Source organism: Bombina bombina, chromosome 8 (genome assembly GCF_027579735.1).
Source record: "Bombina bombina isolate aBomBom1 chromosome 8, aBomBom1.pri, whole genome shotgun sequence".
NCBI lineage: Eukaryota > Metazoa > Chordata > Amphibia > Anura > Bombinatoridae > Bombina > Bombina bombina.
Window position 1 is genome coordinate 37754025 of NC_069506.1, and position 72089 is coordinate 37826113.

A 72089-nucleotide genomic window follows, 5' to 3' on the forward strand; every position below is an offset into this window, starting at 1 on the left:
AACTAACTTGCTCTATTAGTTAGCCATCAATGTCATAGTTAATGTAAGTTAGGTTGTCAAGGGGGCAATAAAAAGTCTGCAAATCTATAAGTAAACAAAGCACTAGAGAGCCGTGTATAGATCGTTCGGTCCTGCTGCTCTCCAATCGCACACTAGGATCTAACCCACTCCGGTTTTCAGTATAGGTGTGTGGGGATTGAAGTACACTCTTGAGTACTCTGGAAGGTTCCCACTGAGCTTGTTTCCAACAGGGGTGACAGTATGCTTAGACACGATCACTCCTGTCCTTACCCCACGGAGCAAGGGGAAAGCCCCACAAACATGGTCGCGGTCTGCGAATTTCACATACCCCTCAGCTGCAGGCAAGTTTGGGAGCGAGGTCTGAATATTTCCAAAGTCTCGTTTCTCACCGAGCAGCTTAGGGACAGAGTGTATAGCAAGATAGTCTTCCTCCACCGCCCTCGGTAATGTGCATACCTCTCGAGCAGTCTGATCCCTGCAGTGGTGTTTGAGCGATTCGCCATGTTGGATTGAGTCAGGCAGGTGGCACAAGGTCCCATGGGCTGGTATACCAGTGGCGATACTCCGATCCAACATAGTGTTGGCACTAGTCAGGCTGAAGGTACCATGCTCAGGAATGCTAGTAATAGCGCAACACTCAAGGAGTGTTGCTTCCATTCTGGCGAAGTGTTCATTTAGAAGCTGCGCCACATCCTCCACCAAATAGTTCAGGGCCGCCGTCCCGGCCATATTTTGATAGAACTTCTGACAGCCAGGGATAGCTATTTGAACGCTTGCAGGGTCACTTAGAGTTATTGAAGAACAGGGGATTCCTTTATGGTGTAAGAGAATTTGGTCCCAAGGGCATATAAATGAGATTTTAGTTTTATTAGAGCCAGGAGCTCCATTCATGCACGTCTGGCTCCCTTGGAAGTCGGCTCCGCCCCCCCCCCCCCCCATTTTTTGCTTTTAAGCTTAGCTGTGAGCTTGTAAGTGAGTGCTGGACTTTCTCTGTGTTACATATATATATATATATATATATATATATATATATATATATATATATATAGTGTTTATGGTAAAATATATATCAATACCTATATATACAGTATATATATATATACATATATATATATAAATATCTATTACAAAAAACACAACATATTCTGCTATGTGAAGAACATTGAAAAAGTCAAATATTTACAAAACAAACACAGTTAAACACTTGTGTTCATTTTTTGACTGTAAAGGGCTCCAATGCACTTATAAATATATGTCTATATATGTGTATATATGTATTTATGTGTTTGTATGTATATATGTCTGTAAATACAAATAAACACATATAAACACATATAAATGCATAAATACAACTGTACAAACACACACACACACATATATATATATAATACGCTGTTGGCATTTATCATTGCACTAGCAGTTCAATGCCGCCCCCTGCAGATTTGCGGCCAATCGGCCGCTAGCAGAGGATTTCAATCAACCCAATCGTATTTGATCGGGTTGATTTCTGTCCACCGCATCAGAGCAGACGGAAAGGTTATGGAGGAGCAGTCTTTAGACTTGATAAATATGCCCCTTTGTCTGCCTTTTTGTCTAACACCTGAGACATTATATCTTTGAGCCCTTATAACTTTTTGTGTAATTTAAAAAAAAAAATTTTTTATTAGATAGTGTTAATATGAGTGTAACTGTACTTTTCAATGTACTTTTAAAAGTAAATACATAAGTACATTGTAGCCCTTTGCAGTTAAGTAGATGAAAACATGTAAAATCATATTTATGCAATACAGTATTCAAGTGTGTAAATATTTCACATTGCAATGTTCTGCAAATAGCAGAATATATTCTAAGTATTTTTAAATAGATAATCCTATATATATATATTACCAATAAATAATCATCTATATATAGGAATAAATATATTTTGTACCAAAATACCATCAGATATATATTGAAATATGTCTTTATGAATAAATAGAACATATTCTGTTATGTGCAGAACATTGGAATTTGAAATATTCATATTTTCATGTTGGGATAGCGCACATTAGAATATGTGATTGGGATTGGGTGTTTTTTTACACTTTTTTTTTCTATCGACTTCTATAGGGGAATAGGTTATGATGTGCGGGATATTGTAAGTTCGGCTTTTTGCGTGCGTCTGGTTAGCGCAAGAGGGGTAACTTTTTACTTTCAATAAGAGCGCAACCAGACGCGCAAAAAGTTTACTTCTAGCGCAATTAGCGCTCTAGCCAATGTGCTAAATAGCGCTCCACTTATAATTTGGCCCTTAAAGGGATATTAAACAGTTCTCTTTTGGTAAAAACAAATATGTTAAATCAAAGTAACTATAAAAAGAAAAGGGTTGTGTAAAAAAACAGCAAATAACTTATTTGTTTTCTTGCAAAATTCTCAGTGTAGCTCTGCCCCCAGTGTTTAAGAGAAGAGGATATTCTGTAAGTTCTGGGCATGAGCAAATCTGATGCCCTGTTATCGAGCCTATTCACTAACTTAGAAGTTTTATGACATCAGATAAGCCTTCCTGCAGAGGCTCCTCCTCCTTGTAGGGCTGTGACAGGATGCACAAATGTATTATAAAAACATAAATAAAAGGTAAAATTCATTTAAATTGATAAATAACACATATTATGTTTTCTATTAAGTATAAGACACAGCTTAGTGCTTTTTTTTATTACAACAATGAAACAGACTGTTTAACATCCCTTTAAAAAAGACGGGCAATCAACAGCCAAGAAATGCCACACAATACTGACAAACAGATCGAATGTGCAGAAATTAAAAATTAGAAAACATCTTTTGAAAGCTGCTGGAAAAATGCTTTTAATTGATTAGAATACTGGTGTGACATAATCTCCATGCACGGTACAAAGGGCACTTACCTGGTATAAATGCATATGAAAAGCAAAAGATTAGTGGGTTATCACTGAGTAGGTTTGAATTTGAAAACCCTATTTAAAGGGACAGTTAACACCAAAATTATTATTGTTTAAAAAGATAGATAATGTGATAACACCTTTACTACCCATTCCCCAGCTTTGCACAAGCAACATTGTTATATTAATAAACTTTATAACATTTAAACCTCTAAATTTCTGCCTGTTTGTAAGCCATTACAGACAGCCTCTTATCACATGCTTTTTTATTAGCTTTTCACAACAGGAGACTGCTAATTCATGTGGGCCATATCGATAGCATTGTGCTCTCTCCTGTGGAGTTGTGGCTGACACTGCATTAATAGGCTAAAATGCAAGTCAATAGATAATAAATAAATAGCTATGTGATCAGGGGCTATAAAAAGAGGTTTAGATACAAGGTAATCACAGAGTTGAAAAGTATATTAAAGGTATAATGAAGTCCAAATAAAACTTTCATGATTCAGATAGGGCATGTTATTTTAAACAACTTTCTAATTTACTTTATCATCAAATTTGCTTAGTTTTTTTGTTATTCTTAGTTGAAAGCTAAACCTAGGTAGGTTCTTCATATGCTAACTTTGAAGCCCTTGAAGGCCACCTCTTATCTGAATGCATTTGACAGTTTTTCACAGCTAGAGGGCGTTAATTCATGTGTTTCATATAGATAACATTGCACTCACGTGTGAAGTTATTTGAGAGTCAGCACTAATTGCCTGAAATGTAAGTCTGTCAAAAGATCTGAGATAAGGAGGCAGTCAGCAGAAGCTTAGATACAAGGTAACTGTAAGTATATTTCTATAATAGTCAGTTAGATTACGAGTTATGCACTATAGGGAAATTAACGAATGCAATAAAAGTTGCGTTATTTCACCCCCTATAGCGCAGCCATTACAAGTTTTTAAACAGCTGGCTTGTGCGTGCGATATGGCTGCGTTGAGCTACATACCGCACACAATCCAAGCACTGTTTTGATGTGCACGCTCCCCCATAGACATCAATGTGGAGAGCGGGTCAGAAAAAAAGCCTAACACCTGCGATTGTGGAAAGAAAAGCTCCATAACACAGCCGCATTGATGTCTATGGGGAAAAAAAACTAACGTTTAAATCTAACACCATAACATAAACCCCCGAGTCTAAACACCGCTAATCTGCTGCCCCCAACATCATGGCAACTGTATAATGTTATTAACCCCTAATCTGCCGCCCCGACATCATGGCAACTGTATAATGTTATTAACCCCTAATCTGCCGCCCCCGACATCACCGGCACCTGAAAAAATGTTATTAACCCCTAATCTGCCGCCCCCGATATCCCCGCCACCAAAATAAAACTATTGACCCCTAATCTGCCGCCCCAGACATCACTGGCACCTGTATAATGTTATTAACCCCTAATCTGCCGTCCCCGATATTGCTGCAACCAAAATAAAACTATTAACCCCTAATCTGCCACTCCTGATATCGCCGCCACTATACTAAAGTTATTAACCACTATTTCGCTGCTCCCCGACATCGCTGCCACTAAATAAAGGTATTAACCCCTAAACCTCTGGCCTTCCACATCACTACCACTAAATAAACCTATTAACCCCTAAACCACCAGTCCCCCACATCGCAACTACCTAAATTAAACTATATTAACCCCTAAACCTAACTCTAATGGAACCCTAACCCTAAACCTAAACCTTACATTCCCTAACTTTAACATAATTAAAATAGAGCTAAACTAAAGTTACAATTATTATCTAACTAAATACAAACTTAACTGTGAAATAAAACCTAAGCTAGCTACAATATAACTTATTGTAGCTAGCTTAGGTTTTATTTTTATTTCACAGGTAAGTTTGTATTTATTTAAACTAGCTGAAAGACAAAGAGAGGAGAGCGCTCTCCTCTCTTTCGGCTAGATTTAGAGTTTTGTCGGTAAGGACCCACGTAGCTAACGTCGGCTTTTTTCTGGCCGCACCATAAAAATAACTCTGGTATTGAGAGTCCATATAATGTCAGCGTTAGGCTCCAAAAAAGGAGCGTAGAGCATATTTAACGCAACTTCAACTCTCGATACCAGAGTTGCTTACGCAAGCGGCCAGCCTCAAAAACGTGCTCGTGCACGATTCCCCCATAGGAAACAATGGGGCTGTTTGAGCTGAAAAAAAAACTAACACCTGCAAAAAAGCAGTATTCAGCTCCTAACGCAGCCCCATTGTTTGCTATGGGGAAACACTTCCTACGTCTGCACCTAACACCCTAACATGTACCCCGAGTCTAAACACCCCTAACCTTACACTTATTAACCCCTAATCTGCCGCCCCCGCTATCGCTGACCCCTGCATATTATTTTTAACCCCTAAACCGCCGCTACTTACATTATCCTTATGTACCCCTAATCTGCTGCCCCTAACACCGCCGACCCCTATATTATATTTATTAACCCCTAATCTGCCGCCCACAACGTCGCCCCCACCTGCCTACACTTATTAACCCCTAATCTGCCGAGCGGACCGCACCACTACTATAATAAAGTTATTAACCCCTAATCCACCTCACTAACCCTATCATAAATAGTATTTACCCCTAATCTGCCCTCCCTAACATCGCCGACACCTAACTTCAATTATTAACCCCTAATCTGCCGACCGGAGCTCACCGCTATTCTAATAAATGTATTAACCCCTAAAGCTAAGTCTAACCCTAACACTAACACCCCCCTAAATTAAATATAATTTTAATCTAACAAAATTAATTAACTCTTATTAAATAAATTATTCCTATTTAAAGCTAAATACTTACCTGTAAAATAAATCCTAATATAGCTACAATATAAATTATAATTACATTGTAGCTATTTTAGGATTAATATTTATTTTACAGCCAACTTTGTAATTATTTTAACCAGGTACAATAGCTATTAAATAGTTAAGAACTATTTAATAGTTACCTAGTTAAAATAATTACAAAATTACCTGTAAAATAAATCCTAACCTAAGTTACAATTAAACCTAACACTATACTATCATTAAATTAATTAAATAAAATACCTACAATTACCTACAATTAAACCTAACACTACACTATCAATACATTAATTAAATACAATATCTACAAATAACTACAATGAAATAAACTAACTAAAGTACAAAAAATAAAAAAGAACTAAGTTACAAAAAATAAAAAAATATTTACAAACATAAGAAAAATATTACAACAATTTTAAACTAATTACACCTACTCTAAGCCCCCTAATAAAATAACAAAGACCCCCAAAATAAAAAATGCCCTACCCTATTCTAAATTACTAAAGGTCAAAGCTCTTTTACCTTACCAGCCCTGAACAGGGCCCTTTGCGGGGCATGCCCCAAGAAGTTCAGCTCTTTTGCCTGTAAAAAAAAACATACAATACCCCCCCAACATTACAACCCACCACCCACATACCCCTAATCTAACCCAAACCCGCCTTAAATAAACCTAACACTAAGCCCCTGAAGATCATCCTACCTTGTCTTCACCTCACCAGGTATCACTGATCCGTCTTGGCTCCAAAATCTTCATCCAACCCAAGCGGGGGCTGGCGATCCATCATCCGGTGGCTGAAGAGGTCCAGAAGAGGCTCCACAGTCTTCATCCTATCCGGGAAGAAGAGGCGATCCGGACTGGCAACCATCTTGATCCAAGCGGCATCTTCTATCTTCATCCGATGACGACCGGCTCCATCCTGAAGACCTCCACCGCGGACCCATCTTCTTCCGGCGACGTCCAACTGAAGAATGACGGTTCCTTTAAGGGACGTCATCCAAGATGGCGTCCCTCGAATTCCGATTGGCTGATAGGATTCTATCAGCCAATCGGAATTAAGGTAGGAATCAAGTTCAATCAAGTTCAATCCGATTGGCTGATCCAATCAGCCAATCAGATTGAGCTCGCATTCTATTGGCTGATCGCCTCTTCTTCCCGGATAGGATGAAGACTTTGGAGCCTCTTCTGGACCTCTTCAGCCACCGGATGATGGATCGCCAGCCCCCGCTTGGGTTGGATGAAGATTTTGGAGCCAGGACGGATCGGTGATACCTGGTGAGGTGAAGACAAGGTAGGATGATCTTCAGGGACTTAGTGTTAGGTTTATTTAAGGGGGGTTTGGGTTAGATTAGGGTTATGTGGGTGGTGGGTTGTAATGTTGGGGGGGGGTATTGTATGTTTTTTTTTACAGGCAAAAGAGCTGAACTTCTTGGGGCATGCCCCGCAAAGGGCCCTGTTCAGGGCTGGTAAGGTAAAAGAGCTTTGACCTTTAGTAATTTAGAATAGGGTAGGGCATTTTTTGTTTTGGGGGTCTTTGTTATTTTATTAGGGGGCTTAGAGTAGGTGTAATTAGTTTAAAATTGTTGTAATATTTTTCTTATGTTTGTAAATATTTTTTTATTTTTTGTAACTTAGTTCTTTTTTATTTTTTGTACTTTAGTTAGTTTATTTCATTGTAGTTATTTGTAGATATTGTATTTAATTAATGTATTGATAGTGTAGTGTTAGGTTTAATTGTAGGTAATTATAGGTATTTTATTTAATTAATTTAATGATAGTATAGTGTTAGGTTTAATTGTAACTTAGGTTAGGATTTATTTTACAGGTAATTTTGTAATTATTTTAACTAGGTAGCTATTAAATAGTTCTTAACTATATAATAGCTATTGTACCTGGTCAAAATAATTACAAAGTTGCCTGTAAAATAAATATTAATCCTAAAATAGCTACAATGTAATTATAATTTATATTGTAGCTATATTAGGATTTATTTTACAGGTAAGTATTTATCTTTAAATAGGAATAATTTATTTAATAAGAGTTAATTAATTTCGGTAGATTTAAATTATATTTAAGTTAGGGGGGTGTTAGGGTTAGGGTTAGACTTAGCTTTAGGGGTTAATACATTTATTAGAATAGCAGTGAGCTCCGGTCGGCAGATTAGGGGTTAATAATTGAAGTTAGGTGTCTGCGATTTTAGGGAGGGCAGATTAGGGGTTAATACTATTTATTATAGGGTTAGTGAGGCGGATTAGGGGTTAATAACTTTATTATAGTAGCGGTGCGGTCCGTTCGGCAGATTAGGGGTTAATAAGTGTAGGCAGGTGGAGGCGACATTGAGGGGGGCAGATTAGGGGTTAATAAATATAATATAGGGGTCGGCGGTGTTAGGGGCAGCAGATTAGGGGTACATAGCTATAATGTAGGTGGCGGCGCTTTGCGGTCGGCAGATTAGGGGTTAATTATTGTAGGTAGCTGGCGGCGACGTTGTGGGGGGCAGATTAGGGGTTAATAAATATAATACAGGGGTCGGCGGTGTTAGGGGCAGCAGATTAGGGGTACATAAGTATAACGTAGGTGGCGGTCGGCAGATTAGGGGTTAAAAAATTTAATCGAGTGGCGGCGATGTGGGGGGACCTCGGTTTAGGGGTACATAGGTAGTTCTTAACTACTGACTTTTTTCTGCGGCTGGAGTTTTGTCGTTAGATTTCTAACGCTCACTTCAGACACGACTCTAAATACCGGAGTTAGAAAGATCCCATTGAAAAGATAGGATACGCAATTGACGTAAGGGGATCGCGGTATGGAAAAGTCGCGGCTGAAAAGTGAGCGTTAGACCCTTTTTTGAGTGACTCCAAATACCGGAGTTAGCCTAAAACCAGCGTTAGGAGCCTCTAACGCTGGTTTTCACGGTTACCGCCAAACTCCAAATCTAGGCCTTTGTCTTTCAGCTTTTTCCTCTCCTTCAGGGATTTTGTGTGATACACCCTCAGAAGAGCAGCACACACCATTCGTTTGGTGAGGACAGATACATTCATTTGTTTCTTTTCAATTTTGGGACTTAACACATTACAATATTTATTCTTATTGGGACTTTTTTGATGTTTTATACTGTGTAATATTTTTGTGCAATATTCTATGTGAATTGTCCAGAAAATTTTCTACAGCTATTGTTCAATTAGGATTTTAATTTATTTTTAATATTGTTTTTGGCTTAGCTTATTTTGGATTTTTATGTATTTTACTTTTAGAGTGATATAGTTTTCCATTTCTTATCAGTAGCGCTGAACCTTTGTCTGTTTTTAGATTTATTTTAACTAGGTAGACTAGTTAGTAAATAGTTATTAACTATTTACTAACTACCTAGCTAAAATAAATACAAACTTACCTGTGAAATAAAACCTAAGCTCCCTTACACTAAAACCTAACATTACAAAAATAAAAAACACTAAAACTACAAAAAATAAAAAAAAAACTACCATTACAAAAAATTACAAACGAAATGCTCCAAAACGATAAAAATTATTCATATTCTAATACCCTTTAAAAAAAAAAAAACACCTCAAAATAAAAAAAAACCCTAATCTATAATAAAATTCAAAGGGCCCTTAAAAGGGCCTTTTGGGGCACTTAAAAGGGCATTTTGTAGGGCATTGCCCTAAAGTTAACAGCTCTTTTGCTACAAAACAAAACAAACACCCCCTAACAGTATACAAAGCCCCACCCCCCAAACCCCCAAAATAAAAATAAAGTAAAACCTAATCTACCCATCGCCCTGAAAAAGGGCATTTGTATGGGCATTGCCCTTAAAAGAGCATTTAGCTATTTTGCTTCCCAAGCCCTAATCTAAAAATAAAAACCCACCCCAAAACGAAAAAAAAAAACATTACACAAAATAACAAACAAATTATATTCCTATTCTAATACCCATTTAAAAAAAAAAACACCCCAAAATAAAAAAACTAATCTAGAATAAACTACCAATACCCCTTAAAAGGGCGTTTTGTAGGGCATTGCCCTAAGTTAAACAGCTCTTTTACCTGAAAAAAAATTACAAAGACCCACTAACATTACAAACCCCCACCCCCCAAAATAAAAAAAAAATATCTAAAAATCCTAATCTACCCATTGCCATGAAAATGGCATTTATATGGGCATTGCCCTAAAAAGGGCATTTAGCTCTTTTGCTGCCCAAACCCTAATCTAAAAAAAAAAAACACCCAAAAAAACCTTAAAAAAAAACCTAACACTAGCCCCCTGATGATCCACTTACAGTTTTTGAAGTCCCAATAGAATGAGAGCTGCTTAAATCCTATTAGCTGATTTGAACAGCCAATAGGATTTTAGCAGCTCTAATTCCTATTGATTGATTCAAATTTTTCAGCCAATAGGAATGCAAGAGACGCCATCTTAAATCCGTACCTTGCATTGAAGATTCAGTTTACGGCAGTGACCGTATGATGGATGTCTTCAGGATAAACCTGATCTGCGCCGCCGGGATCAGATAGAAGATGCCATCTGGGTGAAGATAGAAGAGGCCGTCTGGATGAAGACTTCTCGCTGCCTGGATGAGGACTTCGTTGCATGGATGAAGATAGAAGAGGCCGCCTGGGTGAAGACTTCTCGCCGTCTGGATCAAGTTCCTTCAAGCGGGACTTCAAAAACTGTAAGTGGATCGTCGGGGGTTAGTGTTATGTTTTTTTTAAGGGTTTTTTGGGTGTTTTTTTTTTAGATTAGGGTTTCGGCAGCAAAAGAACTAAAAGCCCTTTTAAGGACAATTACCATATAAATGCCCTTTTCAGGGCAATGGGTAGATTAGGTTTTTTAGAATTAGCTTTTTTATTTTGGGGGGTTGGTTGGGTGATGGGTTTTACTGTTGGGGGGTCTTTGTATTTTTATTCAGGGAAAAGAGCTGATATCTTTGGGGCAATGCCCTACAAAAGGCACTTTTAAGGGCTATTGGTATTTTAATGTAGGCTAGGTTTTTTTTTTATTTTGGGTGGGCTTTTTTTATTTTGATAGGGCTGTTAGATTAAAGGGACAGTCTACACTAGAATTTTTATTGTTTTAGAAGATAGATAATCCCTTTATTACCCATTCCCCAGTTTTGCATAACCAACACAGTTATATTAACCCCTTAATGACCACAGCACTTTTCCATTTTCTGTCCATTTGGGACCAAGGCTATTTTTACATTTCTGCGGTGTTTGTGTTTAGCTGTAATTTTCCTCTTACTCATTTACTGTACCCACACATATTATATACCGTTTTTCTCGCCATTAAATGGACTTTCTAAAGATACCATTATTTTCATCATATCTTATAATTTACTATAAAAAATTATAAAATATGAGGAAAAAAACACACTTTTTCTAACTTTGATCCCCAAAATCTGTTACATATCTACAACCACCAAAAAACACCTATGCTAAATAGTTTCTAAATTTTGTCCTGAGTTTAGAAATACCCAATGTTTACATGTTCTTTGATTTTTTTGTAAGTTATAGGGCCATAAATACAAGTAGCACTTTGCTATTTCTAAACCATTATTTTTCAAAATTAGCGCTAGTTACATTAGAACACTAATATCTTTCAGGAATCTCTGAATATCCATTGACATGTATATATATTTTTTTTAGTAGACATCCCAAAGTATTCATCTAGGCCCATTTTAGTATATTTCATGCCACCATTTCACCGCCAAATGCGATTAAATACAAAAAATCGTTCACTTTTTTACTAATTTTTTCACAAACTTTTGGTTTCTCACTGAAATTATTTACAAACAGCTTGTGCAATTATGGCTTAAATGGTTGTAAATTCTTCTCTGGGATCCCCTTTGTTCAGAAATAGCAGACATATATGGCTTTGGCGTTGCTTTTTAGTAATTAGAAGGCTGCTAAATGCCACTGCGCACTACACGTGTATTATGCCCAGCAGTGAAGGGGTTAATTATGGAGCATGTAGGGAGCTTTTAAGGATAATTTTAGCTTTAGTGTAGTGTAGTAGACAACCCCAAGTATTGATCTAGGCCAATTTTGGTATATTTCATGCCACCATTTCACCGCCAAATGCGATCAAATTAAAAAAAACGTTAAATTTTTCACAATTTTAGGTTTCTCACTGAAATCATTTACAAACAGCTTGTGCAATTATGGCACAAATGGTTGTAAATGCTTCTCTGGGATCCCCTTTGTTCAGAAATAGCAGACATATATGGCTTTGGCGTTGCTTTTTGGTAATTAGAAGGCCGCCAAATGCCGCTGCATTTCACACGTGTATTATGGCCAGCAGTGAAGGGGTTAATTATGTAGCTTGTAGGGAGCTTGCAGGGTTAATTTTAGCTTTAGTGTAGAGCTCAGCCTCCCACCTGAAACATGAGACCCCCTGATCCCTCCCAAACAGCTCTCTTCCCTCCCCCACCCCACAATTGTCCCCGCCATCTTAAGTACTGGCAGAAACTCTGCCAGTACTAAAATAAAAGCTATATTTGGGCTTATTTTGTGTTTTTTTTTAGCATATTTACATATGCTGCTGTGTAGGATCCCCCCTTAGCCCCCAACCTCACTGATCCCCCATCAAACAGCTCTCTAACCCTCCCCCTCTGCCTTAATGGGCGCCATCTTGGGTACTGGCAGCTGTCTGCCAGTACCCAGTTTAGTAAAAAAATGTGCCTTTTTTTTTTAAAAAAAAAAATGCCCTTTTCTGTAGTGTAGCTTCCCCCCCCCCAAGACCAACCCCCCACCCCTTCCAGATCCCTTAGCTGTTTATTTACAGCTTTCAAAACTTTTTTTTTTACTTTTTACAGCTTTATTTTTCTGCAGTGTAGCGGTTCCCTCCCGCTCCCGCCCCATGCACGCGCCCGCCCGCCGCCCCCCGTGCACGTGCGCGCTCCCGTCTGCCCCGCCCCCGATCCCGCCCCCCTCCACTCCACTCGGCACATCGATGGCCGCCCACCCGCCTCCCAGGCTTGCTCCCACCCACTAACGATACCGGCCACCGATGTCCGGTGCAGAGAGGGCCACAGAGTGGCTCTCTCTGCATCGGATGGCCAAGGGGGGTTATTGCAGGATGCCTCGATATCGAGGCATCACTGCAATAACCGGAAAGCAGCTGGAAGCGAGCAGGATCGCTTCCAGCTGCTTTCCAGACCAAGGACGTACGCCACACGTCCTCGGTCATTAACTGTATTTTTTTTTACGTGTGGCGTACGTACGTCCTTGGTCATTAAGGGGTTAATATACTTTTAACCTCTGTGATTATCTTGTATCTAAGCCTCTGCAAACTGCCCCTTAATTTCAGTTCTTTTGACAGACTTGCAGTTTAGCCAATCAGTGCCTGCTCCCAGATAACTTCACGTACATGAGCACAGTGTTATCTATATGAAACACATGAACTAACACCCTCTAGTGGTGAAAAACTGTTAAAATGCATTCTGAAAGAGGTGGCCTTCAAGGTCTAAGAAATTAGCATATGAACCTCCTAGGTTAAGCTTTCAACTAAGAATACCAAGAGAACAAAGCAAAATTGGTGATAAAATTAAATTGGAAAATTGTTTAAAATCACATGCCCTATCTGAATCATGAAAGTTTATTTTGGACTAGACTGTCCCTTTAAGGGTAATTCTTTTTTATTTTGGATAATTTTGTTTGTTGTTTTTCGTAATGTAGTGTTTGTTATTTTTTGTAATTTAGTCTTTTTTATTTTTTGTAGTTAGATACTTTGTAATTTTTAGAGTAGTGTTAGCATTTTTTTGTGTAGTTTAGTTTTATTTAATTGGTAGTTAGTTTAATTTTAGTTTAATAATTATATTAGTTTCATTGTTAGTTTAAACTTAGTTCTTTTAATTTGACAGGTAAGTTTTAATTTAATTTAAGTTATGGAAATTGCAATTTTAATATAAAGTTAGGGGGGCGTTAGGTTTAGGGGTTACTAGTTTAATTTAGTTTATTGCGATGTGGGGGGCTTTTAGTTTAGGGGTTAAAAGTTTACTTAAGTATATTTTGTTGTGGGGGTTTACGGTTTAGGGGTTAATAGGTTTATTATAGTGGCGGCGGTGTTGGGCTTAATAACTTAAGTATGGTGGGGGTGGACAGCAGATTAGGGGTTAATAAAATTCAAATAGTGTTTGTGATGCGTAAGGGCGGTGGTTTATGGGTTAATAACTTTATTATAGTGGGGACAATGTCGGGGAGCGGTGGAATAGGGGTTAATATTTTTTTAGTGGTGGCGATGTTGGGAGCGGAAGATTAGGGGTAAATAACTTTAATATAGTATTTGCGGTGCTGGAGGGCCTCGGTTTAGGGGTTAATAGGTAGTTTATGGGTGCTTGGTGTACTTTGTAGCAGTTAAATTATGAGTTTTATGTAACAGATTTGTAGCGTAAAACTCATAACTACTGCTTTTAGATTGGGGAATGCATCTTGTCGGTATAGGCTGGAACGCAGGTTTTTTAGCCTCATCGCAAAACTCGTAATGGCAGCGCTACGAAAGTCCCATGAAAAAACTTAATTTTTACGTGTGCAGGACTGACGTTGCGTTACAGGCTAAAAGGATTGCAGTACAGCTATACCGACAAGACTTGTAATGGCTGCGTTGCTGTTTTAACGCTGAAATGGCAATTTTTTCAGCATTAAAACACAACGCAAAACTCGTAATCTAGGTGAGTGTTAGTTATGCAAAACTGGGGAATAGTAAATAAAGTGATTATCTTTTTAAACAATAACATTTTTGGAGTTGACTGTCCCTTTAACTCCACATGATAACTCCACATGGGACTTATGATTAACTGGGGTGGGACCCTATATACAAGCTGTACAGTTACTCCCTAACACCTAATTATAAGCGTATCCCCCAGTGCTCACATTGCCCCATATATAATCCTGATTTATCTGCAGTTGATACAACTGAAGGAAAGTGCTCAAACACTCGCAATGTTGTGACAGGCAGTTCACGCAATCAACACACCCCCTTTAGTAACGTCACTCTGACGCATCCGACACTGTCAGCTGTCCTGGTGCTAAGAACGGAGCGATCCACTTCCGCTCCAGGAAATACAGTCAGGTACAACAATCAAAGCACTCCGCAGTAGACAGGTAAACAAAAAAATCCTTGACTCAAGAGGATGAAAAACCGCTGTGTTTATTGCTCCATTTCAGCAGAAATCATGACAAATAGTTGCACAGCGCTGGCATTCAATGGGGAAAAGACAGGCAATAGGTCAAACGCGTTTCATCTGTTCATGACTTTTTCAATGACCATAGAATCACCCACAATTCACTGCTATTTAAGGGCTAAACACACCTCCCATATTGTAACAATCCAATCAAAATGTGGTATTCATTAAGCAGGTAAGTGTGTGCAATTTAAAGGAATATCAAAAATCCACAATAAACACCTATATAGCTCCTGTATATCATTAACAGCCTAAACAGTATAATTATAAATTAAGTACAACAGTATTATTCCAAAGCTTCATATTATGACATACAGTAATAGGTGCAAAGACAAAGTCTACTTAATAAAAGTGACAGTATAACAATTATTTTAGATCTACAAAAAGTTTAACATCCCATTCAGAATTTAGTCCTGTTGGCATTCTGGATTTTTCAGTTGGATACCAGGATTTTTTTGTTTACCTGTCTACTGCGGAGTGCTTTGATTGCTGTACCTGACTTTATCTGCAGTTGGCTGGTTTAACCGCAGGTGAGGAGTTTCCCAATATTCCTCAGGCTGCCAGAGAGGCCAACAGCCGAGGTCCTATCAGCAAAACTTGTCAGGTCAGCACAAGGCTGGTCCAGTATAAACAGAGACACAGATAGTGGGGCATATTTATCAAGGTCTGGCGGACCTGATCCGACACTGCGGATCAGGTGCGCCAGACCTCGCTGAATACGGCGAGCAATACGCTCGCCGTAATCAGCATTGCACCAGCAGCTCACAAGAGCTGCTGGTGAAACGCCGCCCCCTGCAGACTCACGGCCAATGGGCCGCCAGCAGGGGGTGTCAATCAACCCGATCGTACTCAATCGGGTTGATTTCCGGCGATGTCTGTCCGCCTGCTCAGAGCAGGCGGACAGGTTATGGAGCAGCAGTCTTTGTGACCGCTGCTTCATAACTGCTGTTTCTGGCGAGCCTGCAGGGTCGCCAGAAACACAGGGCATCAAGCTCCATTCGGAGCTTGATACATATGCCCCACAGAGTGTACTGAGAATTACAATTTAACTGTGCACAAATTTACTAGATACAGCTACAATAAAGGTGTTAGGAAGAGTTTACAAATTGAAACACATTTTTATTTTTAAGTCAAATAGCTAACAACTGGGTCATGGGAATTTCTGCAGCTATCTGTTTCCCATTCATTGTAACAGCAGATGCGTTTCCTGTCATTTGAAAGTGAAATCATAGTCAAAATAAAAATGTAGTGATTCTCACGGAACAATTTATTTATGTTTTCAAATTTAACTCTTTGGGGCCGATTTATTAATGTGCGGGCGGACATAATACGCTGTAGCGGATCATGTCCGTCGCACATCGATAAATGCTGACAGCATACGCTGTCGGCATTTATCTTTGCACAAACATGTCTAGTGAAATGCTTGTGCAATGCCGACCCCCTGCACATTCGCGGCCAATCGGCCGCTAGCAGGGGGTGTCAATAACCCCAAGCGTATCCGATCGGGATGATTGCTGTCCGCCACCACAGAGGTGGCGGACAAGTTAAGGAGCAGCGGTTTTATGACCGCTGCTTCATAACTCATGATTCCGGCGAGCCAGAAGGCTCGAGCGGAATAAGCATCATTGACTGCTTGATAAATTGCCCCCTTTATATTTGTCTGCTTTCTAGAAACTCCTATTTATGAGAACATACTGAGGTATGCTCAGAAGCGTGCACGTGTCATGTGCTTGATATGGAAGCTGTGTTTGCAACAATGTTATACTTCTAAGGTTTGTGTATGTGGCGCAGGTGCTCGTAACTGTGGGCATAAACTTGCAAGACTTGAACATGACAAGTTCCCTGAATATTCCTGTTTAGGATCCTAATTCCATTTCAATATCACTGCTCTGTGTAACATCTCTACTGTTCCGCACCTCTTAGTCTGCTACATTGTTTTATATTTATACATATATAGTTTTGATTCAATGTTTTATTTATACTAAATGTATTTCTAATGGCGAGTTTTATTTTCCTATTAGTTCACAGTTTAATAAACATGTACACAGTCAAATCATATATTGAGGATAGTTCATTTATCACAGACATTTTTTTACATTATTTGTTCCTTAATGGAAACTTGTCAACCCTTATTTCATCTTTGGTACAGCAGAGGAGCAGCTGCTCAGCAGCTAGTGATAGTGGTACAAGCCTGCAGCAGCACAAAAAATAATGATTGGTTTTATGTACTCATTTGTGTGTTTCTATCTCAATTTTTTTTTTCAAATAAATGCAAAGAATACAGCAAAATTGGTAATTTTCTTTTGCATTTTGGATCTGAATGCTCATGTCTATAGTTTATTGTCCATTTAATGGTACAAAAAGATTTAACCAATTCCACTTTCACCTGCAAAAGGGATTTATACAATTGTTCTTTTTCATGAATACACTAGGGTGAGACCCAACTAGGTGCAGAGTTTACAGAGCCATAAGCTGAAGAAAACAGGATTTTTATGCATTTTATAGTGTAATGATGGAACTTTTACAATGTTGGCTAAAGCCATACACCAGCTATAAACCCACAGGCACCTGCTACACAATATCATGCAATGCATCATATTTCAGATCATGCAGAGAGCCAGTAACAGTCAATATGGGTAGTTTAATCTCCATTTAAAGTAACAGTCAACTAAAAAATATTTATTGTTTAAAAATATAGATAATCCCTTTATCACCCAGTTCTGCACAGCCAACACAGTTATATTAATACACTTTTTACTTCTGTGATTACCTTGTATCTAAGCCTCTTCTGACAGCCCCCTGATCACATGACTTTTTATAATAACAATTTTGGTGTTGACTGTCCCTTTAAGTGAATTTCTATTGTTATGTATTTGTCTAGAATCTGTTTCTACTTGTGCTGCTAACACTCCTCTGTACAGCTCAGTAACTAATAGTAACTAATGATAGGACTTTTAACAACAACTACCCCTGAACTGATGCCCCATATAACAATTAGCTGTAACAGCGACCTCTTGTACTGTAATTAACCTTAACCTTATTGTCCAAATTCCCCTAGCTGCAATTAACTCTAACTGTGAATACTACAGATGTCTGGTGCCCCCCTACAGCTGTTAGCTAATGAGACGAGGGGGAGGGCTTAATTTGACAGCCTGCAAATCCAAATTCTTAATTGGTAAACCTAATTTATTTTGTATTTTGATATGAGAACCTCTAACAAAATGTTATTTTATGTTTTAGGTAAGAAGTGTCTTTTTACTTAGTTTAATTAGGAGAGGTTGGGGAGTAAGAGTTACCAATGTGTTGTTGCCTCATTTATACCTGGGAGCAGCAGAGAGGGGTTAAAATAAATAATACACAAGATGCTGTTTAAAGGGATAGTCTAGTCAAAATTAAACTTTCATGATTCAGATAGAGCATGCAACTTTCTAATTTACTCCTATTATCTTTTTTTTTACGTTCTCTTGGTATCTTTATTTGAAAAAGCAGGAATGTAAGCATAGAAGCCAGCCCATTTTTGGTTCAGCACTTAAGTAGCACTTTCTGATTGGTGTCTAAATGTAGCCACCAATCAGCAAGCACAACCCAGGTGCTGAACCAAAAATGGGCCGGCTCCTAAGCTTGCATTCAAATAAAGATACCAAGAGAACACAAGAAAATTGATAATAGGAGTAAATTAGAAAGTTGCTTAAAATTGCCTGCTCTATCTGAAGCATGAAAGTTTAATTTTGACTAGACTATTCCTTTAAAGGGACAGTCAAGCCCAAAAAAACTTTCATGATTTAAATAGGAAATGTAATTTTAAACAACTTTCGACTTTACTTTTATCACCAATTTTGCTTTCTTCTCTTGATATTCTTAGTTGAAACCTAAACCTAGGAGGTTCATATGCCAATTTCTTAGACCTTGAAGACTGCCTCTAATCTGAATGCATTTTGAACACTAGAGGGCATTAGTTCATGTGTTTAATATAGATAACTTTGAGCTCATGCAAGTCAATTTACCCTGGAGTGAGCACTGATTGGCTAAAATGCAATTCTGTTAAAATAACTGACATAAGGGGGCAGTTTGCAGAGGCTTAGATACAAGGTAATCACAGAGGTAAAATGTGTATTTCTATAACACTGTTGGTTATGCAAAACAGGGGAATGGGTAAAATAAAAGGATTATCTATCTTTTTAAACAACAAAAATTCTGGTGTTGACTGTCAGAACCAGTCAACACATTAGATTTGCATAATCAACAAATGCAAGATAACAAGACAATGCAATAGCACTTAGTCTGAACTTCAAATGAGTAGTAGATTTTTAAAGTTATGTATATTTCCACTCCACTTGTACCATGTGATAGCAATCAGCCAATCACAAATGCATATATGTATAGTCTGTGAATTCTTGCACATGCTCAGTAGGATCTGGTGACTCAAAAATTGTTAATGTAAAAGACTGCACATTTTTTTTAATGGAATTAAATTGGAAAGTTGTTTAAAATTACATGCTGTATCTGAATCATGAAAATTTAATTTAACCTGAGTGTCCCTTTAAGCTGCATGTCCACTGCCAAACAAGGCAACTAGGTAGCAAAGTTACAGTTATAACTGCTCATAAAACATTTATTTTGCATGCAAGTCATTTGCAATGCTTGTTTTTTTAATATGCATAATACATAAAAACTAAGTTTGATGTTGTTTTGATGGAGACTTTTTTGGAAACAAATAGCTGATAAATACCTCAACAAAAGTATAATTTACACCTTTGTGCATTGTGCTTTTCTGTTACCCCAAAGCAAGGTCAAAAAAACATATCCTCCTATCCCAATTTGTTTGATTTGTAATAAAGATTAATCAAGCATTTAGCAACTGTAAGAGTTTAAATAAAACAATGCGACACATGCAATCATAAATCTGTGTGCCAAGGGGTCAGTGACTGCAGTTCCAAATGTTTAGTGTTTAACAGAGCCGTAGTTTTTGGGTCATGTGTCTGATTAGATGCCAGGTGAGCCACACGTATGATATAAAAGAAGAGTCATTGTTTGGCGTTTCACACTCTGCTGATAAATTCTCTTCTGCACAATGGCTGCTGGCTTCACTGGTACCCAGGTCTATCAGAGTGACTTTGACCCTAAGATCTATTTAGATACATATTATGGGGCTGTAACAGGAGTTTTCATTAAAGATGGCTACCTAGATTTCATTTTGAGAAAACTGCACAAAGCGTTTACTACTGGTACGTATGACATTTTTGTGATTTTATATATATTTATATATATATATATATATATATATATATATATATATATATATATATATATATATATATACTGTATATGCACAGTATATATCAACATTAAAAAATGCACAAGACCTGTATATACAATAAATGTGTTATAACAACATGTATAACTGTTATTTTGTTAGCCAAAGAGATCCGGCATTTGTCCATTGAAAAAGCTAGAGAATGTTTACTTAGGGCTAGATTTATTAAAGCTGTACGTCTCAGCTCGCCTGTGGCGGGGCAAAAATACCCGCAGGTATTCGGCATTGCACACGAGCGCAATTTTGCACTCGCGTGCAATCCCGCCCCCTGCCCGCGCGTGATTGGCTGTGCACGGGCAGGGGGCGGAATTGCACGCGAGCGCAAAATTGCGCTCGTGTGCAATGCCGAATACCTGCGGGTATTTTTGCCCCGCCACAGGCGAGCTGAGACGTACAGGGGCGCGTATACGCGCCCCTGTACGCCTCAGCTTTAATAAATCTAAATTTTGCGCTCGCGTGCAATCCCGCCCCTGCCCGCGCACAGCCAATCACGCGCGGGCAGGAGCTGTCAATCTCCTCGGTCTGACTAGACCGAGGACATTGAATTTCGCCAGATCAGAGGTGGCGAAGAGGCTCTGGAAGCAGCGGTCTGGTGACCGCTGCTTGATAAATGACGGCGAGCAAGTTCTTGAGAGAACTTGCTGCCGTAAGGGCTTAATAAATCTAGCCCTTAGTCTCTTGTCAGTAAGAGAGAAATATCAATAAACTTGTTCACTGCTCTACGCAATTACTGTGTAGAATGTAGCAGGGTCAGATATGCTGCAGCATACGTTAATATGCAGGATGCAGCTTCTCTAGGGGAAGTGAAAACTGCACAATTTGTGGAGAATGCATTTAAATGGAGATATATTCTAGGGCTTCAAACAATTAGAAATCACACAGCTCTGAATATATAAAAAAACCAGAGGGCTAGATTACAAGTGGAGCGCAGTATGTTAGCAGTATTGAGCGCTAACACGATCAAGTTAAATCAGAAGGGCTCCTATTAATGCTCTTATATTACAAGTAGAAAGATAAACGTTAACTCTCGAGCGAAAGCCTCAAGAGCGATAACATCTGGAGATCTGATACCGCACTAACTCACTCTCCCCATAGACTTCTGTGGGGCGCACTACAAAAGACTATTCTGGCTTTTGCTTGAGCGCTATCCCGAAGTTGCGCTAATTCATAATGCGCTTAAGGTGCAGGTGAATTAAGAAATAGGTAAAATAGCATTGTTCTTAACTCATTTGAAAAAAATGTAATTGTATGTATATGTTGCGGGTAATTACAAAATTGAGTAATCCTAGCATTACTGGGTAAAGATGACATTACCCAAGTGGCTGTGGGTAAAGCCCGATAACATGGTAAATCTTCTCAGAGTGCATTAAGTCACTGCATTAAACATATATATGATGCACTGTAATTCACACATCTTTGCTATCTTATTTGCCTCCACCTGTGGGGTTCAAGGGGGTCAAAGTCCCCCTTGTAAACCCCATTTCCCAAAGTTCATTTGGGGTGGATGCCAGAGGATGGGTGGACCCCTTCCTTCATCTCCCCAGGCAGAGGCAAGAAAAATAGTGTAGATGGGGGAATTACATTACTTCAGGCTTTAACCAGAGCCGCTTGGGTAATGTCAGCTTTAGCCGGGTAATCCTAGGATTACGATTTCGGACTTGGACTTTACCCGTAACATTTATATATACATATATACAACACATTGAAAGTCTGGCACTCTCTTGCAAGCACCAGCTAGATTAAATGCAAAAGAGTTAGTTAAAGCATTTGGCCAAATGGTGATAGACCCAGTGCTATATCTCAATAGAGCTCCCCTTGTAATCTGGGGCAGTATAAGTAGCTAAAGACTACTAAGAATTTGTGCTCATCATGTAAACTTTATATTTTATTATAGAAATTACTGTTTCATCAGGTACTGCAACCAATCATATAAGCACAACAAGCACACATCTAACAATGCCCAAGCCTATTGTCTGTAGTACAGCCATACGCAGACTCATCCAGAGGTTGGGAGAAGCTAATATTTATACTAATATATTATAATTTACAGCCTTCACCTTATCCCTAGAAAAAAAGCCTCACAGGTAAATCTGCTATGTCCAGGTTGAGTCTAAATCAGAAAATATGGAGGTACAAAAAGGTGACCACATGGCTAAAGATCAGGGGTAAGGGTTACAGGTGGGACCTTATCTTAGACAACTTAAATCTATCCCTTCACCCTCCTTTATAGCTCTCCTTGCCCTGTGCAGAGCACTGGGGATGTAATCTTGTTGGTAATTTAAGGCACATGCAGGTTTTAGGTGCTATAGTAATGCATAAGGGAGCAGAGTACCCCAGTATCCGCTAAACACTCTACTGACTATCTCCTATTAGCTATTTTCAAGGTTTATTATTTTATAGTTTTGCCTTTATATTATATAAATCATTTCTTGTATGTATCACTAGATGCACTGCAGGAATTTAATGAAAATACATCTTAAAGGGACATTCCAGTCGAAATTTTAATGCACATAGATTAGTTGCATCTTTGAATGGAAACATATTTGCTATGTACAAGTATTGGCAAAAAATGCTTCTAGTAAAAGTTATCACTGTTTTAGTGTTAACATTTTTCTCTGCACGTGCACGTGAAGCATAACTAGATATTCTTAGTGCATCAGCTTTTTAAATACTGCAGCTACTCAGAGTACCAGTGGGGCTTGTATCACACCAGTAATTAACGGTGCATACTTAAATAAATATTTGAAATAGCTATAGCTTTTATTAGATGCATTTTTGTTAATACTTGTATAGTACAAAAATGCTTCTATACAAAACTGAAATGTATCCATGTGGATTACAGTTTTGGCTGGAATGTCCCTTTAACTTGATGTATTGGGACAGCGAATATACAGAAGATAGTGCACATCTGTAATATGTTGCTCAGTATAGTTCATAGCAGCACAACTAATACTGCAGCTTGCGCTTTTCTACAACCAGGTGGTGTTAAAGGACAGTTACTGATTGATATTGGCCCTGGACCTGCCATATACCAGGAGCTCTCAGCCTGTGAGGTCTTTAAAGAGATCACTGCAGCAGATTTTACAGACCGTAACAGAGAGTACTTGGAGAAATGGAGGAGAAATGAACCTGGACTTTTTGACTGGACACCGGCACTAAAATTTGTTTGTGATTTGGAAGGTCAAAGGTATGGAGTGTTCTTGCAGTGATACAATTTAATAATGAGTGACATTATTAAAGGGACATGAAACCCAATTTTTTCTTCTTCCATGATTCAGATAGAGAATACAATTTAAAAAGAATATTCCTGTTTACTTTTATTTCAAATTTGCATCATTCTTATGTTATTATTTGTTAAAGAGATATCTAGATAGGAAGTGTGCACATTTCTGGAACATTACATGACAGAAAATAGTGCTGCTATATAGTACTGCAGACACGTGCACACTCCTTAACTTATCTTCTAACAAAGGATAACAAGAAAACTAAGAAAATCTGAGAATAAAAGTACATTGGAAAATTGTTTAAATTGTATGTTCTATCTGAATCATGAAAGAAAAAATTGGGGTTTTATTTCCCTTTAATTATTATTAATAGGCATAGAGGAATGTCTGTTTTTATTCTTGACTTGTAGAACAAATGTTCCATTATCTATTGATTGAAATGGTTCTATAGAAGGAATGTAACTTTTTCCCAAACCAATACATTTCTTTGTATGAAATATATAGTATCACTTAAAGAGACAGGCTACCCCAGAATTTTTATGGTTTAAAAGATAATCCCTTTATTACCCATTCCCCAAATTTTGCATAACCAACACAATGATATTATTATACTTTTTACCTCTGCGATTACCTTGTATCTAAGCCTCTGCAGAATGCCCCTTTATTTCAGCTCTTTTGACAGACTTTGTATTTTAGCCAATCAGTGCTGACTCATAAATAACCCCACGGAAGTGAGCACAATGTTATCAATAAGACACACATGAACTAGCGCTGCCTAGCTGTGAAACAATGTCAAATGCATTGAGAGAAGAGGCGGCCTTCAAGAGCTTAGAAATTAGCATATGGGCCTACCTAGGTTTAGCTTTCAACTAAGAATACCAAGAGAACAAAGCAGATTTGATGAGAAAAGTGAAATGGAAAGTTGTTTAAAATTACATGTCCTATCTGAACCATGAAAGTTTAATTTTGACTAGACTGTCCCGTTAATTTAAAAACACATAAAATAACAAATTCACTTTAAAAACAACATTCAATTAGAACAATCACATGCAGCAATTGTTTGTTATCTTTAATGAATATCCACCAAATTATAATATGATAAATGGTAAGGCTGCAATCATTTCTAGCCCTTAAAGTACAATGTGCCTGGGGATTTTAGACGGAGAAATTGCACTTTTTTCCACTGCTCCATTTAAAATATTATTTTCCCATTTGTATAAGTGTGCTTTGTTTCTTTTCTCTGGGAGCTGTTCCCATCAGCCAATGAGAATTAGGTACCGCAGTATAAGTTCTGTTACAGTTTAATTTAAGAAGCTTTTACTGTTTTCTTGCAAAAAATAGTTTTTAACCATTGCTCTTTATATGTATGAGAAACGTTTTGAGTACTATGCTCTTTTAACATATTTTAAAACATTATTAACGTTTCCTGTCATTAGTGCTGTCCCCAAGCTGGCAGTCTAAGTCAATAAACCAATCAGAAGATGTGTCAGAAGGACTATAGTGCGCTGCTTGGTAGATACTGATGTATTCCTATACCAGTGTAGAAGAGGGCATCAGAATATAGTGAGCTCACTAACGGCTAGATTTAGAGTTTTGTCGGTAAAGACCCGCGTAGCTAACGCTGCTTTTTTTCCCAGCGCACCCTTAAGACAACGCTGATATTTAGAGTTGTCTGAAGGGCTGCGTTAGGCTCCAAAAAGGGTACGTTGAGCTTAATGTACCGCCACTTCAAACCTCAATACCAGCGTTGCTTACGGTAGCGGTAAGCAGCTAAAATGTGCTCGTGCACGATATCCCCATAGAAAACAATGGGGCAGTTTGGGCTGAAAAAAACCTAACACCTGCAAAAAAGCAGCGTTCAGCTCCTATCGCAGCCCCATTGTTTCCTATGGGGAAACACTTTCTATGTCTGCACCTAACACCCTAACATGAACCCTGAGTCTAAACACACCTAACCTTACACTTATTAACCCCTAATCTGCTGCCCCCGCTATCGCTGACACCTGCATTATATTATTAACCCCTACATTATACCTATGTACCCCTAATCTGCTGCCCCTAACATCGCCGACCCCTATATTATATTTATTAACCCCTAATCTGCCCCCCCACGTCGCCGCTACCTTACCTACACTATTAACCCCTAATCTGCCGACCGGACCTCGCCGCTACTCTAATAAAGTTATTAACCCCTAAACAGCCGCACTCCCGCCTTGCAAACCCTATAATAAATAGTATTAACCCCTAATCTGCCCTCCCTAACATCGCCGTCACCTAACTTCAAGTATTAACCCCTAATCAGCCGACCGGACCTCGCCACTACTATAATAAATGTATTAACCCCTAAAGCTAAGTCTAACCCTAACCCTAACACCCCCCTAAATTAAATATAATTTTAATCTAACGAAATAAATGAAATATTATTAACTAAAGTATTCCTATTTAAATCTAAATACTTACCTGTAAAACAAACCCTAATATAGCTACAATATAACGAATAATTATATTGTAGCTATTTTAGGATTTATATTTATTTTACAGGCAACTTTGTATTTATTTTAACTAGGTACAATAGCTATTAAATAGTTATTTACTATTTAATAGCTACCTAGTTGAAATAATTACAAAATTACCTGTAAAATAAATCCTAACCTAAGTTACAATAAAACCTAACACTACACTATCAATAAATAAATTAAATCAATTAACTACAAGAACCTACAATTACCTACAATTAAATAAACTAAACTAAATTACAAAAACAAACAAACACTAAATTACAAAAAATAAAAACAGATTACAAGAATTTTAAGCTAATTAAACCTACTCTAAGCCCCCTAATAAAATAACAAAGCCCCCCAAAATAATAAAGGTCCCTACCCTATTCTAAATTAAAAAGTAACCAGCTCTTTTACCAGCCCTTAAAAGGGCTTTTTGCGGGGCATGCCCCAAAGTGAACAGCACTTTTGCCTGTAAAAAAACCCACAATACCACCCCCCAACATTACAACCCACCACCCACATACCCCTACTCTAACCCAAACCCCCCTTAAATAAACCTAACTCTACCCCCCTGAAGATCTCCCTACCTTGAGTGGTGTTCACCCAGCCAGCACCGATGGACCAAAAGAGGACATCCGGAGCGGCAGAAGTCTTCATCCTATCCGGGCAGAAGAGGACATCCGGACCGGTAGACATCTTCATCCAAGCGGCATCTTCTATCTTCATCCATCCGGAGCGGAGTGGAGCCATCTTCTTCCAGGCAACGCGGATCCATCCTTCTTCCACGACGCCCACTCGCCGAATGAAGGTTCCTTTAAATGACGTCATCCAAGATGGCGTCCCTCGAATTCCGATTGGCTGATAGGATTCTATCAGCCAATCGGAATTAAGGTAGGAAAAATCTGATTGGCTGATTGAATCAGCCAATCAGATTCAAGTTCAATCGGATTGGCTGATCCAATCAGCCAATCAGATTGAGCTCGCATTCTATTGGCTGATCGGAACAGCAAATAGAATGCAAGCTCAATCTGATTGGCTGATTGGATCAGCCAATCCGATTGAACTTGAATCTGATTGGCTGATTCAATCAGCCAATCAGATTTTTCCTACCTTAATTCCAATTGGCTGATAGAATCCTATCAGCCAATCGGAATTCGAGGGACGCCATTTTGGATGACGTCATTTAAAGGAACCTTCATTCAGCGAGTAGGCGTTGTGGAAGAAGGATGGATCCGCGTCGGCTGGAAGAAGATGGCTCCGCTCCGCTCCGGATGGATGAAGATAGAAGATGCCGCTTGGATGAAGATGTCTACCGGTCCAGATGTCCTCTTCTGCCCGGATAGGATGAAGACTTCTGCCGCTCCGGATGTCCTCTTTTGGTCCATCGGTGCCCGGCTGGGTGAACACGACTCAAGGTAGGGAGATCTTCAGGGGGGTAGTGTTAGGTTTATTTAAGGGGGGTTTGGGTTAGAGTAGGGGTATGTGGGTGGTGGGTTGTAATGTTGGGGGGTGGTATTGTGTTTTTTTTTACAGGCAAAAGAGCTGTTTACTTTGGGGCATGCCCCGCAAAAAGCCCTTTTAAGGGCTGGTAAAAGAGCTGGTTACTTTTTAATTTAGAATAGGGTAGGGACCTTTATTATTTTTGGGGGCTTTGTTATTTTATTAGGGGGCTTAGAGTAGGTGTAATTAGCTTAAAATTCTTGTAATCTTTTTTATTTTTTGTAATTTAGTGTTTGTTTGTTTTTGTAATTTAGTTTAGTTTATTTAATTGTAGGTAATTGTAGGTACTTGCATTTAATTGATTTAATTTATTTATTGATAGTGTAGTGTTAGGTTTAATTGTAACTTAGGTTAGGATTTATTTTACAGGTAATTTTGTAATTATTTTAACTAGGTAGCTATTAAATAGTAAATAACTATTTAATAGCTATTATACATAGTTAAAATAAATACAAAGTTGCCTGTAAAATAAATATAAATCCTAAAATAACTACAATATAATTATTTGTTATATTGTAGCTATATTAGGGTTTATTTTACAGGTAAGTATTTAGATTTAAATAGGAATACTTTAGTTAATAATATTTAATTTATTTCGTTAGATTAAAATTATATTTAATTTAGAGGGGTGTTAGGGTTAGGGTTAGACTTAGCTTTAGGGGTTAATACATTTATTATAGTAGCGGCGAGGTCCGGTCGGCAGATTAGGGGTTAATACTTGAAGTTAGGTTGCGGCGATGTTAGGGAGGGCAGATTAGGGGTTAATACTATTTATTATAGGGTTGGCGAGGCGGGAGTGCGGCGGTTTAGGGGTTAATAACTTTATTAGAGTAGCGGCGAGGTCCGGTCGGCAGATTTGGGGTTAATAAGTGTAGGTAAGGTAGCGGCGACATTGGGGGGGGCAGATTAGGGGTTAATAAATATAATATAGGGGTCGGCGATGTTAGGGGCAGCAGATTAGGGGTTCATAGGGATAATGTAGGTGGCGGCGGTGTGCGGTCAGCAGATTAGGGGTTACAAATATTTACTATAGTGGCGGCGATGTGGGGGGGCCTCAGTTTAGGGGTACATAGGTAGTTTGTGGGTGTTAGTGTACTTTAGAGCACAGTAGTTAAGAGCTTTATAAACCAGCGTTAGCCCAGAAAGCTAACTACTGACTTTTTTGTGCGGCTGGAGTCTTGTCGGTAGAGGGTCTACCGCTCACTTCAGCCAAGACTCTAAATACCAGCGTTAGGAAGATCCCATTGAAAAGATAGAATATGCAATTGACGTAAGGGGATCTGCGGTATGGAAAAGTTGTGGCTTGAAAGTGAGCGTTAGACCCTTTCCTGCCTGACTCTAAATACCAGCGGCCAGCCAAAACCAGCGTTAGGACCCTTTAGCGCTGCTTTTGACGGCTAACACAGAACTCTAAATCTAGCCGTAAGGGCTCTAAACTCTGTGGACTGTCAGATCCACAAGAAATGTTTATTTCGGTCTTGTTAGTCTCACAATCCATCCAGCTGCCAAAATGTTATAAAAAGTGTGCAGACCCTTGCTGTCCAGATAAGTGACGATGGGCCTTCCATAGAAAACTATGCATGTTGCATGTGCATCAATCTGCCAACATCACCAGTGAATGCCGATCTGAGCAGTAGGGAGGGGTCATGTTTTCAAAGTGTCTTTACTTAATATATACTCTGCACCTAAATGTAAAAATAGTTTCTCTTTAGTAACAGCTCATATAATAGATATGTAAACTAACTGTACATTCAATAGATTTCTCACATTTGCTAAGCTCACCACTGAAAGGGCTGCAAGACAGGCAGGGGGTACTGAGAACCCCCACCTCTGCCAACTCATAACAGGTAATATTTGTAACCATCATGTAAATACTCTAGTTTTCACAAGAGGGGGCTGCAAAATACATCAAACGTAAATAATCCTGTCCCTTTGCTTTTCTCAAAGTTACTGAGCAAAATATATCAATCCTCTTTTTTTTGAGTACTGGCACCTTTTTCTTTTACAAAAATGCACTTAAGACAGGTACGTGTGAAATGGTGCACCTATGTAACTCCCATGGAGAGCTGTTGGGGTAGATTTATCAAGCAGCAGATGCTGCGTTCTACGCCCGAGGTTTCAGGTCCGCCTTAACCTAAGTTAAGAAGCAGCGGTCATAAGACCTCTGATCCATAACTTTTCTGCCACCTTTTAGGTGGCGCACTGCAATCATCCTGATCGTATTGGATCACCCCCTACTAGCAGTCGATTGGCCGCAAATGTGCAGGGGGCGGCGTATGCTGTCGGCATTTAGCGATGTTGGGCGGACAGTATTCGCTACAGCGAACCCCTATATATTCACTATATATATGCAATCACTATTGTTAATAAAGGTAAACAAAAAACCCCATAATTAGAAACCTATAGGAGATGGGGGATTGTTTGTATATTGTGCATGTGTATAGGGTTTGTTATACAGTATGTATATATTATACTGTAATACAGGGTTCTTCAAACTTTTTTTACCAAGACCCAGTGCAATGATACTATATACCTTCGTGACCCTATTTGTATCCTTGGGGGCCGATTTACTAACTGTTGGACAGACATGATCCACTGTAGCGATCATGTCTGCCCGACATCGCTGAATGCCGACAGCATACGCTTAAGACCGCTGCTTCTTAACTCCCTGTTTCCGGCGAGCCTGAAGGCTCGCACAGAAACAGGGGTACATGGCCCCATTCGGGCCCTGATAAATTGACCCCTTAGGCTAAAAATTTCTAAAGTATTATGCAACAATGTGCGTGTACAATATTCCTCATTGTAGTCAAACTTGAAAGTGTTGTAAAAGGTAATAGAACACACATCACACACTCTCAAACAACACACATCACACACTCATACAACACACACACCTGACAAACTCTCATACAACACACACACACACCTCACAAACTCTCATACAACCTACACACATCATACACTCTAATGCAACACACACACACAACACACCACACACGCTCTCCTAGAACACAAACACACACAGGTCGCGACCCAGTAAACATGTTGTTGCGACCCAGTAATGGGTCCCGACCCTTGGTTTGAAGAACCCTGCTGTAATATACTTATACTATGCATTTAAGGTACGTTTGTGATATAAAAATGTGTTATTAACTTCTGGCATGCTGTTTTCATTTTAGGAAGAAGATTTTTGTCTACGGGATATTAATATCCCATAGAAGACAGTAGCTGTGGCTCTTTCGTTTTACAATAGTGTGTTTATTAAACAAAGAATTGTTTTTAGGAATTTAACATTGTATTTTGTTAGCCACTACACGTAAGCACTGTACTGTACGTGTTCAGCTTTAATATTGCCACTGCACTATACCTAACATATATTAATAAAACATATGGTATAGTGCAATCTCAATATTAGAGATGCATTGACACAATACTGAATGGGTTTACTACTAATACTGTGGCTGCACTGTTGTTTGGTACAGTTTGGTTGAGATTTACAACTACACACACAGTACAGTGTGAATTTATAGCAGGTAAAAAAATAGTGTTAAAAAAGCTGTTAATTCCAAAAAATAGGTTTTACAGTGTGTAATGTTTAAAAACGCAGTTTTGTAATACAAAAATGTCACAGCTACCCTCTTCTATGGGATATTAATATCTCGTACACAAAATCTTCCTAAAAAGAAAAGAACAAAACAAATGTTAAAAACATGTTTTTTTTTATATAACAAAATTAATTTAAACACTTTGGGGCCGAATTATCAAGGGCTGAATGGCCCCTGATGACCCTGTTTCCGCGTGAGCCTTCAGGCTCGCCGGAATCAGCAGTTAAGAAGCAGCGGTCTTAAGACCGCTGCTCCTTAACTGGTCCGCCTGCTATGAGCGGCGGACAGCAATCAACCCGATCTTATACGATTGGGTTGATTGACCCCCCCTGCTAGCGGCCGATTGGCTGCGAATCTGCAGGGGGCAGTATTGCACAAGCAGTTCACAAGATGATAAATCGGCCCCATAATCTAGCGTTTAAAGGGACACTCAAGTCAAAATTAAACTTTCATGATTCAGATAGAGCAGCAATTTTAAACAACTTTCTAATTTACTTCCATTAACAAAATGTGCAGAGTCCTTTATTTATATTTAGACTTTTTGAGTCACCAGCTCCTACTGAGCAAGCATTCACCGAATATACGCATTTGCATTTGTGATTGGCTGATGGCTGTCACATGATACAGAAGGAGTGAAAAAAGACATAATTTTGAAATTTGTCAGAAAAAAATCTACTACTTATTTGAAGTTAAGATCAAGGTGCATATTTATGATTGTGTGAGCGGACATGATCCGATATAGTGGATCATGTCTGCTGCACATCAATAAATGCAGACAGCATACGCTCTCAGCATTTATCATTGCACCAGAAGTTCTTGTGAACTGCTGGTGCAATACCACCCCCTGCAGATTCGCGGCCAATCGGAGCTTGATAAATATGCCGCCAAGTGCGATTCCATTGTCTTGTTATCATGCATTTGTTAATTCTGCAAATCTACTGTCCTTTAACAGTATACTACATACACATAGCACAGTATATACACATGTACAGTTTACACACACTCCCCCAGCTAATATAGGTGTATTCTTCATGCTCTAGTTTCACTATCGTATTGTAACATAACAGGTTCAGTTTTGGTTCACACTTGTAAAATGTATTGTCAGTAATGGACCACAAAACACATGTAGATTAGAATTATTATTTAATGCATAATAAAAAGACAATGTAAAAGCACTTAGGGCTAGATTACGAGTGGCACACTAGCTGTTGCGAATGAGCGATAAGGGGTTTATCATGACTCTCTGGGGCCTATCTATCAAGCTCCGAAAGGAGCTTGACGGCCCGTGTTTCTGGTGAGTCTTCAGACTCGCCAGAAACAGCAGTTATGAAGCAGAGGTCACAAAGACCGCTGCTCCATAACCCTGTCCGCCTGCTCGAGTACGATCGGGTTGATTGACAGCTCCCTGCTGGCGGCCGATTGGTCGCGAGTCTGCAGGGGGTGGTGTTGCACCAGCAGCTCTTGTGAGCTACTGGTGCAATGCTGAATACGGAGAGCGCATTGCTCTTCGCATTCAGCGAGGTCTTGCGGACCTGATCCGCAGTGTCTGATCAGGTCCGCAAGACCTTTAGTAAATAGGGGCCTCTGAGTCTGTGCATGTCAGAAGTTGTGCGCGTATTACAAGTTTAAAGTAAATGGGTTTGCTCAAGCACAATTTAATTTAACAGGTGATGGGATAGCACAACCTCAGAGCTCTGGTTAAATGTTACCCTCAAATAAAAATTTGCACAAATGTATAGTTATACTCATAATAACACTATCTAATTAAATTGATTTTAAATCATTTTAAAAAAATTGCAATAAAAATTATAAGGGATCAAAGATATGAGGTCTCAGGTGTAAAAAGAAATAATGTCTAAGTATGTGTATGTATGTGTATATGTGTATATATATATATATATATATATATATATATGTGTGTGTGTACATATGTATTTATAGACAAATATATACATATAAACACATAAATACATATGTATACACATATTGGGGCCGATTTATCATTATCTGTCCGACATGATATGATGTAGCGTATCATGTCCAACAGACATCACTGAATGCCGACATCATACGCTGTCGGCATTTAACATTGCACAAGCAGTTCTACCGCCCCCCTGCAGATTCGCGACCAATCAGCCGCTAGCAGGGGGTGTCAATCAACCCGATCGTACATGATCGGGCAGATTGCAGAAAGCAGCCTCAGAGGCAGCGGACCACTTATGGCGCAGCGGAAGGCTTGCACGGAAACAAGGGCATCAAGAGCCATTCGGCCCTTGATAAATCAGCCCCATAGTCATATATGTATACCCCTATCACTGTACCCAGCGCTACGGAATTTGGAGGCGCTATACAAATAAATAATAATAATAATAATATATTTAAGTGCATTGGAGCCCTTTGCTGTCATGTAGCTGAAAACATTAAATATTTATGCAAGTTTCATATTCAACAGTGTTATACTGTGTATTTACTGTAAATATTTCACATTCCAATGTTCTTCATATGTAATTATGAATAAATAGAACATATACGTCTATGCAAAGATTATTAGAATGTGAAATATTCATATTTCATGTAGGGTTAACTCACTCGGTTAAACGCGATCAGGTTTGTGTGTGAGTAAGGGTGTTAGTTTTTTTTTTTACTTTTTGCACTACATTGAAATCTATGGGGGAATACGTTAATGCGGTCGCGATATTGGAAGTTCAGATTTTTGCACGTGACGGGTTAGCGTAAGTGAAGACTTTTTACATTCAAATTGTAATACACATGCTACTCATCATGAGCAAAAAGCATCAATCAATCGCAAAATGCATATACATATATTCTGTGAATCTTGCACATGATCAGTAGTAGCTAGTGCCCAAGAAACACCTAGATTACAAGTTTTGCGCTATAGTTGCATTATTTCATCCTCCATAGCGCTGCCATTATGAGTTTTGGAAAAGCCGCCTTGTGCGTGTGATATGGTGGCGATGAGCTCCATACCGCACAAAATACAAGCGCTGCATTGACGTGCTCGTGCACACTTTCCCCATAGACATCAATGGGGAGAGAGTGTTAGAAAAAAAACTAACACCTGCGATCGCGAAATAAAAAGCACCGTAAACCAACCCCATTGATGTCTATAGGGAAAAAAAGTTACGCTTAAACCTAACACCCTAACATAAACCCCTAATCTAAACACCCTTAATCCGCTGCCCCCGACATCGCCGACACCTACATAAACTTATTAACGCCTAATCTGCCGCACCTGACATCGCCATAACCAAATTAAATCTATTAACCCCTAATCTGCCACTCCCAATATCATCGCCACTATAATAAAGTTATTAACCCCTATTCCGCCGCTCCCCGACATCGCCGCCATTATAATAAACTTATTAACCCCTATTCCCCCGCACCCCAACATCACCCACACATCACCCACACTATAATAAAGATATTAACCCCTATTCTGCCGCTCCCCGACATTGCCGCCATTAAATAAAGTTATTAACCCCTAAACCTCTGGTCTCCCACATCACTACCACTAAATAAACCTCTTAACCCCTAAACTGCCAGCCCCCCACATCGCCAAAAACTAAATTAAACTATTAACCCTTAAACCTAACAACCCCATAACTTTAAATCAAAATTACAAGATCTCTATCTTAAAATAAATAAAAACTTACCTGTGAAATTAAAAAAAAAATAAGTTTAAACTATAAATTAAACTAACATTACTATTATACTAAAATTAAAATAACTACACATTAAATTAATTAAATAACACATTAAAAAAACCTAACCCTACTAAAAAAAATAATAATCTACAATTGCAAAAAATAAAAAATACTAAATTACAAAAAATAAAAAAATACTTTCGGCTAGATTACTAGTTTTGCGTTATGAGTGAAAAAGCTTCATAACGATGCTTTTTCAGTACCGCTGGTATTACGAGTCTTGCAGGTATATCTGTACCGCACACTTTTTTGGCTGTAGCGCAACGTAACTACCGCAGCTTTCAAAAAGTCCTTTTTCAATGGGACTTCCATAGCGCCGGTATTACGAGTTTTCCTGTCCGGCCAAAAAATGAGCAGTACAGCCTATAACTACAAGATCTGTATCGTAAACTGAAAGTCAGTAGTTATGGGTTTTATGTTACAGAGCTATAACATAAAACTCATAACTAAAGTGCTAAAAAGTACACTAACACCCATAAACTACCTATTAACCCCTAAACTGAGGCCCTCCCGCATCGCAAACACTAAAATAAAATAATTAACCCCTAATGTGCCGCTCCCGACATTGGCGCCACTATAATAAACATATTAACCCCTAAACCGCCATACTCCCGCATCGCAAACACTGGTTAAATATTATTAACCCTAATCTGCTGTCCCTAACATCGCCGCAACCTACATTACTGTTATTAACCCCTAATCTGCTGCCTCCAAAATCGTCGCCACTATACTAAAGTTATTAACCCCTAAACCTAACCCTAAGTCTAACCCTAACCCTAATACCCACTAACTTTAACATAATTAAAATAAATCTAAATAAAAATTATAATTAATACCTAAATAATTCCTATTTAAAACTAAATACCTATAAAATAAAACCTAAGCTAGCTACAATATAACTAATAGTTAAATTGTATCTATCTTAGGTTTTATTTTTATTTCACAGGTAAGTTTGTATTTATTTTAGCTAGGTAGACTAGTTAGTAAATAGTTATTAACTATTTACTAACTACCTAGTTAAAATAAATACAAACTTACCTGTAAAATAAAACCTAACCTGTCTTACACTAACACCTAACCTTACACTACAATTAAATCAATTACATTAAATAAATACAATAAACTAAATTACAAAAACAAATAAACACTAAATTACACAAAATAAAAAAGAAATGATCAAATATTTAAACTAATTACACCTAATCTAATAGCCCTATCAAAATAATAAAAAACGCCCCACCAAAATAAAAAAACCCTAGCCTAAACTAAACTGCCAATAGCCCTTAAAAGGGCCTTTTGCGGGGCATTGCCCCAAAGAAATCAGCTCTTTTACCTGTAAAAAAAAATACAAACAACCCCCCCAACAGTAAAACCCACCACCCACACAACCAAACCCTCCAAATAAAATCCTATCTAAAAAAACCTAAGCTCCCCATTGCCCTGAAAAGGGCATTTTAATGGGCATTGCCCTTAAAAGGGCATTTAGCTCTTTTTCAGCCCAAACCCTAAGCTAAAAATAAAACCCACTTAATAAACCCTTAAAAAAACCTAACACTAACCCCCGAAGATCCACTTACAGTTTTTGAAGACTGGACATCCATCCTCAACGAAGCCGGGAGAAGTCTTCATCCAAGCGGCAAGAAGTGGTCCTCCAGGCGGGCAGAAGTCTTCATACAGGCGGCATCTTCTATCTTCATCCTTCCTATGCGAAGCGGCTCCATCTTCAAGACATCCGGCGTGGAGCATCCTCTTCTTTTGACGGCTACTGAAGAATGAAGGTTTCTTTAAGGAGTACAAGATGGCGTCCCTTGAATTTCGATTGGCTGATAGAATTCTATCAGCCAATCGGAATTAAAGTTGAAAAATCCTATTGGCTGATGCAATCAGCCAATAGGATTGAGCTTGCATTCTATTGGCTGATTGGAACAGCCAATAGAATACAAGCTCAATCCTATTGGCTGATTGGATCAGCCAATAGGATTGAAGCTCAATCCTATTGGCTGATTGCATCAGCCAATAGGATTTTTTCAACTTTAATTCCGATTGGCTGATAGGAACCTTCATTCTTCAGCTACGCCGGATGTCTTGAAGATGGAGCCACTCCACGTCGGAAGGATGAAGATAGAAGATGCCGTCTGGATGAAGACTTCTGCCCGCCTGGAGGACCACTTCTTGCCGCTTGGATGAAGACTTCTCCCGGCTTCGTTGAGGATGTATGTCCGGTCTTCAAACACTGTAAGTGGATCTTCGGGGGTTAGTGTTAGGTTTTTTTAAGGGTTTATTGGGTGGGTTTTATTTTTAGATTAGGGACTTTGGACAATGGAAAAGAGCTAAATGCCCTTTTAATGGCAATGCCCATCCAAATGCCCTTTTCAGGGCAAGGGGGAGCTTAGATTTTTTAGATAGGATTTTATTTGGGGGGTTTGGTTGTGTGGGTGGTGGGTTTTACTGTTGGGGGGCTGTTTTTTTTTACAGGTAAAAGAGCTGATTTCTTTGGGGCAATGCCCCGCAAAAGGCCCTTATAAGGGATATTGGCAGTTTAGTTTAGGCTAGGGTTTTTTTTATTTGGGGGGGGTTATTTTCATAGGGCTATTAGATTAAGTGTATTTGATAATTTCTTTTTTATTTTGTGTAATTTAGTATTTATTATGTTTTGTAATTTAGTTAATTGTATTTAATTAATGTAATTGATTTAATTGTAGTGTAATGTTAGGTGTTAGTGTAAGACAGGTTGGGTTTTATTTTACAGGTAGATTTGTATTTATTTTAACTAAGTAGTTAGTAAATAATTAATAACTATTTACTAACTAGTCTACCTAGTTAAAATAAATACAAACTTAGCTGTGAAATAAAAATAAAACCTAAGATAGCTACAATGTAACTATTAGTTATATTGTAGCTAACTTAGGGTTTATTTTACAGGTAAGTATTTAGTTTTAAATAGGAATTATTTAGGTATTAATTGTAATTTTTATTTAGATTTATTTTAATTATGTTAAAGTTAGTGGTGTTAGGGTTAGGGTTATGTTAGGGTTAGACTTAGGGTTAGGTTTAGGGGTTAATAACTTTAGTATAGTGGCGGCAACGTTGGGGGCGGTAGATTAGGGGTTAATAAGTGTAGGTAGGTGGCGGCAATGTCGGGGACGGCAGATTAGGAGTTAATAAGTGTAGGTAGGTGGCGGTGATGTCGGGGGCTGCAGATTAGGGGTTAATAACTGTAATGTAGGTGGCGGCAACATTGGGGGCAGCATATTAGGGGTTAATAACTGTAATGTAGGTGTCGGCAGTGTCGGGGCGGCAGATTATGGATTAATAAGTATAATGCTGGTGGCGGCGATGTCGGGGGCGGCAGATTAGGGGTGTTTAAAATCTTGGTTTATTTTAGGGTGTTAGGTGTAAACATACATTTTCTTTTCCCATAGGAATCAATGGGGCTGCGTTACGGAGCGTTATACTCCTTTATTGCAGGTGTTAGGCTTTTTTTTAGCTGGGTCTCCCCATTGATGTCTATGGGGAAATCGTGCATGAGCATGTAAAACCAGCTCAAAGCAGCGCTGGTATTTGGGTGCGGTATGGAGCTCAATAGTGCTCAATGCTGCCATATTGCCTGCTAACGCCCGGTTTTTTGCAAACCTGTAATAGCAGCGCTATAGGGAAGTGAGCGGTGGAAATAACTTGCAAGTTAGCACCGAGCCGCTCATAACGCAAAACAAAAAATAACAAACGAAATTATCCAAAATAAAAACAATTACACCTAATCTAATAACCCTATAAAAATAAAAAAGCCCCCCCAAAATAAAAAAAACCCTAGCCTACAATAAACTACCAATAGCCCTTAAAAGGGCCTTTTGTAGGGCATTGCCCTAAAGAAATCAGCTCTTTTACCTAAAAAAAATACAAAGCCCCCCCAACACTAAAACCCACCATCCAACCAACCAACCACACAAAATAAAAAAACCTAACTCTAAAAAAACCTAAGCTACCCATTGCCCTGAAAATGGCATTTGTATGGGCATTCAGCTCTTTTTTTCTTAAAAGGGCATTCAGCTGTTCAAATCAGCCAATAGAATTCTAGTAACTCTCATCTTATTGGCTGATTTGAATTTCAAAATTCAAATCAACCAATAGGAATGCAAGGGACGCCATTTTGAAACGGCTCCCTTGCATTGAAGATTCAGTGTACTGCGGCGACCATATGACGAGGATACTCCGTGCCAGATGTCTTCAGGATGGAGCCGCTCCGCGCTGCCAGGATAAAGATAGAAGATACCGCCTGGATGAAGATAGTGGACGCAGCCTGGATGGATGAAGACCTCGCTGCCTGGATGAAGACTTCTTGCCGCTTGGATGAGGATGGATGTCCGGACTTCAGAAACTGTAAGTGGATCATAGGGGCTTAGTGTTAGGTTTTTTTAAACTTTCTTTGGGTGTTTTTTTTTTAGATTAGGGTTCAGGCTTTTCTTAAAATTGTTTTTTTTTAGAGTTAGGTTTTTTATTTTGGGGGGTTGGTTGGGTGGTGAGTTTTACTGTTGGGGGGACTTTGTATTTTTTTTTCAGGGAAAAGAGCTGATTTCTTTAGGGCAATGCCTTACAAAAGGCCCTTTTAAGGTCTATTGGTAGTTTATTGTAGGCTAGGGTTTTTTTATTTTGGGGAGCTTTTTTATTTTTATAGGGCTATTAGATTAGGTGTAATTTTTTTATTTTGGGGAGCTTTTTTATTTTTATAGGGCTATTAGATTAGGTGTAATTTTTTTATTTTGGATCATTTTGTTTGTTATTTTTTGAAATTTAGTATTTTTTTTATTTTTTATACTTAAGTATTTTTTTATTTTTTATAATTTAGTATTTTTAATTTTTTGTAACTTTAGATTTAATTTTTGTTAGTAGTGTTAGGTTTTTTAAATGAGTAATTTAATTAATTTAATTGATAGTTATTTTAATTTTAGTATAATAGTAATGTTAGTTTAATTTATAGTTTAAACTTAGTTTTTTTTAAGTTTTTATTTATTTTAAGATAGGGATCTTAGGTTAGGGGGTTGTTAGGTTTAGGGGTTAATAGTTTAATTTAGTTTTTGGCGATGTGGGGGGCTGTCGGTTTAGGGGTTAATAGGTTTATTTAGTAGTAGTGATGTGGGAGGCCAGAGGTTTAGGGGTTAATAACTTTATTTAGTGGCGGCGATGTTGGGGAGCGGCGGAATAGGGGTTAATAACTTTAGTATAGTGGTGACGATGTCGGGGAGTGGCGGAATAGGGGTTAATAAATTTTATTATTGGCGGCGATGTCGGGAGCGGCAGATTAGGGGTAATACGTTTATTATAGTTTTGCAATGCGGGAGGGCCTCGGTTTAGGGGTTAATAGGCAGTTTATGGGTGTTTAGTGTAACACTTTAGTTATGAGTTTTATGTAACAGTCTCAGATTGCGGAACGGATTGTGACGGTATAGGCTGGAATGCAAGCTTTTTAGCCTCACCGCAAAACTTGTAAGCGTTATGAAAATCCCATGTAAAAACATCATTTTTTTGAGTGCGGGACTGACGTTGCGTTACAGGATAAAAGGCTTGCGGTACAGCTATATCAACAAGACTCGTGATGGCTGCGTTGCTGTTTTAATGCTGAAATAGCCATTTTTTCAGCGTTAAAACACGAATACTAAACTCATAATCTAGGTGGTTGTGTATACATAAAAAGACTGCACATTTAGATAATGGAAGTGAATTGGAAAGTTGTTTCAAATTCTATGTGCTATCTGAATAATGAAAGTTTAATTTTGCCTTGAGTGTCCCTTTAAATGCTTTGTAATAGGGTCATTTATATTACACCATCACTGCAGACAATGGGGCCTATTTACCAATGTGCCAGCGGACATGATACAAAGTAGCGTATCATGTCCACGTGGCACATCGATAAATGCCGACAGCATACACTGTCGGCATTTATCATTGCACCAGCAGTTCTGCCAATCAGTCGCTAGCAGGGGTGTCAATCAACCCGATCGTATTCGATCTGGTTGATTTCTGTCCGCCGCCTCAAAGCAGATGGACAAGTTATGGAGCAGCGATTTTTAGACCGCTGCTTCATAACTTTTGTTTCGGGCGAGCCTTAAAGGGACATTATACACTCATTTTTTCTTTGCATAAATGTTTTGTAGATGATCTATTTATAAAGCCCATAAAGTTTTTTTTTTTTTTTTTAAATGTATAGTTTTGCTTATTTTTAAATAACATTGCTCTGATTTTCAGACTCCTAACCAAGCCCCAAAGTTTTATGAGAATACTGTCAGCTACCTTCTCCAGAGTGCTCCTGTTTGTGTAAAGGGTCTTTTCATATGCAGAAGAAAGGGGAGGGGGGGGAGTGTCTTATTTGCCACTTGCAGTGGGCTTTCCAGCTACCTTTTCAACAGAGCCAAACTGACAGCTTCTAAGTAAGTTTTTTTTAACAGTTTTATACTGGATTTTTATATCAGTATCTGTGCATCTTATTCTTTATAGTAATGTCTATTACATGCAGTTATATAAAAATGAGTGTATACTGTCCCTTTAACAAGGGGCCTCAAGCTCCATACAGAGCTTGATAAATATGCCCCAATTATGCTACTTGTAACATTCTACCAGTGTCAGAGAAGCATTGTCTCCCATAGTGAAGTTTAGTAGCACACCTCTTGAGACTGGCTTCTAACACTGATTTCAGACCTTTACATTTTTTATTTGGCAAACACGATGCAGATACCTTTATAAAACAGCACTATTGTCACAATGCTTATCTCATCAGGCACTGCTTGTGACAATGTTACATCATCAGATACTGCCTGTGACAATGCTTACATCATCAGGTACTGCTTGTGACACTGCTTACATCATCAGGTACTGCTTGTGACAATGCTTACGTCATCAGATACTTTATGTGACAATGCTTACATCATTAGAATAGATACTGCCTGTGACAATGCTTACATCATGCGGCACTATGTGTGACACTGCTTACATCATCAGGTACTGCTTGTGACAATGCTTACATCATCAGATACTTTCTGTGACAATGCTTACATCATTAGAATAGATACTGCCTGTGACAATGCTTACATCATGCAGCACTATGTGTGACACTGCTTACATCATCAGGTACTGCTTGTGACAATGCTTTCATCATCAGATACTTTCTGTGACAATGCTTACATCATCAGATACTGCCTGTGACAATGCTTACATCATGCGGCACTATGTGTGACAATGCTTACATCATCAGGTACTGCTTGTGACAATGCTTACATAATTAGATACTGCCTGTGACACTGCTTACATCATTAGGTACTGCTTGTGACACTGCTTACATCATCAGGTACTGCTTGTGACAATGCTTACGTCATCAGATACTTTCTGTGATAATGCTTACATCATTAGATACTGCCTGTGACAATGCTTACATCATGCGGCACTATGTGTGACAATGCTTACATCATCAGATACTGCCTGTGACAATGCTTACATCATGCGGCACTATGTGTGACACTGCTTACATCATCAGGTACCGCTTGTGACAATGCTTACATCATTAGATACTGCCTGTGACAATGCTTACATCATGCGGCACTATGTGTGACAATGCTTACATCATCAGATACTTCCTGTGACAATGCTTACATCATGCGGCACTATGTGTGACACTGCTTACATCATCAAGTACTGCCTGTGACACTGCTTACATCATCAAGTACTGCCTGTGACAATGCTTACATCATCAGATACTGCCTGTGACAATGCTTACATCATGCGGCACTATGTGTGACACTGCTTACATCATCAGGTACTGCTTGTGACAATGCTTTCATCATCAGATACTGCTTGTGACAATGCTTACATCATGAGGCACTACGTGTAACACTGCTTACATCATGAGACACTGCTTGTGACAATGCTTACATCATGTGGTGCTGCTTGTGACACTGCTTACATCATAAGGCATTGCCTGTGACAATGCTTACATCATCAGGTACTGTCTGTGACAATGCTTACATCATCAAGTACTGTTTGCGATAATCCTTACATCATCAGACACTGCTTGTGACAATGCTTACATCATGTGGTGCTGCTTGTGACACTGCTAACATCATCAGGTACTGCTTGTGACAATCCTTACATCATCAGGTACTGCCTGTGACACTGCTAACATCATCAGGTACTGCTTGTGACACTGCTTACATCATCAGGTACTGCTTGTGACAATGTCTACATCATCAGATACTGCTTGTGACAATCCTTACATCATCACGCACTGTGAAATGTCCTCTTGTAGATGAAAGAAAGAAGAAAGTTGACTAAAATATCCATTTAATTAAATGTACTTTATTTTTTCTATTTAGCGGAAAATTGAAGGAGAAGGAGGCGAAGCTACGGAAGACGCTTAAGAGAGTCGTGCAATGTGACGTGACTAAGAGCAATCCCTTGGATCCGCTGGTGCTGCCGAAGGCTGACTGTGTTCTCACGGTGGGGTGCCTGGAATGCGCATGTAAAGATGAGCAGGCATATAGAAATGTCATTAAAAACCTCTCATCTCTTGTAAAAGTGGGAGGGCATCTGATTATAGGCAGCATATTAGGTAGCACTATATTCAGATGTGGATCCAAACAGTTCTCACTGATCAATTTAAGTGAGGATTTCCTTAAGAGGGTCATGACTGAGACAGGATTTGCTATTGAAGATCTAGAAGTTCTTCCCCGCGAATATGATAAAGCCATGTATGATATCTGCAATCACACTTCTGGTATTTTTATCCTTGCACGCAAAATCAAAGATGTATAATAGTCCCCAACAAGATATCACTGTAAACCATAACACTTAAAGGGACAGTAAAAAATAGGAGATTGTATTGTAATCAAAATGCCCTTATAATTCATATGAGTAAATATAACATCATTTATTTTGCCCCTTTTTTTGTAATTTAACTCTGAAATTTGTGTTATTCAATGTTGAGAACCACAATTGCACCCTGCAGACTTCACAAACCGAACTATGCTACATGAAACTACAAAACAAATTAGATATTGCAAAATGAAAATGGCAAGCTGGGTTTGTTCCAGTAAGTCTGGGTTGGGTTTACCCAGAATATTATTTTACCGCAACACCTATGAGGCGATAGAGTGATACATCATACTATCTCATTAACCCCTTGCACCTACTGTACAAACCTATTACTGTCTATGAGGTGATACAGTGTATCTCTACATCATACTGTCTCATTAACCCCTTGCACCTACTGTACACACCTATTACTGTCTATGAGGTGATACAGTGTATCTCTACATCATACTGTCTCATTAACCCCTTGCACCTACTGTACACACCTATTACTGTCTATGAGGTGATACAGTGTATCTCTACAGCATACTGTCTCATTAACCCCTTGCACCTACTGTACACACCTATTACTGTCTATGAGGTGATACAGTGTATCTCTACATCATACTGTCTCATTAACCCCTTGCACCTACTGTACAAACATATTACTTTCTATGAGGTGATACAGTGTATCTCTACATCATGCTCTCTCATTAACCCCTTGCACTTACTGTACAAACCAATTACTGTCTATAAGGTGATACAGTGCATCTCTACAGCATACTGTCTCATTAACCCCTTGCACCTACTGTACACACCTATTACTGTCTATGAGGTGATACAGTGTATCTCTACAGCATACTGTCTCATTAACCCCTTGCACCTACTGTACACACCTATTACTGTCTATAAGATGATACAGTGTATCTCTACAGCATACTGTCTCATTAACCCCTTGCACTTACTGTACAAACCTATTACTGTCTATAAGATGATACAGTGTATCTCTACATCATACTGTCTCATTAACCCCTTGCACTTACTGTACAAACATATTACAGTGTAGCTCTACATCATACTGTCTCATTAACCCCTTGCACCTACTGTACACACCTATTACTGTCTATGAGGTGATACAGTGTATCTCTACAGCATACTGTCTCATTAACCCCTTGCACCTACTGTACACACCTATTACTGTCTATGAGGTGATACAGTGTATCTCTACATCATACTATCTCATTAACCCCTTGCACCTACTGTACAAACCAATTACTGTCTATGAGGTGACACAGTGTATCTCTATATCATACTGTCTCATTAACCCCTTGCACTTACTATACAAACATATTACTGTCTATGAGGTGACACAGTGTATCTCTACATCATACTGTCTCATTAACCCCTTGCAGTTACTGTACAAACATATTACTGTCTATGAGGTGATACAGTGTATCTCTACATCATACTGTCTCATTAACCCATTGCACTTACTGTACAAACCTATTACTGTCTATGAGGTGATACAGTGCATCTCTACATCATACTGTCTCATTAACCCCTTGCACCTTCTGTACAAACCTATAACTGTCTATAAGGTGATACAGTGTATCTCTACATCATACTGTCTCATTAACCCCTTGCACTTACTGTACAAATCTATTACTGTCTATGAGGTGATACAGTGTATCTCTACATCATACTGTCTCATTAACCCCTTGCACCTACTGTACAAACCTACTACTGTCTATGAGGTGATACAGTGTATCTCTACATCATACTGTCTCATTAACCCCTTGCACCTACTGTACACACCTATTACTGTCTATGAGGTGATACAGTGTATCTCTACATCATACTGTCTCATTAACCCCTTGCACCTACTGTACACACCTATTACTGTCTATGAGGTGATACAGTGTATCTCTACAGCATACTGTCTCATTAACTCCTTGCACCTACTGTACACACCTATTACTGTCTATGAGGTGATACAGTGTATCTCTACATCATACTGTCTCATTAACCCCTTGCACCTACTGTACAAACATATTACTTTCTATGAGGTGATACAGTGTATCTCTACATCATGCTGTCTCATTAACCCCTTGCACTTACTGTACAAACCAATTACTGTCTATAAGGTGATACAGTGCATCTCTACAGCATACTGTCTCATTAACCCCTTGCACCTACTGTACACACCTATTACTGTCTATGAGGTGATACAGTGTATCTCTACATCATACTGTCTCATTAACCCCTTGCACCTACTGTACACACCTATTACTGTCTATGAGGTGATACAGTGTATCTCTACATCATACTGTCTCATTAACCCCTTGCACCTACTGTACACACCTATTACTGTCTATGAGGTGATACAGTGTATCTCTACAGCATACTGTCTCATTAACCCCTTGCACCTACTGTACACACCTATTACTGTCTATGAGGTGATACAGTGTATCTCTACATCATACTGTCTCATTAACCCCTTGCACCTACTGTACAAACATATTACTTTCTATGAGGTGATACAGTGTATCTCTACATCATGCTGTCTCATTAACCCCTTGCACTTACTGTACAAACCAATTACTGTCTATAAGGTGATACAGTGCATCTCTACAGCATACTGTCTCATTAACCCCTTGCACCTACTGTACACACCTATTACTGTCTATGAGGTGATACAGTGTATCTCTACAGCATACTGTCTCATTAACCCCTTGCACCTACTGTACACACCTATTACTGTCTATAAGATGATACAGTGTATCTCTACAGCATACTGTCTCATTAACCCCTTGCACTTACTGTACAAACCTATTACTGTCTATAAGATGATACAGTGTATCTCTACATCATACTGTCTCATTAACCCCTTGCACTTACTGTACAAACATATTACAGTGTAGCTCTACATCATACTGTCTCATTAACCCCTTGCACCTACTGTACACACCTATTACTGTCTATGAGGTGATACAGTGTATCTCTACAGCATACTGTCTCATTAACCCCTTGCACCTACTGTACACACCTATTACTGTCTATGAGGTGATACAGTGTATCTCTACATCATACTATCTCATTAACCCCTTGCACCTACTGTACAAACCAATTACTGTCTATGAGGTGACACAGTGTATCTCTATATCATACTGTCTCATTAACCCCTTGCACTTACTGTACAAACATATTACTGTCTATGAGGTGACACAGTGTATCTCTACATCATACTGTCTCATTAACCCCTTGCAGTTACTGTACAAACATATTACTGTCTATGAGGTGATACAGTGTATCTCTACATCATACTGTCTCATTAACCCATTGCACTTACTGTACAAACCTATTACTGTCTATGAGGTGATACAGTGCATCTCTACATCATACTGTCTCATTAACCCCTTGCACCTTCTGTACAAACCTATAACTGTCTATAAGGTGATACAGTGTATCTCTACATCATACTGTCTCATTAACCCCTTGCACTTACTGTACAAATCTATTACTGTCTATGAGGTGATACAGTGTATCTCTACATCATACTGTCTCATTAACCCCTTGCACCTACTGTACAAATCTATTACTGTCTATGAGGTGATACAGTGTATCTCTACATCATACTGTCTCATTAACCCCTTGCACTTACTGTACAAATCTATTACTGTCTATGAGGTGATACAGTGTATCTCTATATCATACTATCTCATTAACCCCTTGCACCTACTGTACAAACCTATTATTGTCTATGAGGTGATACAGTGTATCTCTACATCATACTGTCTCATTAACCCCTTGCACCTACTGTACAAACCAATTACTGTCTATGAGGTGATACAGTGTATCTCTACATCATACTGTCTCATTAACCCCTGGCAATTACTGTACAAACCTATTACTGTCTATAAGGTGATACAGTGTATCTCTACATCATACTGTCTCATTAACCCCTTGCACTTACTGTACAAATCTATTACTGTCTATGAGGTGATACAGTGTAGCTCTACATCATACTGTCTCATTAACCCCTTGCACTTACTGTACAAACAAATTACTGTCTATGAGGTGATACAGTGTATCTCTACATCATACTATCTCATTAACCCCTTGCACTTACTGTACAAACAAATTACTGTCTATGTGGTGATACAGTGTATCTCTACATCATACTGTCTCATTAACCCCATTGCACTTACTGTACAAACATATTACTGTCTATGAGGTGATAGAGTGTATCTCTACATCATACTGTCTCATTAACCCCTTGCACTTACTGTACAAGCCTATTACTGTCTATGAGGTGATACAGTGTATCTCTACATCATACTGTCTCATTAACCCCTTGCACCTACTGTACAATCCTATTACTGTCTATGAGGTGATACAGTGTATCTCTACATCATACTGTTTTATTAACCCCTTGCACTTACTGTACAAATTACTGTCTATGAGGTGATACAGTGTATCTCTACATCATACTGTCTCATTAACCCCTGGCACCTACTGTACAAACCTATTACTGTCTATGAGGTGATACAATGTATCTCTACATCATACTGTCTCATTAACCCCTGGCACCTACTCTACAAACCTATTACTGTCTATGAGGTGATACAGTGTATCTCTACATCATACTTTCTCATTAACCCCTTGCACTTACTGTAAAAACCTATTACTGTCTATAAGGTGATACAGTGCATATCTACATCATACTGTCTCATTAACCCCTTGCACCTACTGTACAAACCTATTACTGTCTATGAGGTGATACAGTGATACATCATACTGTCTCATTAACCCCTGGCACCTACTGTGCAAACCTATTACTGTCTATGAGGTGATACAGTGTATCTCTAAATCATACTGTCTCATTAACCCCTTGCACCTACTGTACAAACGTATTACTGTCTATGAGGTGATACAGTGTATCTCTACATCATACTGTCTCATTAACCCCTTGCACTTACTGTACAAGCCTATTACTGTCTATGAGGTGATACAGTGTATCTCTACATCATACTGTCTCATTAACCCCTTGCACTTACTGTACAAACATATTACTGTCTATAAGAGAATACAGTGTATCTCTACAGCATACTGTCTCATTAACCCCTTGCACCTACTGTACACACCTATTACTGTCTATGAGGTGATACAGTGTATCTCTACAGCATACTGTCTCATTAACCCCTTGCACCTACTGTGCAAACCTATTACTGTCTATGAGGTGATACAGTGCATCTCTACATCATACTATCTCATTAACCCCTTGCACCTACTGTACAAACATATTACTGTCTATGAGGTGATACAGGGAGCTCTACATCATACTGTCTCATTAACCCCTTGCACTTACTGTACAAACATATTACTGTCTATGAGGTGATACAGTGTATCTCTACATCATACTGTCTCATTAACCCCTTGCACTTACTGTACAAACATATTACTGTCTATGAGGTGATACAGTGTATCTCTACATCATACTGTCTCATTAACCCCTTGCACTTACTGTACAAACCTATTACTGTCTATGAGGTGATACAGTGTATCTCTACATCATACTGTCTCATTAACCCCTGGCAATTACTGTACAAATCTATTACTGTCTATGAGGTGATACAGTGTATCTCTACATCATACTGTCTCATTAACCCCTTGCACTTACTGTACAAACATATTACTGTCTATGAGGTGATACAGTGTATCTCTACATCATACTGTCTCATTAACCCCTTGCACTTACTGTACAAACATATTACTGTCTATGAGGTGATACAGTGTATCTCTACATCATACTGTCTCATTAACCCCTGGCATTTACTGTACAAACCTATTACTGTCTATGAGGTGATACAGTGTATCTCTACATCATACTGTCTCATTAACCCCTTGCACTTACTGTACAAACATATTACTGTCTATGAGGTGATACAGTGTATCTCTACATCATACTGTCTCATTAACCCCTTGCACTTACTGTACAAACCTATTACTGTCTATGAGGTGATACAGTGTATCTCTACATCATACTGTCTCATTAACCCCTGGCAATTACTGTACAAACCTATTACTGTCTATGAGGTGATACAGTGTATCTCTACATCATACTGTCTCATTAACCCCTTGCACTTACTGTACAAACATATTACTGTCTATGAGGTGATACAGTGTATCTCTACATCATACTGTCTCATTAACCCCTGGCAATTACTGTACAAACCTATTACTGTCTATAAGGTGATACAGTGCATCTCTACATCATACTATCTCATTAACCCCTTGCACCTACTGTACAAACCTATTACTGTCTATGAGGTGATACAGTGTATCTCTACATCATACTGTCTCATTAACCCCTTGCACTTACTGTACAAACATATTACTGTCTATGAGGTGATACAGTGTATCTCTACATCATACTGTCTCATTAACCCCTTGCACTTACTGTACAAACATATTACTGTCTATGAGGTGATACAGTGCATCTCTATATCATACTGTCTCATTAACCCCTTGCACTTACTGTACAAACCTATTACTGTCTATGAGGTGATACAGTGTATCTCTACATCATACTGTCTCATTAACCCCTTGCACTTACTGTACAAATCTATTACTGTCTATGAGGTGATACAGTGTATCTCTACATCATACTGTCTCATTAACCCCTTGCACCTTCTGTACAAACCTATTACTGTCTATGAGGTGATACAGTGTATCTCTACATCATACTGTCTCATTAACCCCTTGCACTTACTGTACAAACCTATTACTGTCTATGAGGTGATACAGTGTATCTCTACATCATACTGTCTCATTAACCCCTTGCACTTACTGTACAAACCTATTAATGTCTATGAGGTGATACAGTGTATCTCTACATCATACTGTCTCATTAACCCCTTGCACTTACTGTACAAACCAATTACTGTCTATGTGGTGATACAGTGTATCTCTACATCATACTATCTCATTAACCCCTTGCACCTACTGTACAAACAAATTACTGTCTATGAGGTGATACAGTGTATCTCTACATCATACTGTCTCATTAACTCCTGGTGCCTACTGTACAAACCTATTACTGTCTATGAGGTGATGCAGTGTATCTCTACATCATACTGTCTCATTAACCCCTTGCACTTACTGTACAAACAAATTACTGTCTATGAGGTGATACAGTGTATCTCTACATCATACTGTCTCATTAACCCCTTGCACTTACTGTACAAACCTATTACTGTCTATGAGGTGATACAGTGCATATCTACATCATACTGTCTCATTAACCCCTTGCACCTACTGTACAAACATATTAATGTCTATGAGGTGATACAGTGTATCTCTACATCATAGGGTAAGCTAAATAAAAATATATGTTTGTAAAAATTGTAAAAATGTGTCTGTCTTTATCAGTACAGTTGGTGTATTGTTCCCATCAGCCAATGAGCACCGATACCTAAGTATACAACATGCAGTCTTTCAAATTTCAGTTATAGACCTACACCTAATTAAAAATTGTATTAATAGTCACATTGAGCGTAACCTCCACAGAGCTAGTGACAGCAAAAATGAGCATCACAGTTGTTATTAGCTGCGGTTACAACTGGAATGTGATATACTCTATAGTGTTCTCACATCATATAAGAGCCAGTCACAATGTTGTTGTAAAACAGAACCAGCATTAACTAGAGATGTAGAAGTTAACAACAGTTTAGTAGATTATTTATATCACCATCTACAGATAGTGTAACCATAGCAACAGGTGCTCAGTCACTAAATGGTACAAGAAATAAACACATATAAACATCATATAAGAATCAGGAGTCCCATCTATACCTTATTACACGAAGGGTTAGATTACAAGTGACACGCAAACTGTTTTGTGCTAGAGTAATCCTGTTTTTCAGAGCCATTTTCATCATATGTTTATATATGTGTACATATATATTAATGTATTTATATGTGTATTTATGTATTTACAGTCATATATACACACATATAAAAACATTAAAATGCAGTATATGTACATATATATAACATATATATAAGTGCACTGGCGCCCTTTACAGTTAAGTAGATGAAAATATGATAAAACATATTTATGCATTATTCAAATTTAATAATTATTTTAACTATGTATTTACTGTAAATATTTTACATTTGCTAATGCTAATATGTTATGTTGTTTGCACGATGGGTGTTAGTTTTTTTTATAAACAATTTATTTTCTCCTTTGACTTCTATGGGGAATGTGAAAATGCGTTGGTGTTTGCGCGATCTTTGGTGTTAGTTTTTTCCACTTTTTTTTCTACATTGATTTCTATAGGGGAATAGGCGCACGTGAAAACTAAAGTTAGGTTTTTAGAGCTATTGTGTTAACAGTAGAGCCAAATAAGTTTTTTGTTTTTTTTAAATTTTGTTATATGAACGAATCCTGACTAGCACAAAAAAGTTAACTCCGGCAGAGTTTTCGCGATTGCGGAAAAATAAATACTGCGCCCCTTTTAATCTAGCCCAAAGGGTCTACCCTACCAGAAATCTCCCTTGCTGTAAATATTATGGTCAGGATTTGTTATCATTTGACCATGTACCAGTTTAGTATCCACACCTAGTGCCCACGTAGAACCACCATTAATCACAAGTGAAGAGATGGACCCCCCTGGCAGACGAAACACCAATCACAAGCATGCAAGAAGGTAGAGTGCCAAGATGCATGTGCTGAAGCAAAACCCTCTGCATAATGTGGCATACAAATACTCATCACATGGATAATTACACGTGTTAATAATCATCTACAAAATTATATAATAAACAGCATGTAATTAACTGCACAAATCTAATTTGTTTTATAAAGGTCTCTAAAATGCAACACCAGAAAGGCAACAATGCACCAATCAGAGCAGAGAGCAGCAATAGATGACCTTTGATCTACTTGTTGTGGGCTGGCAATCAATAAAACATGCAGTGATTGGCTGAATAGTTTTTGAGGCATATATATATATGCATCTTGTCATTGGCTCACCAGGTGTGTTCCGCCAGCTTCTAGTAGTGCATTGCTGCTCCTTAAAAAAAGGATACCAAGAGAATGAAGCAAATTTAATAATAGAAGGAAGTTCTACCTGAATCATAAAAAGAACAATTTTGAGGTCATGTCCCTTTAATACATAAAAAAGATACATACAACATTTCATTAATATACTTAAAGGGACAGTCTACACCAGAATTGTTATTGTTTAAAAAGATAGATAATCCCTTTATTACCCTTTCCCGGTTTTGCCTAAGCAACACAGTTATATTAATACATTTTCTGTGACTACCTTGTATCTAAGCCTCTACAGACTACCCCCTTATTTCAGTTCTTTTGACAGACTTGCATCTTAGCCAATCAGTGCTGATGCATAAGTAACTCCACGGGCATGAGCACAATGTTATCTATATGCCAAACATGAACTAATGCCCTCCAGTTGTTAAAAAATGTCAAAATGCACTCAGATTAGAGGCGGCCTTCAAGATATTAGAAATTAGCATATGGGCCTACCTAGGTTCAGCTTTCAACTAAGAATACCAAGAGAACAAAGCAAAATTGATGATAGAAGGAAATTTGAAAGTTGTTTTAAATGACATGCCCTATCTGAATCATGAAACTTTAGTTTTGACTACACTGCCCCTTTAAACAGTGGAAGCTGTATACTTGAGTCTGGGCCCAGGGTGTTAAACAGCATGATTATTAAAAAAAACAGTTTGGATATGGTCCCTGGCTTCTGGGCATTAAATCTCTTACACAACTGTGAAATAGTATCTTTAATGATATCATTATTATGGGGAGCGGCTTAGTGAAAATGAGACAAAACTATAATAGTCCCATTAATGAATAAACTAATCTGCTTGCAGGAGATTACAGGTGGTTGTTGAGTAGGAATTATAGGAACACAAAGTACCTGTATATTTTTATCTGACAGTTTATACCCAGTACTTGGTCAATAGGACATTAAAGTAATTTGTATATGTGTGCAGTATAAATAATGAATATACATTGTGCTTATTTTAATTTTGTATTTTTATTCTATGCATAATATTGCTATAGACCTGAAGAGAGAACTTGTCTTTTAAAGAAAATGCAATGTATTGCAATAAAAGGCATCACTACTCATTGTGATACACAGTAGATTGTAAGATCTCCATTGCAAGTTCCTCCTCCGTTCGATTAGTCTTTTGTATGATTCTACCATGAATCAATATCACAGTCATAGATTCAAAAAAACTTGTTCATGAAATTTGCTGAAAAAACTCACTGCAAATTGACATCTTAGAAATTAGATTTAGCATTGTAGCCGCCGTGCCAGCACCTATTTTCAGATTAGCTTTATTATCATCAATGTAGGCGTCTATATTGCATCTCTTCACTTCTTGGGGCGTAGAGCGATAATGTAATGATACCGGCACTACAAAACGCATTTAATACCTTCCACGGACCACCTTGGTACCCCAATGGGGTATGTCCGCCAGTTACTACTTCCCACAAACTGGAACCACCAAACCTTAGAAAATTACCCCAATAATCAGACAAGACTGATTTTGGAGTAAATCCAAGCTGGGAAGGCAGCTCACCTTACAAGTGGGGCATGGAAAGAGACTAGCCAAGTCCCAATAGCACAATAGCAAAATACAAATATTTCCAGCCACCAGTTTCTTAAAAATGTCCCAGGACACAAAAAACATACCGACAACATTTCAAACCTGCAATAGGCTCTTAGTCATGTCTTCTCTGAGCCTGCCCATTTTAGGTTCAGCACACTGGATAGTGCTTGCTTATTGGTGGCTACATTTAGCCACCAATAATCAAGCGTAATCCAGGTTCTGAACCAAAAATGGGCTGGCTCCTAAGCTTTGCATTCCTGCTTTTTAAATAAAGATACCAAAAGAACAAAGTAAAATTGATACTAGGAGGCCGAATTATCAAATGTCTGTCGGACCTGATCCGACAGTGCGGATCAGGCCCGACAGACATCGCTGAATGCGGAGAGCAATATGCTCTCCGTATTCAGCATTGCACCAGCAGCTTACAAGAGCTGCTGGTGCAACGCCGCCCCCTGCAGACTCGCGACCAATGGGCCGCCAGCAGGGAGGTGTCAATCAACCGGATCGTACTTGATCGGGTTGAATTGTGGCGATTCCTGTCCGCTTGCTCAGAGCAGGTGGACAGGGTTATGGAGCAGCGGACTTTAACCGCTGCTTCATAACTGCTGTTTTTGGCGATTCTGAAGACTCGCCAGAAACACGGGCCCACAAGCTCTATTCAGAGCTTGATAAAAGGGCCTCTAGGAGTAAATTAGAAAGTTGCTTAAAATTGCTGCTCTATTTGAATCATTAAAGAAAAAAAATGGGTTTAGTGTCCCTTTAATAAATTCCGCATGCTAGGCCTAAATTAGGTAAAAAAAATCTCAACATCCTCCAGAATAGTCTGTAACAGCCACTGTCAGCCCCTCAATCACATCTGCATTCTGCACAGATTCTGAGACCCCTCTTTCTAACGAGATAACAAAACAGATGTGAACATTTTCCCATCCCAGACATTTACATAATCCATTTTGCAAGAGTGTTTCCTACGTATAGCAGCTGTAATTGTTTTTTTCTCTACGTTCCCAGTGGCCCTGGTTTTATATCATGTTCTGAGCCGCTCAGAAATGTCCGCTAACAAAATACTGGAAAAGAAGCAATGATAGAGATAATCTTATTGTGACATCTTGTAATTATAGAAAGTGCTGGTGATTGTGAATATAAAATAGAATAGAATTCTATTTGTTCTATTACTTAGGTTGCATTCGTTTATTTGAGAAGTTTTGTTATGCAACCAGCTGGCAGAATTTTACAAGCACAAAGCCAAGTATTTAAGTTTATCTTAGGATCATACAATGAGGCGAAGCCTGAGAAGTACGGACAGGCAGACAAGCTGCAGCAGAACATTTCAGTGCATGTCCATGAATGGGTTTAGCAAATCTATCTGGAACAAACAGCCCCAGGCGTCTCAGATCCCTGTATGTACTAGTATACAGCAGTATTAATGTATTCAGTGATGAAGGTCATTAGGAACCAATCAGGCATGTGTTTAATCTGCAGGTAGAAAGCAGAGGGCTCATTGGTCTGTGTCTGGTGACAATGTAGCTTTATCTAAAAGACCACTTAATGCAGTAGCATTGCATAATTTACAAGTGCATAATAAAAAGACAATGCTTTAACATCTACTTTGAATTTGAAATAAGCAGTAGATTTCCCGTCAGATATATTCCCCCCCCACCACCATTTTCCGGCCCCCTGAATCATGTGACAGAGACAGACATCAGACATCACATACTAGTATACATATATCCTGTGAGCTTGTGCACATGCAAAATAGAGATATTTCAGCACTCCAGCCAGGTATTGCAGGTCACCCAAGGGTCACTGCCTAAAGCCCAAAAAAATATATAACAAAATAGCAAGAGGGTGACAGCAAATTCCAATATAAATGTATTGAATAGGACAAAAAAGGGGCAACCTTTCGGGACCTTATCCCTTAGTCATGCCATGCCTAACAAACACATCAAAGTGATTTATATACTAGTGTGCCAATAGGTGGCGCTCAAGAACATTTAACCCAATCCATATTGTAATACATTAGATATTCACCATTTAACTAATACTTATAATCTAAATAACAATATTCTCTACTCATCACTCATAATATGTATAGCAGCAAATAATAATCCATAAATATTGAAACATCAATCAATTATTATTGCCATAATCCATCTTTCATAGAAACACAGTGAGATCCCATTCTCTGTTTAACCCTTTTGGTTCCAGACACTCTAATTCATATATCCAATAGGACTCTTTTTGTTTAAGTAATAACTCCCTATTACCCCCTCTCCGTGGAATGTCTATACTATCTATAATCTGAAATTTCAATTGACTAATTGAATGGCCAGTCTTTAAAAAGTGAGCAGCAAGTAAGATCTTGTGCCAAGGCTGGATTGGCCTACCAGGATACCAGGAGATTTCCCGGTGGGTTGAAGCAGCTGGGGCTGTAATGCTTCAATTTAAAGGGGTGCTTAATGGATGTAATTGGGCTGTAAGGTGCCTATATAACAACAATCTGTCATTTTTATACAAAACTACAAACTAATAAATTAATTCTGAAAAAAATATTGGAGGAAGGAAAATGCCAGTAATCCCCTTTGAGAAAAATGGGGTGTGCACATTGTAATGACTCAATGTAAATAGGACTGGTCTACAGATTTTCCAGGGCTGCTTTTTAGTCCCAGTCCAGCCCTGTCTTGTGCCCCACAAAGTGTGTATATAAAACTGTGCAAAATTGGACAATGGAAGTAAATGGGAAAGTGTCTTAAAACTGCAAGCTCTATCTGAATCATAAAAGTTTATTTTAACTTTATTATATAGGGGTAGGATTATCACAAGTCGAGCGGACATCATTCTCTATAGCGGATCAAGATGATTTCATTCTGCCATCTTAAGACCGCTGCTTCGTAAAGGGACACTGAACCCAATTTTTTTCTTTTGTGATTCAGATAGAGCATGCAATTTTAAGCAACTTTCAAATTTACTCCTATTATCAATTTTTCTTTGTTCTCTTGCTGTCTTTATTTGAAAAAGAAGGCATCTAAGCTTTTTTTTTTGTTCAGAACTCTGGATAGCACTTTTTTTATTGGTGGATGAATTTATCCACCAATCAGCAAGGACAACCCAGGTTGTTCACCAAAAATGGGCCGGCATCTAAACTTACATTCTTGCATTTCAAATAAAGATACCAAGAGAATGAATAAAATTTAAGAGTAAATTAGAAAGTTGCTCAAAATTTCATGCTCTATCTGAATCACAAAAGAAAAAATTTGGGTTTAGTGTCCCTTTAACTTCCATGTCAGACGTGCCTGAAACGATGGACGTAGAATGCAGCATCCTCTGCATAATAAATCTACCCCATAGACCGGACTTTTACATATCATGGATCATAAAGGGCCATTAAAGTCAATTTTTTATTTATGCATTACAAAGTATTCACTGAAATGGAACAGTTCTGTATACAAAATAAATATTGTGTAATCATGTAAAGCCTGTTGTGTAGTTAGAAAAATGTACATTGTTTTACAGTCCTGGAAACACTACTTGTAAACCCTCTTGGATTTTGTTTATCTTACTTCCTATACTGCGGCCAATTAGGGACAGATATAAGTATGTTCCTGTGCATATCAGCAAATCACTGTGCAGTATGCAGGCATGTAAGCAAATGTGCTCCAGCTTCTCTGGAAAACAGTACAATATGAAATATTACATTACAGGAAGAGCAGGCAATATAAATATTTGAAGCTATGTATTTAAGCAGCACATTCATTTGCCTGTCTTTAATACATGCATGACCAATACTAAAGCTTTAGAACAACAGTGAAACCTTTCTGAAATTAAACAAGATGGATAATGAATTTTGAATGAATTGTGATTCAGTTCTCCCATCACCTTCCTAAGGTGCAATATTACCAACACAAATGGTACTAACTTCTTCCCAAAATATGTTGCTTGCATATAAAATGGCACAAAATATAGTACAAATGGATCTTTGATGTTTTACATAAAAAGTAAAAACAGTGCTCTGCACACTCTGTCATATTCTGTCACTTTAAAAAAAAAAGTGTAAAATGAGAGAGGCGCTAGTAAAAGTTATAAGTGTTAAAAACTAGGAGACAGGATGAATTATGGTTAATTAAATCACATAAATATTATATCAATGGAGCAATAATAAATTGAACACTGTAAGAACAATACAATAAATACTTAATCAATATAAACACTAGTCTAAAAAATCTTTAAAATAATCAGATAAATATTATATCAAAAGGATATGACAATAAAATTGGGGCATAAAATATGATATCTAACTGGAGGATACTTATGATTAATCTAATAAAAATATGATCCCGCTAAAAATGTTTTTTTTAGAATAATTCATAAATGGTACTTCAACGATCTAAGGTGGAATTAAAATAAAATATTCAAAGATTTTGGATACAGATGATAATGTTTACTATTTTTACGAACAATAATTAATACAAATGTATTTAATAAAAACAAACAATAGATACAATTTACATAAAAAATCCTAAAAATTACTTTAGCGTGGGAGAGAGCCCAAGTTACGACTTTAAAATTGATCTCTATGATTAAATAACCTTGGAAAAAATCTAATATAAGTTCCCAAATTAATATGTAGAGTGAAGTCTATGCAAAAAACAAACAGCGATCTTTCTGCGTCGCTAATAGAACAACCTTTGGCGGCAATGTTGTTTCTAATGGGTGATTTCAGTTTTGAAACAGTAGCGTTGTTGGGAATAACTCCTTTTTTGTTTCCAATCGTTAGTGTGATAATAGTGGCCAGCCACTGTATTAATTCAGGTTGGTTCGTGCTAAGAAACAATTTTCAAATATCCTTTAGATATAAGAGGATAAAGTATAACCAACTGCACCTTTGGAGTAAGTCTATGTCTAACCCGCTTTGCAGGTGTTCTTACCTCCTTTTATTTGTAGTTGGGTTCAATGGCTCCCGGTCTTGGAGCTCCCGGTGATGGTAGTTAATGTAATCCGTTTTTTTCAACTTGCGCAAGTTACCTTTTTAACCAGTGGCTATTTCTCCTGCTCTTAGTACTCCAATGTACGCAGGTGACGATCGGCTTGGGGCCCGTTGTTTTCCCTGCACTTAGTGCATCTCAAAGTGGTGGAATATATGCGGTAAAGTATTTTATAGCCTTTCACAGCAAATAGTCTTAACACAGTTTATACAGCCTTTCACAGCAAATAATCTTAACACAGTTTCTATGCGTTTCACCCGTATTATGGGCTTTTTCAAGATCATGAACACTTTTCAACACTTATAGCTTTTACTAGCGCCTCTCTCATTTTACACTTTTTTTTTTTTAATTTTCTTACTTGTTAACCAAGAGGGGGTTAATAGAGAGAGGCTTAAGTGTTTCAAGTCCCAGCGCTTTTTATATATCTTTTACATATCTCTATATTCTGTCACTTTATTCTGCCTTCTTAGGTAATTGGTGTGATGTAACAGCGAGTGCCCCGTGACTTAAACAGTGATTGCCACTGTGACGTAAACAACAACCATCATGGTGTCCAACCCTGTTATGTAAACAGTGACCGCACCAGTGATATAAACAGTGACCCCCATGACATAAACAGCGACCACCCTATGACATAAAAAAACAACCGCCCTGTGACATAAACAGCGACTACCCTGTGACATAAACAACGACTGCCCCTGTGACATAAACAGTGACCTGCCCCAGTGACATAAACAGCGACCACCCTGTGACATAAACAAGACCACTCTGTGACATAAACAATGACCACTCTGTGACATAAACAATGACCACCTTGTGACATAAACAATGACCACTCTGTGACATAAACAATGACCACTCTGTGACATAAACAATGACCACCCTGTGACATAAACAACGACTGCCCTTGTGACATAACAACAACTGTCCCTGTGGCATAAAAAACAAACATCTTGTGACATAAAAAATTACCACCCTGTGACATAAATAATGACCACACTGTGACATAAACAGCGACCACCCTGTGACATAAACAACGACCACCCTGTAACATAAACAATGACCGCCCCTGTGACATAAATAATGACCACCCTGTGACATAAACAATGACCACCCTGTGACATATTAAACAATGACCATCCTGTGACATAAACATCAACCATGCAGTGACATAAACAATGACCACCCTGTGACATAAACAACGACTGCTCCTGTGACATAAACAACGACCGCCCTGTGACATAAACAACGACCACCCCTGTGACATAAACAATGACCGCCCCAGTGACATAAACAAGGACCACCCTGTGACATAAATAATTACCACTTCTGTGACATAAACAATGACAATCCTGATCACCCTGTGACATAAACAACGACCGCCCGTGACATAAAAAATGACCGCCCTGTGATTTAAACAATGACCACCCTGTGACATAAACAACAACCACCCCTGTGACATAAACAACGACCACCCTGTGACATAAATAATGACCACCCTGTGACATAAACAATGACCGCCCTGTGACATAAACAACGACCACCCCTGTGATATAAACAACAACCACCCTATGACATAAATAAGGACCACCCTGTGACATAAACAACGACCACCCCGTGACATAAACAACGACCACCCTGTAATGTAGACAACTTGCAGGTCAAGTTAATGAACCCAACCCGCTGTTTATTGCCCTATAACAAAGGTTATATTGTGACGCATGAATATAAATTTACAGACATCTCTAGAGTTTCTACAAGTGTTTATTCTACACTTTGACCTCATGAACAATTTAACTGTCAAATTTCACTGTACAATAAAATATAAAAACAGTCTGCAGACAATTGTGATTGTTTTATCATCCCTTGTTCACTTATCTACTTCTGTCCCTCTACAAACTGTCACCTTCTTGGTGTATTTTATGGGTTCTTGGCCCTGTGCACCATTACAAACAATGAGATATATTGCAGACTCCCGGGCGTTATTATGAATTTATCACAGTAAGTAAAAGCCCTCTCTTACAGCCCTCAGTTTAGAGAGTCTCAGATGAGTAGCAAGAAACAGATTATCAGTATTTTTCTGTTAAATATTTGGCAGTTCCCAACATTTCTTTAGAATGTTCCTTGGCAACATCACAGAAGATTATTTGTTTCATTACATAAACTTTTGACATGATACTTGCAGGGGCATAAGGTTAAGGAAAATGTGCAAATATACAAATTCCTGCTTGAGCTGATACTTATGTTAAAGATACAGTCTACTCCAGAATTCTTATTGTTTAAACATATAGATAATCCCTTTTATACCCATTTCCCAGTTTTGCATAACCAACAGTTATATTAATATACTTTTTAACTCTGTGATTACCGTGTATCTAAGTCTCTGTAGACCGCCCCCTTATCTCAGTTCTTTTGACAGATTTGCATGTTAGCCAATCAGTGCTGACTCATTAATAACTCCACGGGAGTGAGCACAATGTTATCTATATGGCACTCATGAACTAGCGCTGTCTAACTGGGGAAACTGTAAAAATTCACTGAAATAAGAGGCAGCCTTCAAGGGCTTAGAAATGAGCATACGAGCCTGCCAAAGTTTAGCTTTCAACAAAGAATACCAACAGAACAAAGCAATTTTGATGATAAAAGTAAATTGGAAAGTTGTTTAAAATTGCATGCACTATTTGAATCATGAAAGTTTAATTTTGACTAAACTGTCCCTTTAACCCCTTAGTGACCAGAGCACTTTTAAATTTTCTGACCGTTTGGGACCAGGGCTATTTTTACATTTCTGTGGTGTTTGTGTTTAGCTGTAATTTTCCTCTTGCTCATTTACTGTAACCACACATATTATATACCGTTTTTCTCGCCATTAAATGGAATTTCTAAAGATACCATTATTTTCATCATCCTATATAATAAAATGCCAGGAATGTTTGTCAGATGCAGTCATGCGCAGTAGAGACTGCGCAAGGACAAACGTCTGGCTTTGAGCAGCAGAGAGGATGAGCGCCGTAGTGGGGGGCGTGGCCGGGCGGGAGAGCTGTGAGGGGGCGTGGTTAGCGGGCATGGCAAGGGCATGGCCGAGTGTGCACGTGAAGGGGAAGTGGTCATCAGGAGCCCCCGTGACAGGGCGCTGTCAGGTGAGAGTGGGCGTGACCAAGAGATAGCGACAAAGAGGAAGGAGAAAGAGGAAAAGAGATGGAGGATAGAGAGCAAAAGAGAGGGGGGAGAGAAAAAGGGGGTGAGGAGAGAGAACAAAAGAGGGGGAGAGAGGGCAAAAGAGGGAGAGAGAGAGCAAAAGAGGGGGGAGAGGAGAGAGAGCAAAAGAGAGGGAGAGAGGGCAAAAGAGGGAGAGAAAGAGCAAAAGAGGGGGGAGAGGAGAGAGAGCAAAAGAGGGAGAGAGAAAGAGCAAAAGAGGGGGGAGAGGAGAGAGAGAGCAAAAGAGGGGGAAGGAGGGCAAAAGAGGGAGAGAGAGAGAACAAAAGAGGGGGAGAGGAGAGAGAACAAAAGAGGGGGAGAGAGGGCAAAAGAGGGAGAGAGAGAGTAAAAGAGGGGGGAGAGAAAGAGCAAAAGAGAGGCAGGAGAGAGCAAAAGAGAGGGGGGGAGCAAAAGAGTGGGAGAGAGAGAGCAGAAGAGGGGAGAGAGAGCAAAAGAGAGGGGGAGAGAGAGAAGAAAAGGGGGGAGAGAGAGCAAAAGAGAGGGGAGAGAGAGCAAAAGAGGGGGGATAGAGGGGGAGAGAGAGCAAAAGAGGGGGAAGAGCAAAAAAAGAGGGGGAGAGAGAGCAAAAGAGGGGGGGAGAGCATTATTTTCATCATCCTATATAATAAAATGCCAGGAATGTTTGTCAGATGCAGTCATGCGCAGTAGAGACTGCGCAAGGACAAACATGTCTGGCTTTGAGCAGCAGAGAGGATGAGCGCCGTAGTGGGGGGCGTGGCCGGGCGGGAGAGCTTGAGGGGGCGTGGTCAGCGAGCATTATGCAAGTTATAGGGCAATACGTACAAATAGCACTTTGCTTTTTCCAAACCATTTTTTTTTTTAAATTAGCGATAGTTACATTTGAACACTGATATCTGTCAGGAATCCCTGAATATCCCTTCACATGTATATATATTTTTTTAGTAAACCACGCAAAGCATTTATCTATGCCCATTTTGGTATATTTCATGCCACCATTTCACCGCCAAATGCGATTGGATAAGCCAATAGGATTGAACTTTTCTACCTTAATTCCGATTGGCTGATAGAATTCTATCAGCCAAACGGAATTCAAGGGACGCCATCTTGGATGACGTCACTTAAAGGTACCTTCATTCTTCAGTTGGATGTCGTTGGAAGAGGATGCTCCGCATCGGCTGGCTTGAAGATGGACCCACTCCACTCCGGATGGATGAAAATAGAAGATACCGTCTGGATGAAGACTTCTGCCCGTCTGGAGGTCCTCTTCTGCCCGGATCGGATGAAGACTTCTGGCCGTCTGGAGGATCACTTCTGCTCGGTTGGGTGAAGACGTCTCAAGGTAGGGTGATCTTCAAGGGGTTAGTGTTAGGTTTTATTAAGGGGGGATTGGGTGGGTTTTAGAGTAGGGTTGGGTGTGTGGGTGGTGGGTTTTAATGTTGGGGGGAGTATTTGCCTTTTTTTACAGGTAAAAGAGCTGATTACTTTGTGGCAATGCCCCACAAAAGGCCCTTTTAAGGGCTATTTGTAATTTAGTGTAGGGTAGGGATTTTTATTATTTTGGGGGGCTTTTTATTTTATTAGGGGGATTAGATTAGGTGTAATTAGGGGGTGTTAGGGTTAGGGTTAGACTTAGGTTTAGGGGTTAATAACTTTATTATAGTGGCGGCGACATTGGGGGCGGCAGATTAGGGGTCAATAAGTGTAGTTAGGTTGCGGCGACATTGGGGGTGGCAGATTAGGGGTTAATAAATATAATGTAGGTGTCAGCGATGTTGGGGGCAGCAGATTAGGGGTTCATAAGTATAATGTAGGTGGCGGCAGTGTCCGGAGCGGCAGATTAGGGGTTAATAATATAATGCAGGTGTCGGCGATGTCGGGGCGGCAGATTAGGGGTTAATAAGTGTAAGATTAGGGGTGTTTAGACTCTGGGTTCATGGTAGGGTGTTAGGTGTAGATATAACTTTTATTTCCCCATAGGAATCAATGGGGCTGCGTTAGGAGCTGAACGCTGCTTTTTTGCAGGTGTTAGTTTTTTTCCAGCCGGCTCAGCCCCATTGATCCGTATGGGGAAATCATGCACGAGCACATTTAGCCAGCTCAACGCTACCGTAAGCAGCGTTGGTATTGAGGTGAGATGTGGAGCTAAATTTTGCTCTCCGCTCACTTTTCTGCGGTTAACGCCGGGTTTAAAAAAAAAACATAATACCAGCGTTGTCTGTAGGTGAGCGGTGAGCATAAACTGCACGTTAGCACCGCAAGCCTTACCAACAAAAACTCGTAATCTAGCCAAAAGTTATTAACCCCTAATCCGCCACCCAACTAAAACATAATCGGGTAGATGACAAGTTTTGTCGGTAAAGCTGTGCGGTGCTAACGAGCAGTTTTCAGTCACCGATCACCTACAAACAACGCTGGTATTACAGGTTTTTTCAAACCCGGCGTTAGCCGCAGAAAAGTGAGCGGAGAGCAAAATTTAGCTCCACATCTCACCTCAATACCAGCGCTGCTTACGGTAGTGGTGAGCTGGCTAAACGTGCTTGTGCACGATTTCCCCATACATATCAATGGGGCAGAACCGGCTGGAAAAAAACCTAACACCTGCAAAACAGCAGCGTTCAGCTCCTAACGCAGCCCCATTGATTCTTATGGGGAAATACTTTTTATGTGTACACCTAACACCCTAACATGAACCCCGAGTCTAAACATCCCTAATATCACACTTATTAACCCCTAATCTGCCTCCCCCGACATCACCGACACCTGCATTGTATTATTAACCCCTAATCTGCCGCTCCGGACACCGCCCCCACCTACATTTTACTTATGAACCCCTAATCTGCTGCCCCCAACATCGCCAACACCTACATTATATTTATTAACCCCTAATCTGCAACCCCCAATGTCGCCGCAACCTAACTTCATTTATTAACCCCTAATCTGCCACCCCCAACGTCGCCGCCACAATAATAAAGTTATTAACCCCTAAACCTAACCCCCCTAACTTAAATATTATTTAAATAAATCTAAATAAATATTACTATCATTAACTAAATAATTCTTATTTAAAACTAAATACTTACCTATAAAATAAACCCTAAGATAGCTACAATATAACTAATAGTTACATTGTAGCTAGCATAGGGTTTATTTTTATTTTACAGGCAACTTTGTATTTATTTTAACTAGGTACAATAGTTATTAAATAGTTATTAACTATTTAATAACTACCTAGCTAAAATAAGTACAAATTTACCTGTAAAATAAATCCTAACCTAAGTTACAATTACACCTAACACTACACTATAATTAAATTAATTCCCTAAATTAGCTACAATTAATTACAATAAAATAAAATAAAATAAAGTACAGAAACCCCCCCCCCACTAAATTACAGAAAATAATAAAATAATTACAATTTTTTTAAACTAATTACACCTAATCTAATCCCCCTAATAAAATAAAAAAGCCCCCCAAAATAATAAAAATCCCTACCCTATACTAAATTACAAATAGCCCTTAAAAGGGCTTTTTGCTGGGCATTGCCCCAAAGTAATCAGCAATTTTGCCTGTAAAAAAAAATACAATACCCCCCAACATTAAAACCCACTACCCACACATCCAACCCTACTCTAAAACCCACCCAATCCCCCCTTAATAAAACCTAACATTAACCCCTTGAAGATCACCCTACCTTGAGAAGTCTTCACCCAACCGGGCCGAAGTCCTCAACAAAGCCGGCAGAAGTGGTCCTCCAGATGGGCAGAAGTCTTCATCCAGACGGCATCTTCTATCTTCATCCATCCGGCGTGGAGCGGGTCCATCTTCAAGCCATCCGTCGCAGAGCATCCTCTTCAAACTACGTCCAACTGAAGAATGAAGGTTCCTTTAAATGTCATTATCCAAGATGGCGTCTCTTCAATTCCGATTGGCTGATAGAATTCTATCAGCCAATCGGAATTAAGGTAGAAAAAATCCTATTGGCTGATGCAATCAGCCAATAGGATTGAAGTTCAATCATATTGGCTGATCCAATCAGCCAATAGGATTGAACTGGCATTCTATTGGCTGATTGGATCAGCCAATAGAATGTGAGCTCAATCCTATTGGCTGATTGCATCAGCCAATAGGATTTTTTCTACCTTAATTCCGATTGGCTGATAGAATTCTATCAGCCAATCGGAATTGAAGGGACGCCATCTTGGATGACGTCATTTAAAGGAACCTTCATTCTTCAGTTGGACGTCGTTTGAAGAGGATGCTCTGTGTCGAATGGCTTGAAGATGGACCCGCTCCGCGCCGGATGGATGAAGATAGAAGATGTCGTCTGGATGAAGACTTCTGCCCGTCTGGAGGACCACTTCGCCCGGCTTCGTTAAGGACTTCGGCCCAGTTGGGTGAAGACTAGTGATGTCGCGAACCTAAAATTTTGCATTCGCAAACGGCGGACGCAAACTTCCACAACTGTTCGCGAACGGGTGAACCGGGCGAACCGCCATAGACTTCAATAGGCAGGCGAATTTTAAAACCCACAGGGACTCTTTGTGGCCACAATAGTGATGGAAAAGTTGTTTCAAGGGTACTAACACCTGGACTGTGGCATGCCGGAGGGGGACCCATGGCAAAACTCCCATGGAAAATTACATAGTTGATGCAGAGTCTGGTTTTAATCCATAAAGGGTATAAATCACTTAACATTCCTAAATTGTTTGGAATAACGTGCTTTAAAACATCAGGTATGTACACTACTGTTACACCAGATATGAGTTGCACTGGGGTGACACTGTGCCCTGGCAGGCAGGCACTGAAACGCACACGTGTGAAGGAAACTGACTGCTATTTAACACAGTCAAAAAAGTGTTTGTTTTTTTTTAAATCTACACTACTGTTACACCAGATATGAGTTGCACTGGGGTGACACTGTGCCCTGGCAGGCAGGCACTGAAACACGCACGTGTGAAGGAAACTGACTGCTATTATTTAACACAGTCAAAAAAGTGTTTGTTTTTTTAAATCTTTACTACTGTTACGCCAGATATGAGTTGCACTATGGTGACACTGTGCCCTGGCAGGCAGGCACTGAAACGCGCACGTGTGAAGGAAACTGACTGCTATTATTTAACACAGTCAAAAAAGTGTTGTTTTTTTTTTAAATCTGCACTACTGTTACACCAGATATGAGTTGCACTGGGGTGACACTGTGCCCTGGCAGGCAGGCACTGAAACGCACACGTGTGAAGGAAACTGACTGCTATTATTTAACACAGTCAAAAAAGTGTTGTTTTTTTTAAATCTACACTACTGTTACACCAGATAAGAGTTGCACTGGGGTGACACTGTGCCCTGGCAGGCAGGCACTGAAATGCACACGTGTGAAGGAAACTGACTGCTATTATTTAACACAGTCAAAAAAGTTTTTTTTTTTTTTAAATATACACTACTGTTACACCAGATATGAGTTGCACTGGGGTGACACTGTGCCCTGGCAGGCAGGCTGGCACTGAAACACACACATGTGAAGGAAACTGACTGCTATTATTTAACACAGTCAAAAAAGTGTTGTTTTTTTTAAATCTACACTACTGTTACACCAGATATGAGTGGTGGCACTGGGCAAGTGGGCACAGTACACGCTGTGAGCCTGACACACACGCTGGCATGCAGGCAACTGCAATTAGATTACACAGGAAAAAAAAAAAAAAATCAGACTGATGTTCTAGCCCTAAAAAGGGCTTTTTGGGGTGCTGTCCTTACAGCAGAGATCAGATGAGTCCTTCAGGGCTGTAGTGGACACTGAATACACTAGCCTAGCTATCAATTTCCCTATTAAATCAGAAGCAGCTACACTGTTCCTCCTCTCACTAAGAATGCAGCTTCCAAATGAATCTAAAATGGATGCTTTCCAGGAGGAAGGAGGGTCTGGGAGGGAGGGTCTGCTGCTGATTGGCTGTAATGTGTCTTCTGACTGTGAGGTACAGGGTCAAAGTATTACTCAATGATGACGAATAGGGGGCGGATATGTTCGCCCGCCACGGCAAACACGAACAAGCTATGTTCGCCGGGAACTATTCACCGGCAAACTATTTGCGATATCACTAGTGAAGACTTCTCAATGTAGGGTGATCTTCAAGGGGTTAATGTTAGGTTTTATTAAGGGGGGATTGGCTGGGTTTTAGAGTAGGGTTGGGTGTGTTGGTGGTGGGTTTTAATGTTGGGGGGGGTATTGTATTTTTGTTTACAGGTAAAAGAGCTGATTACTTTGGGGCAATGCCCCGCAAAAGGCCCTTTTAAGGGCTATTTGTAATTTAGTATAGGGTAGGGATTTTTATTATTGGGGGGGCTTTTTTATTTTATTAGGGGGATTAGATTAGGTGTAATTAGTTTAAAAAATTTGTAATTATTTTATTATTTTCTGTAATTTAGTGTTTTTTTCCGTACTTTAGTTTATTTTATTTAATTGTAATTAATTGTAGCTAATTTAGGCCTTGATTTGGAGTTCGGCGTTAGCCGTGAAAACCAGCGTTAGAGGCTCCTAACGCTGGTTTTAGGCTAACTCCGGTATTTGGAGTCACTCAAAAAAGGGTCTAACGCTCACTTTTCAGCCGCGACTTTTCCATACCGCAGATCCCCTTACGTAAATTGTGTATCCTATCTTTTCAATGGGATTTTTCTAACCCCGGTATTTAGAGTCGTGTCTGAAGTGAGCGTTAGAAATCTAACGACAAAATTCCAGCCGCAGAAAAAAGTCAGTAGTTAAGAGCTTTCTGGGCTAACGCCGGTTTATAAAGCTCCTAACTACTGTACTCTAAAGTACACTAACACCCATAAACTACCTATGTACCCCCAAAACCGAGGTCCCCCCACATCGCCGCCACTCGATTAAATTTTTTTAACCCCTAATCTGCCGACCGCCACCTACGTTATACTTATGTACCCCTAATCTGCTGCCCCTAACACCGCCGACCCCTGTATTATATTTATTAACCCCTAATCTGCCCCCCACAACGTCGCCGCCAGCTACCTACAATAATTAACCCCTAATCTGCCGACCGCAAAGCTCCGCCACCTACATTATAGCTATGTACCCCTAATCTGCTGCCCCTAACACCACCGACCCCTATATTATATTTATTAACCCCTAATCTGCCCCCCTCAACGTCGCCTCCACCTGCCTACACTTATTAACCCCTAATCTGCCGAGCGGACCGCACCGCTACTATAATAAAGTTATTAACCCCTAATCCGCCTCACTAACCCTATAATAAATAGTATTAACCCCTAATCTGCCCTCCCTAACATCGCCGACACCTAACTTAAATTATTAACCCCCAATCTGCCGACCGGAGCTCACCGCTATTCTAATAAATGTATTAACCCCTAAAGCTAAGTCTAACCCTAACACTAACACCCCCCTAAATTAAATATAATTTTAATCTAACTAAATTAATTAACTCTTATTAAATAAATTATTCCTATTTAAAGCTAAATACTTACCTGTAAAATAAACCCTAATATAGCTACAATATAAATTATAATTACATTGTAGCTATTTTAGGATTAATATTTATTTTACAGGCAACTTTGTAATTATTTTAACCAGGTACAATAGCTATTAAATAGTTAAGAACTATTTAATAGTTACCTAGTTAAAATAATTACAAAATTACCTGTAAAATAAATCCTAACCTAAGTTACAATTAAACCTAACACTATACTATCATTAAATTAATTAAATAAAATACCTACAATTACCTACAATTAAACCTAACACTACACTATCAATACATTAATTAAATACAATATCTACAAATAACTACAATGAAATAAACTAACTAAAGTACAAAAAATAAAAAAGAACTAAGTTACAAAAAATAAAAAAATATTTACAAACATAAGAAAAATATTACAACAATTTTAAACTAATTACACCTACTCTAAGCCCCCTAATAAAATAACAAAGCCCCCCAAAATAAAAAATGCCCTACCCTATTCTAAATTACCAAAGTTAAAAGCTCTTTTATCTTACCAGCCCTGAACAGGGCCCTTTGCGGGGCATGCCCCAAGAAGTTCAGCTCTTTTGCCTGTAAAAAAAACATACAATACCCCCCCCAAACATTACAACCCACCACCCACATACCCCTAATCTAACCCAAACCCCCCTTAAATAAACCTAACACTAAGCCCCTGAAGATCTTCCTACCTTGTCTTCACCATACCAGGTTCACCGATCGGTCCAGAAGAGCTCCTCCGATGTCCTGATCCAAGCCCAAGTGGGGGGCTGAAGATGTCCATGATCCGGTAGAAGTCTTCATCCAAGTGGGGCAGAAGAGGTCTTCCATCCGATTGAAGTCTTCATCCAAGCGGGGCAGAAGAGGTCTTCCATGTGATTAAAGTCTTCATCCAGGCGGCATCTTCTATCGACATCCATCTGGAGCGGAGCGGCAGCATGCTGAAGACCTCCGACGCGGAACATCCATCCTGGCCGACGACTGAACGACGAATGACGGTTCAGCCAATCAGAATCAAGTTCTGTTTCGATCAGCCAATAGAATGCGAGCTCAATCTGATTGGCTGATTGGATCAGCCAATCGGATTGAACTTGATTCTGATTGGCTGATTCCATCAGCCAATCAGAATATTCCTACCTTAATTCCGATTGGCTGATAGAATCCTATCAGCCAATCGGAATTCGAGGGACGCCATCTTGGATGACGTCATTTAAATGAATCATCATTCGTCGTTCAGTCGTCGGCCAGGATGGATGTTCCGCGTCGGAGGTCTTCAGGATGCTGCCGCTCCGCTCCAGATGGATGTCGATAGAAGATGCCACCTGGATGAAGACTTCAATCGGATGGAAGACCTCTTCTGCCCCGCTTGGATGAAGACTTCTACCGGATCATGGACATCTTCAGCCCCCCGCTTGGGCTTGGATCAGGACATCGGAGGAGCTCTTCTGGACCGATCGGTGAACCTGGCATGGTGAAGACAAGGTAGGAAGATCTTCAGGGGCTTAGTGTTAGGTTTATTTAAGGGGGGTTTGGGTTAGATTAGAGGTATGTGGGTGGTGGGTTGTAATGTTGGGGGGGGTATTGTATGTTTTTTTTTACAGGCAAAAGAGCTGAACTTCTTGGGGCATGCCCCGCAAAGGGCCCTGTTCAGGGCTGGTAAGGTAAAAGAGCTTTTAACTTTAGTAATTTAGAATAGGGTAGGGCATTTTTTATTTTGGGGGGTTTTGTTATTTTATTAGGGGGCTTAGAGTAGGTGTAATTAGTTTAAAATTGTTGTAATATTTTTCTTATGTTTGTAAATATTTTTTTATTTTTTGTAACTTAGTTCTTTTTTATTTTTTGTACTTTAGTTAGTTTATTTCATTGTAGTTATTTGTAGATATTGTATTTAATTAATGTATTGATAGTGTAGTGTTAGGTTTAATTGTAGGTAATTGTAGGTATTTTATTTAATTAATTTAATGATAGTATAGTGTTAGGTTTAATTGTAACTTAGGTTAGGATTTATTTTACAGGTAATTTTGTAATTATTTTAACTAGGTAACTATTAAATAGTTCTTAACTATTTAATAGCTATTGTACCTGGTTAAAATAATTACAAAGTTGCCTGTAAAATAAATATTAATCCTAAAATAGCTACAAT

General features: G+C 38.9%; 1 protein-coding gene across 1 annotated transcript; it reads left to right on the plus strand.

Annotated features, from left to right (window-relative positions):
• The first annotated feature begins 19983 nt into the window (after positions 1–19983).
• LOC128638381 (indolethylamine N-methyltransferase) lies at positions 19984–43708 on the plus strand. Its single transcript, XM_053690312.1, has 3 exons — positions 19984–20150; positions 23219–23426; positions 43152–43708. Exons 1-3 carry the CDS (start codon positions 19997–19999, stop codon positions 43588–43590), a joined length of 801 nt encoding a protein of 266 aa, XP_053546287.1. The 5' UTR covers positions 19984–19996; the 3' UTR covers positions 43591–43708.
• The last annotated feature ends 28381 nt before the right edge of the window (positions 43709–72089 follow it).

What these genes read in the sequence shown, in the direction of transcription:
- LOC128638381 (XM_053690312.1), top strand. Translation starts at nt 19,997, where the DNA reads ATGGCTGCTGGCTTCACTGGTACCCAGGTCTATCAGAGTGACTTTGAC. An exon ending in GCACAAAGCGTTTACTACTG is followed by an intron (nt 20,151 to 23,218) that starts GTACGTATGACA and finishes TTCTACAACCAG; the next exon opens with GTGGTGTTAAAGGACAGTTA. An exon ending in TGTGATTTGGAAGGTCAAAG is followed by an intron (nt 23,427 to 43,151) that starts GTATGGAGTGTT and finishes TTTTCTATTTAG; the next exon opens with CGGAAAATTGAAGGAGAAGG.